At 40.2% G+C, this 72,089-nt stretch overlaps 1 pseudogene; it reads right to left on the reverse strand.

The window, feature by feature from the left end:
- Positions 1–48,948: 48,948 nt before the first annotated feature.
- On the reverse strand, positions 48,949–50,078 carry LOC144264403 (DNA (cytosine-5)-methyltransferase 3B pseudogene; annotated as a pseudogene).
- Positions 50,079–72,089: the final 22,011 nt, after the last annotated feature.

A 72,089-nucleotide genomic window follows, 5' to 3' on the forward strand; every position in this document is an offset into this window, starting at 1 on the left:
CCTCTCAAAACTCACTTTGCTGTGCTGCAGTCAGCCAACCAATGATGGTTAGGTTGCAAAACAGTCAAAGAACTGTTATTTTACTGATTTAATTTAAGAGATTTCAGGAGATTTGGAACGATCAAGTGTACAATTGTGAGAGGGTGACTAGATGTCCCAATTTTATAGGGACAGTCCCAATTTTGGGGGTCTTTTTCTTATGTAGGCTCTTATTACCTCCCCCCCCACCCCCGTCCTGATTTTTCACTCTTGCTGTCTGGTCACCCTAACTTGTGATGCTATATAACCACTTGAACTTATGTTCACAACCTTTTGTCTTCCCTTTTCCCTTCCCTCCACTTGTTTGTTTTTCAGTCATTTTCTTGCATCTTGTTTCAAATTGTGATGTAAATTCTTCACAGCAGGGACTGTTGCCTGTGTGTTCCTATGGCACAGAATGCCATAGAACTTTGATCCAAAACAGGCCCTTTTGGTGCCACCACAGTACAAAAAATGTCAATGGTTTGTATTCTGATTTCACTTTGATCAATAGTTTGATTTGGTCTGTGTATGTGTTCAAATGCATATCATTCTATGGCATTAAGAAAAGTGGCTTTCTCTCAGGGTATGTCTACACTACCCGCTGGATTGTCAGGCAGCAATTGATCCAGTGGGGATTGATTTATCGCATCTAGACTAGACATGATAAATCGACCCCCGAGTGCTCTCCCATCGATTCCTGTACTCCACCGCTGCGAGAGGCACAGGCAAAGTTGGCACGGGAGCTGCTGCAGTCAACTCACCGCAGTGAAGACACCACGGTAAGTCGATCTAAGTACATCAACTTCAGCTACGTTATTCACATAACTTAGATCAATTTCTCCTCTCCCCCCCCCCCCAGCGCAAGTGTAGACCAGGGCTCAGTAAATTAGTAATTGTTTGTTTTGATGAAGAGATTTCAAGTACATACTCTAGATAACCCCTGACTTTGTTTACCATGGCTCTTTAAGCAGCATCCTTTATTGCATCTGATGGAAAAGTTAACAGCTGTGGGGAAAATAGTGCTTATAACGTTTTATTTTCCAAGAAGATGTTTGTTTGTCTTTATCACAAGAAGGATGCAATTTGTTATGAAGAAATAGTCTGTGGGTCTGAATAAAAGACTTAATACTGCATCCAAAATTCCCTCATTATCCTTGGTAGGAAACTGGAAATATATTGTTTATAGGCAGCTGTTGTCCAATTTTATTCCAAGTTATTGCTTACGTCTCAAGTATCTGTGCTTGTACATTTTCTACAGCAGCTCCTGCTTATGCATTTGTCAAAGGTACAGTACTGTACCTAGGTTGAGTATCTTAGTCTTCAGTTGATTAAAAAGATGTCATGCCACACAAAGGGAAAAAATAAAATGGGAGATGTTTCTTTTCTTCCTGTTTTGAAAGACATTGGCACGACAACCATAGTGTTTAATAGCATAATTCTTGGAAGTATAATGATGTGTTACATTTCAGTGGTTCAGAAAATAATAGAACACTGATGTTGCTGATTAACACCATCTCATTAACAACATCTAATTAACTTTCATTTGAAGCTTTTTAGCTGGATTATATGATCTTTGCATAAATTTCAGCTCAATAAAAATGGGGCCTGCGTGTTCTTTTTTGCCCTTTAATTTCTATTAGTAGTAATAAATATGTTTGCTGGAGGGGGTGCTTATTTTGTACAATATCCTGGTGCCGTCATTTGCCTGGGGTTTTTTTTGTTTCTGTTTTTTTTTTTTCAGATGCGCTAATAGGAGGTTTGGCATAAAAGTAGCTGGCAGCTTGTATTTTCATTGGGAGGGCTTCAGCAATTTGTTAGTATAACCCAAAACAGATGTAAAGGATTTGCTTAGTATTAGAACAAGAATAAAATTTTTACCACACTCTAAATCCAAATATGCTAATGGAACACAGAGCTAAACAGCTTCATTAGAACAGTTAAACACTGAAACACACCATTTCTTTAGATTGCAGTTACACAAAGGTAGGTTCACTAACATGGCTGTTTTGAACACGTGGAAATATTTGCACTTGTAATGCATTTTCTTATTAAACATTCTTAAAGTTAATGGAATTGTGCTTTTTTAACACTTTTTTCTGTGGTTTTGGTTCTGCTCAATGCTTTATGTGTGTGGGCCTAAAGAACCAAAAGAAAATTGATTCAAGAAAAATATAGTTTGTGCATTTGGAATTTAACTTTATGAATATAGAGAACTGAGGATCTGATGATTCTGAATGTTTGTTTAATCTGGGTAAACACTCAGATTTTTATCCTCTTTTGGGGACTTTTCCTCTACATAATTATCCATGGGCTTTTACTATACTATGGGGTGCTCGTGTGTGCCAGTCTATAGCGGTACATGTGGTGTATTACAGAAAGATCACAAATATGACATACATTCTAGCTGAAATTCTGGCACTATGGAAGTCAATGGAAAAATTCTCATTGACTTCAGTAGTACCAGAATTTCACTCCAAGTTTGCAGGAAATTGCCCATAGAAGGGTTGATTGCAAATTGATAGGTAAGATGCTTGACCATCTGCATTTGAAGCAAAAATCTGTCCTCCATTATATGGTGGATCTTGACTACAATATCCTTCTCTGCTTACATGTGCAAAGCCATTAGCATCATAAATAAAAGGGAAAGCTACATATGTAGAAAGAAAGGACGCTAGAGTTGAGATCTGCCCTAGGGATCAGAGCAGAATTTTGCTTTATGCAACAATACTAATGGTTAATTTCTATTTTTCATTTCACTGGCTTAAGGGAGAGTAATAAAACTTCTGACATACCCCATTTCTTCAATCTGTAGATCACGTCCATCTACTTAAAAAAGTTAGTATGTTTCTTTAATCAAGCGTCTGAGGCCGCATATGCTAAGATCAGTGGGCTAAATGAGTTACTATGCTTAAAACTTTTCAAATACAATTTTGGGGTGTCCTTTATCACAGAGACCTGTCACACGTAGCCAGCCCATACATTAAATTGCATCTTAACACATCAGTCTCTTTAACAAATTATTATACATATTGATACACATAGACTGAGTGTTGTTGTCTTTATTTACTGACGGAGTAATCCCACTAATTTCAAGATGAGTGCTTGCCTGACAAAGCAGCTCAGGATTTGTCCCAGAATCTGTCTGATTGTAACAAATTAGGAAAAGTGGATGCTGGCAATGATATTGAGGAGAAGGTGGATAGAATATTACAGACCAAGCCTTGATATTTTTTGTTTTAAATAACCTGTATCATTACAGTCAGACTGACTATATGTCATTGGAACAGCTCTGCTGTTCTTCTGCAATAGGTGGCCCAGTGGGGGCAAGAAAACTCATTTACTAAGTATTTTAAAGAGAGAATGAAGGAAGGAAGAGAAGGATAAAATTGAGATGAAAAATGGAATACAAAGGAAAACAAGGTAGAAGGTGAAAATTCTACAGACAGAGAAGCTACAACGTGTAAGGAAACGGAATAGAAAGTTGCGGGGTGGGGGGGGAGAAAATTTAAACCATGATAAATCACTTTAACTACAAGTTCTACAAGAAAAGTGCCCATCCCAAAGATATTTTTGATAAGGATCTTTTGAGAATTACTAATTCCTCAGCAATTTCAATTCAGGTGCATTTTAGTACCATTGTCGAAATAAAATAAATGGTATTCTTAACTTTATTTTCACTCAAAATGGAAAAAAGATTACATTTGTATATTTTGTAGAAAAGATTGATGTAGCATAAAGTTCAAAATGTAAATTGTGGTTTTTACAAAATAAATTCTTTCCTTGACAGCCTACCTTTTTTTGGTGTTTTTAGAGAAAAGTATGCATTACATTAGGAAATGTTTTATAGTAGAACATATAGAAGAACATCTAGAACAGGCTATCATTGATTAATACAAAATTCCTGAACAGTAAAAAAAAATTTTTCCTTACAAAAATGATCTAATAACAGTATAAACATGTTTATGGCCTTAGAATAATAGTATTCTTCAGTAACAATGAATTGCTGAAATCGCATGAATTACTTAATCAATAAGCATTGGACTAGGAAGATGTTAAAAGTATGGAAATAGGTGTCTGTCACACCATAAAAGCAATATGCATGATACCAGAGATCCATGTTAAATATAAATTTGAGACAAATGCACAGTTGATTCAAGATACAAAGTAAGAGTCCTAGCTGATTCCACTATCTGATATGGTGGACAAATGTCACACATGTCCTGATTGGGACTATAATTCACTCAACTATTACTATCTCCATCCCCTTTAACTTCTAAGTATTGCAGTTCTCCAGGCCATGGCATGCTTAGCAAGTCCTTTCCTTGGGATAAGAATCAGGACCATCAGTGCTGAGACCCCAAACCACCTACCCTGAGCTTGCATTTAAGGACAATGAGGGGTAAGCTCTCTAACAGCTACTGTAAGGGACTCAGCCATAGAAATGTCAATAGATATTATGAATAAATTATTCCCTTTTCCCACCTGTAGAGTAACCTCAAAATCCACCTGTGCAACGTCTGCCATTATCTGCCTACAGTCCAGAGACTGTTCTCATGGTTGGTATTCTTTGATTATGAAAATAAGAGACCAACATGGCTACAACACCACTGTAAACAGATTATAACGATGACCGTTAAATATTGAGTGTTCCCACCAGAATAGCATTTCCACATTTCCTTAGGAAATTTAGTTTTACCCTTCCTTGTTCATAGGAAACTTTTTTTGGAAGTGTCACCAGTCCTTAGAATTGTTCACTTCCCTTTATGGTCAGAAGAAAATTCTCTTCTTGGACTATAGCCTTACCTCCACCTTGTCTCAAATGCAAACTGGCCATATTTTCTATTGTTCCTTCAGGTACTGACTTGCTTGACCACTATGTGGTATGATCTAATGTATGACCAATAGTTAGTTTTGCCATGATGTAAAGTCAAAACCCTGGGAAGTCCAACCTGCTTTCTCTGCCTGCCCTGTATAATCTGGGGAGGCTGCACATCTTTTTATCTTGGTTTTTTTTCTGCTACTTTTTCATACTATTTTACACCCCCAGTCATTTCCTTTTATCCTCTTTCTCCCTCCCTTCATTACTGTATTTCTGGCACATTGTAGTCTTTTCCCTTCCGGTTGCTAGAGGGCTAACAACCTTTATCAAGTGGTCTGTTATCTGTGGAAGACCTGTGGCATCAACTGCAGTTGGGGATGTAATTGAAGCTTACCAGTCTCGTCCCTCTGTGGTCCATTTTACTATTAGGCTGTAGTGATGATTTAGTAGCCATTGCAGCCCTTGTCCTGCCATTCTTTGGGCATTATTCTGCACCAAAGGAAGTTGGAAGGGTAAGTCTTTTACTACCTTCGCTAAAATAGAGTGAGCAGTCAAGGCAGCATTTTGAGTCTCTGCACAGTGTGAAAGAAAGTGTTCAATCTATTATTTAATAGCAGCTGTATCACTTTCCAGAGCTGCTTTGCTTTCTTAATTCTTATGGCAAAAATGCATGGTACCATCTACTGGAACCTCCAATATTGCATCGTAACTATTTAATACATTATCTTCATTCATTGTCAGTTATTGTATGGTAGAAATACTGATCACCATTTCCCTAGAACTCTCTACATATTTGATCTACAGTTCACTATAGTTGCCATGAACACAGTGAACCAAATGTATTACACAGTTCAACTTTGTTACAGTTAATCAATGGACACTTTGGGATCTATTTTCCACTTGGTTTGGATGGAAAATTGTCTCTTGCATGATGGTAGATAAGTGCATCATGTGAATTCAGTGCATCCTTTTAAAAAAATAAAATTGTGGGGTATTAATAGTACTTCGAAGATGGAGTGTGGGAAATGTCAGCTGCCACTTTAAATGGAGGGGCTACAGAATCTCTTTCCTATAAACAATTGTGCAGATGCTGTGTAAACTTGCCGCTTTAGTTTAACATACTATAAATGACAAAGGCAATATTTTTTACATTTCCCTGTGTGTGCTGTTAACAGTAATGGTTTCTGTGTATTTACTGCCTGGAGCCACAAGATTTATGTTTTACTGAAGAATATCCACCCCACTGAGTGAAAAGTTCTGCTTCCTAATTTAAACCTCATGCAAAGAAAATTCCTATGAGTTCAGAATGAATGTAAAGTAATCCGTTTACAGAATGATTAGGCAATAGTTTAAATCTATTTTTCCCTTCAGAAATCACTCTCAATGTAGACTTGTGTTCAGCCACAGGGAAATTAAGTTTCACTTGCTCTGCATCATTTCCGAAATGGGCCTTCACTAAAATAGATCAAAGCTGGAAGAATAGATTTACTCAGCATAGGAAATGGCCACATCTTTTGTTACTGTTTATAGTTCTATACATTTCAGCAGCTTAAGCTGCAACATTTGAATCCACATTCAAACAGTCTGTACATAGGCTGTGGGGGGGGGCGGAATCCATAAATGCTATCTTTGTTTGTTTTTTCCCTCTGCCTATGTGTTATCCCATCCCCAAATCAGGTTTATTCTTTCTGCCCCCATGTTTCTCAGAGCATCCCCAAATGGAATACAAACCCACTATTGGTGCTCAAATCAAACTTTTGACCCACAGTGTTAGCCAGTTGAAAATTAAGTGAAGTGTGTTTACCCATGTCTTGGAATTAGGTTCAGTCTTGGCCCCAAACTGCACGTTCTATTTCATTAGACAGTTAAGAATTCTACAAAAGATTTGTAATCAATACTAGAGATGAACTGATATTAAAAATCTGGAATATGAACACCCTTAACATCTTGCCAGCCTAGCTTTTGAAGCAATAGGAGTCAGGAAAAAACAGCTTTTTATAATGTTAATCACCCCCTAAACTTTAAAATATGGCAAAATTTCACTACCTCAAACTAGTTTTGTAAATCCTGATTCTTTAAAAAAGTGAGGTTCCAAAACCTTAAATTCTAGGAAGTTCGCTTATCCTGAATAAAATTGTAGAAGACCCTTTCAGTCTTCTACAACCTCTGATAAAGGAACAATTGACTTTACTGGAGCGCTATGATTCACATCAGCTGAGGGACTGGCCCATGAAAAATATTAGATATCTTTGAATCTTGGTAATGAAAGAAATTGAGGAGAAAAAGAAAAGGGAAAGCTAAAGTGTTGGTCTTTTCATCTTGTGAGGATTAAAGCAGAGAGACTGTAAAAATCTCCTTCAGACAGACACAATTTCCCTCGCGTAACTCTTAAGTATAATTTGAATAGGAATTACTAAGAAGCTGAATCTCTTTGGGCAAGGAGGCTAGATTATTGAAAGACAAGATGTGGCTACCCTAAAGTCTCAGGTGGTAGAATCAAAGACAAGATGCAGACTAGCAGAAAAGTTAAGAGACAGAAATTATGTAGAAATTTAATAGAGAAGGAAGAAATATATATTGAAGTAGTAAATACATATGTAGTCATATTTAGTACAGGGTTGTAAGCGGACTAATGAGAAAAGGTTTGATAAAGTGGCTTTTATGTTGAGAGAAAGCTGCCACAAAGAATCCAGGGATTCCCCCAGGTCCAGGGGAATCTTTGGGTGAGTAAAAAGTCTGCATAACCTATCTCTGCACCACCTGAACCTGATCACTTTTGTGAGCATGTCAGGAGCACAAATGTGCAGTGCAGAATTCAGAGCACTCTGACATATGCTTCTCCAGTGCAGGTTCTGGTGTGGTCTTAGAGCAACCCTGAACCAACCCAGGACTGAGAGAGAACAAAGTTGTCTAAGTGTTCAGCTGTGCCAAGTGTAGGAAAGACACCTAGCGCTCTGTAGAAACAATGGTATGGGGCCTGAATTAAAAAGATGATAAAATGGCACTAACATTTTATTTGAGTGGCAGTTATGAAAAGTGGGATGGAATGTCTTGTGACCACAGTAACCAGAGAAGGAGAAGTTGGTAGGATGTCCTAAAAAACTCCACTAATTTTGAAGTTGCTAGGGTCTAATATTATGCAAAGCTGACTATCGGATGGAGGTTTCATTGAGTACAGGCATAAACTCAGAATGCCACTATTTGTTGTAAAATATAGTTTCTGAAGAAACATAAGTGAGAAAGTGTTGAAACTGGTTGATTATGGTTATGGTTGGTTATGCCCAGTGGTGAGGACATAGAGAGGAGAAACAGACAAATTTAAGAATATCTGAACGCTGCGGATTCTTGACGAATGAGTGGAGTTCTATCAAGGTATTCCTATGGGAAATTTTACAGAGATAGGAGCCGGAATGGCATAAGACACATGCTGGAGTATGCTCTGATAAAGAAACAACTGTAATTTTGATTGCATATGGATGAGAAATTGTTCTTCAGAAGAATAAACAAGCAGGGCAGCATAGAGGATGACTTTGATCTTGCTGTAAGCTTGTAGCTGTGTAGCACTCCTTATCCAGAAAGAGACCCAAACACTTTACAAATGTAAATCAAAAAAAAAAATTCTATTGACTTTGGTGGGGAAAAGATTTGGCCCTTTCAGAGCAAACTATGCCCCCACTCTTCTTCCCCTCTTCAAATACTTTAAATTCTGAGGCAAACGTTTTCCAGCAAATATTCTTAAAAATACTACACACAAATACTGTTTCATTGTTTTCTTTTTTTAATTTGGCTTATTTGAAGTGCCTTCCAACAACAGAAGCAAGGAACCATTTACCACTCATTCATATGCTAATAAATTCAGGAAAATCTTCTAAATATAGTTGAAATGAAAGTGGAATAAAATGTAGTTGAAATGGGAAGAGTCCCCCCCCGACCCCCTTCAAAAGGAAATTGGTTACTATAATGTAAATCCAAACCTGGAACATTAAATGGTGCTTTGAAAAGATTCTGTGTTGCTGGTTTGTGCATAAGAGTTAAAATCCCTATTGATTTAGCCTTTTTTAAAAAAATCTGTTAAAGTGTGTGGTGCTCTACAAAATTAAACTATTTTATGTATATTTTTATTTCATTTAATTAGGCTTTTTGCCATTTTGCTTCGGGTGCAGTGAAATGTGATTTATTTTTTTTCTTTTTCTTTTACACATGGTGACGAGTGAATATTTTGGTACAAAGGATAGTAGGCAATAACATTAAATTATTGTTATTTATTTTGTTAGCACTGCTAGCAAAGCCTATAGTTAAAGTTGCCACCGGTGCCCACCAAAAATGGCAGGGCTGCTGGTAGGAAGCTGCCTTCTCCCTCCTCCCACATACCTAAGCCTACCCTGTGGATGGTTACATTTTCAAAGAGAAAAACTGAGTCTTTGGGGTGTCACAGAGAAGCATTTCGGTGGCAGATAATGGAATGGGAGGGGAAGTTTTTCAGAATAAAAACCTAATATCTGACAGAACGGGGGTGGGAGAAATCCTCTGACCCTTTCACTGTTCTTTACAAATTTCGTACTTTCATTTACCAGTTGAGTCCATTTCCCCCTCTGCACATAGTCCCATAAATCCATTCCATCCCTGTCTCCATCCCAGTTCAGAATCTTCCCAAATCCCCTCATCTCTCTCTAACTCAGTATCTATCTGCTCAATAATCCACCAACCCACACACCATGCCCCCAACATAGAGCTAAAATTCTTGAGCCCTGTATGAGGAGAGTGAATTTTGCCCTCAAAGAACAGCATCAACACAAACTTCTTAATAACATGTATTAAAATGCTGTGTGAAATCTGTGTCCAGTTAATTCTAAATATTAGCATTTTCTAAGTGTAAAGCTTCTGTTGAAGTAAGAAGCTTTTCATTACCTATAATATTTTTATGATTTGTATAAAAGTCTGAAGAACCAATTTGGAAATTTTGTTTGTTTATAAATATCAAGATGAGAGATTTATCTGAATAAACTCATAAATAGGCCATTTAAAGAGTAGAATATTCCCCACTGTATTTCAGCTTCTTTAACTTGCAGATGTCAGTGAAGTCTATTGGGGAAGCTATTCTTGTGACGTGTTTTCAAAACCAGCTTTCACAGAAACCTTTTGCATGCTATTCCTTCTGTGACTATATTTAAATTTATTACACGTAGGCTTTATTGGTTTGCCTATCTGCTGAATCCATTTTCTTGCATTCATTTGCATTTTAGGAAAAATTAAAGATTTGTTTTAAAGCCAGTTGATTTTTAAATGCATAATTAATACATCCAGAAAAGAACTATTTTGAAAAACATCCTATATTATAATAATTTTGACCATTACTTACAATTATGATGTTCTATTAGACAAATGTCCTTTACCAGTTCTATGAGCAACAGTGACAAAGCTGTTCACCACAGGAAATGTAATGCTATGATATTTTTCCAGCTAGGCTTACAACACCAATTGAAGGACAATCTTGAATTCAGATTATTTTGTGAAGGAATTGAGACAAAGTATAGAATATAACCAGCCATTCCAGCTCCAGGTGTGATTTCATCACACTGTGTTAAATTAATCAGGATTGGCCCGTGTCAACACTTGAAGGAGGAGACCTCGTGGGAAAACTCAGGTTTTACAGAGAGTGGTGCTGCTGATTCAGTAATGACACTTTTCCCTAGACCACTGGCCCAATATGGGCACTGTACTGCTGGAGATTCTGTCTTTCAGATTGTCCTGATCACTTTATTGGTACTCTGATATTTGGTCATTGTTTTCGTTTTCAGTTCCACGGTGCTTTTTGTGAAGTGTTCACATTCATGTGCTGATGTTACTTGAATAGTTACATTCTTTCCAAATTCTCCCAAATTTCAGTGGTACTCGGAAGAGTACCATACCCACTCCTAAACTTCTTTGGTACTGCATAAATGCCAGAACATACTCCTTACTATAATCTAACAGTGAAGCATACTGTAGTTCAATGGTGGTCTCCCTTTTCCCACTGGAAAAAAAATCGGAGGAACAGATTCTTGTGTAAAGGAGCCTAAAAGTGGGAGTATTACAATATGGCAGTAGTGTAAATGAGACTCTGGCTCATAGGGAGGGGTGTGTATTTGTTGTTGTATCCCACCCAGTGTAGTTGGAAATAGTTGTGGAATTGGGGTTGCAGGAAAAAAAAGTGTGAATTGGGTGGAGAATGCTGGGTCTGGGGAGTTTGTTGCTGTGGAATAGAGAAGGGGAGCTTTTGTTGGGTATTGGCAAGGAGTGCTAGGAGGTGTTTGCTGGGTTTGGTTTGGAGCGGCTGGTAGGGATGCTTGTGGCTGAGTGGGCAGCAGGCAGGGGAAAGGCAAGAGCTGTCTGCTTTCCATGCAGTGCTCAAGAGGAGGGGAAGAGTGCTGCTTCCCTTCCCCCAGAGCTGAGTGCTGTGAGGGTGGGAAGGGAGGGAGGTTGAAGAGATGCCTCCTGATTGTAATACTGTAATATCATGTGATGTAAAGAATGCAATAATGTTAAATTCAGCGCTAGTACTTACAGGGTTTTAGCCTGTAAGATGTCTGTAACTCAATATATGAGGAGCAGGGACTTTTTCTGGGATAGCCCAAGGAAGAAGCATATGAAAGGAACCTGCAAGAGCGGTTATGGCCACAAACAGGGAAAGAACCAGGAGAGGCCTTAGTAAGAAGCCTAAAATGAGCTGTGTGAAAGAAGCCTGGGAAAGGGATGGGGAGAAGGCCTAGGACGCTGTCAAGCAGAGGTATTGTATCATAGGAAATGATCCTGGGTACAGGAGAGAGAAAGTCAGGAGGAACATAAATTAAAAGATAAAAATGAGGAGACAGACCTCTATGGGTGTAAATCACAGTTAGTAGCCATAACACTTGAAAAGTAAAGCATCTTTCCAAATTTTGTTGTGCTAAGCATGAAATAGAATTTTTCATTGCTGATACTGTGTACTCATCAAATTCCACACTCCATCTGTGGTGTACTTACACTGCAAAGATCCCATTAACTGCCTGTTTGTTTACTTTTTAATCCCTATTTGGTTCTAAGTGAAAACCAAAGCTTTGACATGGTCCATATATAACACTGACTAGAAAGTCCGCAAATTCAATTCTCTTTGTAGCAGATAAAGACCCCCTAGAGAAATGCAAGGATGTTCAGGAGGTGGAGGTGAATAAAGCTGGTTATAAGCTTGTAGAAAGATTTAAGAAAAATGCATTAAAAACTGCCCCCACTCCATCCTCCAGAAAACAGGGAGGTGGTAAAAAGTAAATGAGCCAGAAACACAAATGATCTTTTGTGGACATGTCATGGGATTTATTGGCATTAGTATTAAGCAGATACTATTTCTTTTGAGAGGAAACTCCAAAACATATGTATTGATTCTGTCTTGCACAAGAGCTCTGCTCAGTGCAGGAAGTGGGGGATCTGATTATGGATCACTGAGCCAGAGATCTGGCTCCAGATGAGCAGCTCTGTTGTACCATTGATGTGGGGCCCTTAATGGGGGACTGGAGCAGAATTGGCTCTTCCAGACCCCATCCTTGCCTCTGACATTTCTTCCTCTCTCTCTTTGGTCTCTATGCTGGAGGTGAGGTCAGAGACTCGGAACTGGTTGTGGCGTAAGTAAATCTAGTGCGGAGTTCCCTAGGCATAGTGACATAATCTACTGGGAATATGCAGCCATAGCAAAAAGGATGTAGGTACGTCAGAGAATCTGGTCCATATTTATCAGGAAATATGACTGGTACAAAGCTGACCTTTGTGGGTAAATACCTTGTTTGCTAAACATTGTTGTTGCACACCTTTGGAATCCTGTAATTAGAAATATCTGGCTCTGTCCTTATCATTGTTGTGAATTTCAAAAGTGTAATCATTACTTTTTTCTTAAACTAATGCTCTGCATGAGAGATCCTGAGTTTTAGGGAAGAAGAAAGGAGAGGGGAGAATAAACCTATGGTCCCTACAGAGACAAAAACTAAACTTCTGCAGAATTCAGTGAAGCCAGTTAAGTTTCATCCATTTTCATACATGATCTCCCTTACTTTAGTGTTTTGCAGTATTTTATAATGTTCCGAAACACAGTCTGTCTTACCATAATGTTACTGCAACATTTTGAACCATGACTGTAGTGTACTGTAGTGATTCTTTATAAAGTTTGATTGGTTAACATTGTACTAGGCTTCAGTGTTGCTGACCTTTTTAAGGAGGTAAACAGAAATTTGACTTATCACCTGACTATTTTAATCCAGTAACAAGGCAGACTTTTTCCCTTGCATGCAACAATGTAAACTATAAAGGTAATTAAAAATGTAATGCCCTTTACAATAGCAACTTCATTTTGTGCTTTCTTTCCCAGTATGCTACTTCTAGTTCTCTGGTAGAAAAATAATTGCTTTTCAATATGCTATTTTAACCATATTTTACTACTGCTTTTCAGTGTTTAAAGAATCTTATTCCTGTAGTGCCAGTCAAAACGTATAAGGATATTGGTGCTCATTTTCATATTATATGATTATACATACAAAATGTGTCTGTACTTTACGCACTCTCACCAGTTCAGTTCAGTCCATGCATTTACGTGTATTTTGGCAAAGATCAAGTTATGAGTTTAATATCTAAAACGTTGTCTTTTGGAGATGGTGTCAATATTTATTTAGTCTCAAACTACTTTGAGTTTTACTTTTTCTAAAAAAAAAAAAAAAATCTGCCTCATTTAAACCTTCCTTACTAATTTCTGCTTTAAATGCTAACATCGGCGGATAAAAAGCTAATTTTCTTCATGTCACTTAGTAAAAAGATGTGGTGAAATCCTGCATAATAATCTGATAGTTAGCAAACATGGAAACCAGCTGCTTCATGCATATGATATTTGCAGCACATCTTCACCATCAGGAAAAACACTCTACTAAAGTCTCTAAGTTAACATAACATCTGATACAAAGCATATGTCAGTGACTTCTAGCTGAGAAAAAGATTAGCATATCTCCTACTGGTCTGGCCCTCAAACAATGTTTTTCTTTAGCTTACCTGGTGGAATTCCTATTGCTGCCTGTGGTTCATGATTAGGCTAACTTGTTTCTTGGCTTCATTGATATGAAAGTCACACATTTGAATTAAGCAATGGGACAGAGAACCACGCTGATTAATTATTAAGTCTTATTTGCATGTTTGACCACCAGTTGGCTAACCCAGCATGTGATGGGAACACTAGAAATGTCAGTCATGTTGGAGCATGCCCACTCAGCAGCAAATCTGCTCCTGAGAACACTGTCTGACTGAAGCATCCACAATTACTTTTTTTATTAGCAACAAGGGACTTGGTAGAAACCTTCTTGAAACTCACAATACAGTTGTCTGGCATGTATCCAGGAAAATGTGACATGTATGGTCCCTAAACATACCACTAATATGCCATTGCCAATAGTACTTCCCAGACTATCTGCTACCATTTGTGGTGCTCACAAGGTAAAGGTGACATAGCTCAATAAAATACAGGAAAAATCATGTTACAGATCAGTGGCTCTATTCTGCTTCTGTTTTGAGTTTCCTTTTGGACCTCCTTGTCAATAGTCTCACACCAGATAATCTCTGTTTCTCTACTTACCAGACCTGGAGTTTTTCACAACAAAAGATTTATGCTGTTCAGTAGAATCCCAATGGCAAAAAGATGTAGCAATTTAGTTTGAAGCCAAAATGCAGAAATTAATGAGCTTCCTACTTAAGAGTGGTTTAAGAGTAGCAGCCGTGTCCCACCATCAACCTCAGCCTAGACCAATCCACACAAGCGGTCCATTTCCTCGACACTACTGTGCTAATAAGCAATGGTCACATAACCACCACCTTATACCGGAAACCTACTGACCGCTATTCCTACCTACATGCCTCCAGCTTTCATCCAGACTACCACACGATCCATCGTCTACAGCCAAGCTCTACGATACAACCGCATTTGCTCCAACCCCTCAGACAGAGACAAACACCTACAAGATCTCTATCAAGCATTCTTACAACTACAATATCCACCTGCTGAAGTGAAGAAACAGATTGACAGAGCCAGAAGAGTACCCAGAAGTCACCTACTACAGGGCAGGCCCAACAAAGAAAATAACAGAACGCCACTAGCTATCACCTTCAGCCCCCAACTAAAACCTCTCCAGCACATCATCAAGGATCTACAACCTATCCTGAAGGACAACCCATCACTCTCTCAGATCTTGGAAGACAGACCAGCCCTCGCTTACAGACAGCCCCCCTACCTGAAGCAAATACTCTCTCCAGCAACCACACACCACACAACAAAAACACTAACACTATCGTAACAAAGCCCGATGCCAACTCTGTCCACATATTTATTCAAGTGACACCATCATAGGACCTAATCACATCAGCCATGCCATCAGGGTCTCATTCACCTGCACATCTACCAATGTGATATATGCCATCATGTGCCAGCAGTGCCCTCTGCCACGTACGTTGGCCAAACTGGACAGTTTCTACACAAAAGAATAAATGGAAACACATCTGACATCAGGAATCATAACCTTCAAAAACCGGTAGGAGAACACTTCAACCTCTCTGGCCACTCAGTAAAAGATTTAAGGGTGGCAATTTCATCACACAAAAGCTTCAAAAACGGACTCCAATGAGAAACTGCTGAGCTTGAATTAATATGCAAACTAGATACCATTAACTTGGGTTTGAATAGAGCCTGGGAGTGGCTGGGTCATTACATATATTGAATCTATTTTCCCTAAGTTAAGTATCCTCACACCTTCTTGTCAACTGTCTAAATGGGTCATCTTGATTATCACTGAAGTTTTTTTTTTTTTCTCCCACTGATAATAGCTCATCTTAGTTAATTAGCCTCTTTCAGTTTGTATGGCAACTTCCACCTTCTCTCTCTCTGTATGTATGTAAGTATTTGTGTGTGTGTGTGTGTGTGTGTGTGTGTGTGTGTGTGTGTGTGTGTGTTATTATATATATATATAATAATTTATAAAATCTTCTTACTATATGTTCCATTCTATGCACCCAATGAAGTGGGCTGTAGCCCACGAAAGCTTATGCTCTAATAAATTTGTTAGTCTCTAAGGTGCCACAGGTACTCCTTTTTACTTAAGAGTGACAGCCAGTATACAATTCTTTGACTTCAAATTATAGATCCCAGAGATGCATGATAGACAACTACTCCTTGTCTACAAGGTTCTTGCCTGTAGAGTCTCTCAGGGCTCAGTATTCTCACCTACCTTATTTAACATAGAATCATAGAAATCTAAGGCTGGACGGCACCTCAAGAGGTCATATAGTCCAGCCTCCTGTGCTGAGGCAAGAGCAAATATATCCCAGCTATCCATGTAAGAAAACTAGGGGAAATTTTAAGATGCTGCAATCTAAAATGCCACACGTATGAGAATTTCTCATTCTACATGTTTTCTCTTCCATGACACATAATATGATCATTCAGATGTCTAAATGTTTGTCAACTGAGATTATAGATGAAGGGAAGCTGGTTTAATATGTCTATGGGAAAGCTAGATAAAAAGAATAACCTATAGGAATCTTAGATATATATTTGATTTTTTTGAAATAAGTGTAATCCGATAGATCCACTTGAAAGAGCAGAGGTAATCTGAGGCCTTATGGTGAACTAGTTAGAGTACAGGACTGTGAATTAGTAGATATTAGTTCTACTGCCACTTTAATATAGTTTTTCTGTTGGTAAGTTACTTAACTGCCCACTATACTACTCCTCCCCTTATTATCACATCTATAAAATTAAATATCACTTTTTGAATTATTTAGAAGGACTTCAGTGAGATGTGCTATGTGAGTAAAAATATCATATTTATGCGCTAAAAAGAAAATCATTGAGAAATATCCAAAAATTTTAATCAAGTTTAGCTTGTCACAAAATGAAATGACTAAGTAATTTAAGTGATCAAATAACTTTGCCCACATTGAGCCTGCATGTCTAGACTTGAATATTGTATAGATTCTACTCACCTTCTACCCATGGGTATTCAAAATGACAAAGGTAAATTCTGTCAAGACAGGGCAGGTTAGGAAACCAATTAGGAATTTATAAAATGAGTCATTAATCCAGGTCTTCATGAAAACTAAGAAGCTTTGGTCACCAATTCCCCACGGAGGTAAACAATGCATGCATGAGTGGAGATGTAGATTTATTCTAGTATCCATTTCAGGCAGGTATTTAGAATCAGCTGCCTATCACTTCTGTGCTGTAGCATTTTTCTGTGTGGCTTGAGGATGCTTTTAATCATGTTGCCGTGGAATAAGGCATGCAACATAAATTCAGGTCAGCTACAATACAAACACTTGATGTGACCCAGAGCTGAAATCACACCTACAGACACCTTATCCAGAATGGACTTCAGCTAGCCCAAGTTAATCAGATCCAAATGTAAATAGGCAGATACAAGTGGAATAAATGAGTGTTCCCAGTGTCAGTGAACCAGCATGTAACTATCTTGATGGCTGATCACCCTTCCTATTTGTGTACAGTTTTGATACATATCTGTATGTACTATCCACCTATTTTACAGGTCAAGGTCCTTGGCTGTGAATCAGTATACCTAAGCAAAAAAGCTGCAGTTTTCACCACGCCTGGGTCTTGGCTGACCTTGCTTACCTTTAACCTTTGTGACAGGGTCAGGCCAGATGGCTACAGGATAGTAACAGAAGGTGGATATATTAGCCCCAGGTTAAGTAGGTCCCTTTTCCCTGGATAAGGTAACAGGGAAGGTTCCAGAACAATCGGGAACCTTCTGGAGACAATTAAGACAGGCTGATTAGAACACCTGCAGCCAATCAAGAAGCTGTTAGAATCAATTAAGGCAGGCTAATCAGGGCACCTGGGTTTAAAAAGGAGCTCATTTCAGTTTGTGGTGTGAGTGTGAGGAGCTGGGAGCAAGAGGCACTAGGAGCTGAGAGTGAGAACACGGACTGTTTAGAGGACTGAGGTGTACAAGCATTATCAGACACCAGGAGGAGGGGGCCTATGGGTAAGAATAAAGAAGGTGTTGGGATGAGGCCGTGAGGAAGTAGCCCAGGGAGTTGTAGCTGTCGCACAGCTGTTCCAGGAGGCACTCTAGACAGCTGCATTCCACAGGGCCCTGGGCTGGAACCCGGAGTAGAGGGCAGGCCCGGGTTCCTCCCAACTCCTGGTCAGACACAGGAGGACTCAACCTGGACTGTGGGTTCAGAAAAACAGCTAAGCTGAGGGCTGACATGAAGCTCCAAGGTGAGTAAATCTGCCAATAAGCGCAAGACCCACCAAGGTGGAGGAGGAACTTTGTCACACCTTCTGATGGAAAAGGCTGATTAGACTGCTCAGAGAATGCCCTGGTGCCTCCTAAAATAAGAAGAGGGAGTGTACAATTACATCATATTTATAGGACCAAAAGAAGAGCTGTTTTGATAACATAATCATCACCCGCAACAAACTGCTAGAATAATTGTAATGGACTAGCTATAGAGAACTATGTATGAGTGTAATTGAATACGTTAACGGGGGGACATAGTGTATTTATTCTGGTGAAGTATATGGGTCATTGTATGTTTGTGCCAGCTTCCTGAAAATAAACAACAAATCATTCTGTAAGGTTCACAAGGTTTATAACTTCCTGGATGCGTTGGTGAAAGAATACATTCTTCCATAAACTTGGTACACTGGATACTGGCAAACACCTTAGAAAATAAATAACTCTGACCCTCCAGCATTTATCGGCTTTTGTCTGTTTTAGTTACAGATCTGTACTCTCATCTTAGCCAAATATACACAGTCCCACCTTTTATGAGAAAAAAGACTGTTTCCTTTGTTACCCAGCAATGACTTTTTTTTCTACAGTATGGATAACTAAGTCATTCAGAGAAAAGCATATAGAGAAAACTGTACATATAACAGATATATATTTAGCAGTATGTCCTTCCCTGGAGCAGTACGTCCTTCCCTCTGTGGAAATCTCTTCTTACATATTTTACCCTTTTACTTTATTCATGCACGGCTTAATTTTATACAGTCAGCGAAGGGCCAGGTTCATAGATGGACTATCTCTGGGCCAGATCCTCAGGCAATGTACATGGGCATAGCTCCATTATCCAATTAAGCAAAGACAGATGCAACAGCTTAACTTTGTGAAAGCCTCCATGGTTTTTTTATATGCATGTAGCTGATTTTCACCAGTGGAGCATGTGGCCTGTTTCGAGATCTCAGCTATGAAAAGAGAGAATCCGGGAGACATTCTCAAAGTCAAGCTGGGCTGCACTGCGCTGCCTTTTTCTTTGTTTAATTGGTAATATGGAGCACAAATTCTTTATGGAGTTTAGCAATGCTATCCAAGGGAATTACAATACAGCACTTATCCATAATTGTGTTATAAAGCTGTCTTAATAAAATCGAGCTAAATATATGGGTAATGACCCTACTGTGATTTATACTTTAACAAATATTCATGGATATGAAGGTTAATGGCCTGCTAACACTTGAAGTGAAGCTTTTTATTCACAGACAGAAAATAAGTAAAATAAAAATTCTGAGGCCCATTGGGAAATCCTCATCCCTCAAGACATAATGTGTAAGACAAGCAACATAAAAAGAGAAAATGAATACTCTAATAAAACGAAACTTGTTATCAAATGCTTAATAGATAATACACCCATAAAAGTAAACTTACTATGCAACAGTTAATATAAAACCTGTAATTGTGGTGAAATTAGCAAAACAGATTGAAATAAGAGACTAATAACTCTATGTATGCAACAGCAAAAATATGGTGGCAAGGAATATTGGTGAATTCAGAGGCAAGGATTCTCAATGTATTCCGAAGCTTTAGATAAGAATCTAAACATTTTGATCTGATGATTAATGAGCACAATTTCTTCAGTTTAGAAGATCATTCTTTTTCAGTATGACATGTAATATTTTGTGTTAGTAAAAGGATTTAGATTGGATGGCTGGGGGGTGGGTGGTGAAATAAGGCACACCTTTGAGCTCAAGGGCATGTCATGTGACCATGGGAAAGTGTCAGTTCTTCTAACACTAAACAAAAGCTTTATTAGAATAAGGCACATAGTGTTATCCAAAAGCCTATGCTGTCTCTGCTTCAATTTTGAGCTTTCCCAGTCACATCCTGCCTCACTTCTTCTTTCCATCAATTTAATGAAACGCTATACAAATTCAGTGCAAGAAGGTGGCAACCAGAATTTACTACCTGCTGGTAGCCCTGTTTTGTGGCCTACTTGAAAGGAGCATGCAGTGGACAGATGAGTTCCACACAACAAAAAAACTAGAATTGATTGACTCTAATTAGCACATGGGATATCTTGGCTAGCGTCTGAGTTGGCAAGGAGACTCTTGTCTCACCCCTACAGGCATCCTCTCTGGCCTTAGTTACTCTAGGCTTTCCAATTAAAACGTCTCACTACTGCTACCACTGGTAGCAACATCAGGAACAGGTAAGTGCACATGATGCCAATGGCTGGTGGCATTTTTAACAATTGTCTTATCTTGATCTGCATTAGTATATTTTAATACAAATGGTCATCTGTACAATTTTTGGCCCTGAGAAACTGGTTTCAGCAGCTGTAGGATACGTTGACAGAGTGCCCAATGTGTCTTGTGTGTGAAAGATGGAGTCACACTGTATAATGAAAGAAGACACCGTTCAATAAAATAAGGATTAAAACTATTTGAAATACTTGTTCAGTTTTTTTCTGTAGTTCTTGCTTTCAAATTCATTTCATTCTCAGGCTTTATAGCTTTTATTTTCTTTGTTTCTAAGTTACGTGACTTTTTTGGCAGCAGCCAATCCAAATGAGAATTTATTGCAATAACAGTGTGAGCTCTGTAATGAAAGGTTGTGATAGATTTGTGATGGGTTGATTAGTTTGGTAGTAATCAGTTAAAATGGACATTATCTTCAGGGAATAAGGGCCAACTGCAGCTAATTAGTTCTTCTGCCTGAGCACTATATTGTATGGTACATGTTGGTTGCTGCTGTTAGGAACAGTGGAATCATTTAAAGTCCTGCTGCTAATGGAGAAAAAAAAATACACAGGTCTTATTTTATGGCTGTTAAGTGACAGCCCACATAAGGGGTGATACCAATGTGCAGCAGCAGCAATCCTGAGACCTTCTGGCTTACTATGCTAAAATGCTTCTGTGTGCTGTTTAGAGTACATGCCGGCATGAGCTCAGTCATCCTGTTGTAAGGTTCAACATGTGCTTTTTGCTGAGCTGTCTAAGGTACGCTGGCTACTACAAGGACTGTGAGCACACCCTATCAAATGACTTATAATGCTGAAGGTCCAGTTCATCACTGCCCTGTACTTTGTGTAGTCATTTACATCAATGAAAAATGAATGAAAAATGCTATTTTGCTTTGGTAGTGTTTTTTTCCCCCCACTTTGTGCTCACTTTATATTGAGGTAAATGACTGCACAAGCAGCATCATAATGATGAATTGGGCCCTAAATCCTTGTACCATGGAGAGCAAGGTTTGGATTATTGTTGCCCTCTGCAGTAGGGTGCAAGGCAGGTAGGTTCAGGAGGCTCTTTAGACTTTTTTCCTTTTTTGCATGCAGGATCAACTGCAATATACCCTCAACCTCCCACAATGTAATTTGTTAACAGTTAAAGTTCCTAAGTGGGGATCCAAAGAACATGCACCACTACACACATCACAAAAATACGACCGCCAGCATCAACTGTCTTTAATTTTATGGCATCAATTGCATAGAGAAGAAGTATTATCCTCAAAACAAACTACTTTATTTTTTAAATAATTGGCTTAACGTAAGAACATAAAATGGCCATACTGGGTCAGACCAAAGGTCCATCTAGCCCAGTATCTTGTCTTCTGACAGAGGCCAATGCTGGGTGCCTTAGAGGGAATGAACAGAACAGGTAATCTTCAAGTGATCCACTCCCTGTCGCTCATTCCCAACTTCTGGCAAACCATCCCTGCCCGTTCTGGCTAATAGCCATTGATGGACCTATCCTCCATTAATTTATCTAGTTCTTTTTTTGAACCCTGTTATAGTCTTGGCCTTCACAACATCCTCTGGCAAGGAGTTCCACAGGTTGACTGTGTGTTGTGTGAAGAACACTTGGTTCATGGAGCTGAGCAAAATGGGGGGGGGAACCCCCCCAAAAGCCCTAGTATCCTATTAACTTCTCAAGTTAAGAATAACACAATGGGAGTTCACGTGATATTTTGTGGAGCACAGGGAAAATATTCTTAAGAGGAACCGCAAGACATTAAAATGAACATCTATAGAGTTATTTAACGTAGTGTTTTAATCATTAGAAGTTTTGCCTTTTTTACAGTGCTTATGGTGTACATTGAGAAAAAACCTTCAGGTCAGTTACAGCTAATGTCGTCTGTAGTTGAAGTGAATGCATGCGTATTATTTCCATTAGTACATGGTTACACCAGTGCTCAAATGGTAAATGAGGTTTGCCAGGGGTTGCTGACCACCAATTGTTGAATAAGGCCTAATTACAAGTATAAGCAAAGCCTAATATAACTAAATCTAGTTATTCATTTAGATTTGTTGTGTTACAGGTATTCCTTACGGTACAGGAGAGTTTTGGTAATATTGCAAATACTGAGATAACCTTAACTGTTAACATGTCAAAACTGGAAAGCTTATAAAGGTGACCCCAGTATGTGCAGAGAAGAAGGAACTTACTGATGAAACCAAAAATTGTCTTCGATAAAAGGGGTGCTATAGTGAGGAGGAGTGGCCTCCCACGGACCCAGAGCAGGAGGAACCTCTCACTGAGTCCTGGTGGGCAGAGCCAGGTCATGCTCACCCCTCCTGCTGGAAGTCAGTAGATGGAACAGGAAGTATAAAAGGCGGGACTGGAAGCTTAGTTGGGCTGCAACCACCGGAGAAGCCAGATGCCTGCTGCTGGCCCCTGGGGAACTGAGGACTGGCAAGAGTCTCATGCTGACCCGACCACAGAGGATCTGCCAGGAGAGTTCGGACATTGCCCAGCGGCAGCCAACCTTAATCTGGCTGCAGCACTGCCTGAGCATAGGTCAGCATGTTGCAGTCAGGATCCCCACTAACCCAGTGGTGAATTCCGCTGCCAAGGTTAGGGCCCTGGGCCGGGGTGCAGTGGAGTGGGTGGGCCTGTGCCACCCATGCCATGCAACTCTGGGGTGGCAGTCTCCCCCTCTCAAGGCCCAGAAGCCAGCACTTGTCGGCCATCCTCTGGATTAAGGATGCCCGAACCCCTTGCTGCTTGACCCTGAATGCAGGCACAAGCCATAGACCTCTGTTGCCCTGCCCTGCCTGAGGGCCTGCCTTCTGTCAAAATCACTCTGGACAGCAAGAGAGAGATGGCTATTATTGTATCAACTGAAATGTATCGTCCTGCACTTTAAGGTTCTTAATATAAGTTGTTTTTTTGTTTGTTTTTTAATTGCTATGTTTTAAGTTGCATCTCCAGTTTTGTATTTGAGATATTCTCTTATTGCATTATTTAAACAGCAACGATATATTTCTATTGTTATCCTTTCTGTTGCAAAGGATAGTGCCTTGTTATATGTGACAAGCCACTTGTCAGATTGGCATGTGTAGTGGTTCAGCGGCGGGGTTCCTCCCACTCTGGGTCTGAGAGGCCACTCTGCCTCACTACATCTCTGGGCATCACCTGTCATGGGGAATTAGTGGCATGGCAAGAGTCTATAGCTCAGGCCAGTAGTCCAAGACTTATGGATGATGAGTCAGATGCTGATTAGCCATCGGGAATCTTAAAGTTGTATTGACTAGGTGGTGACTTTCTTGGGCTTTTTGAATACGTCTCTTTTTCCTTTTCATGTCTAGAGAAAATATTTTTCAGAGGACAGTTGCTAACTACTTGGTGAGCAATCCATGTCTTCCACAGGGTTCCTGAATATGGCAGCTAGCCGGCTTTTTGTGAGATGTTTTCATGTAATTAACATCCTCAGGCACCAACTTGTGAAAGCAAATTTCCTATCTTTGGCAAACTAGGACAAGGCCCGGGAGCAGCACAAGAAAACTAATATTAAATCATGAATGCATAATTAAAAATGTTTCAAGAGTCAGTTGTACTTTCAACCTGCCTGAATAATGATTTGTATGTGACAGATATGGCAGTAACTCAGGATTTATTAATGGTACCACTTTCTCATGCTGTTGTCTTCACATTTTTTTAAATACAGAAAACTACATTTTTGTGTGTGTGTATGTATACACTGTGACAAATTCCTGCTCTACCTTGGTGGGTCTTGCACTTATTGGCGGATTTGCTCACCTTGGAGCTTCACGGCAGCCCTCAGCTTGGCCGTTTTTCTGAATTCACAGTCCAGGTCGACGACTCCTGTGTCTGACCAGGAGTTGGGAGGTTTGGGGGGAACCCGGGCCCGCCCTCTACTCTGGGTTCCAGCCCATGGCCCTGTGGAATGCAGCTGTCTAGAGTGCCTCCTGGAACAGCTGTGCGACAGCTACAACTCCCTGGGCTACTTCCCCATGGCCTCCTCCCAACACCTTCTTTATCCTCACCATAGGACCTTCCTCCTGGTGTCTGATAATGCCTGTACACCTCAGTCCTCCAAACAGTCCGCGTTCTCACTCTCAGATCCTAGTGCATCTTGCTCCCCGTTCCTCACATGCACACCACAAACTGAAGTGAGCTCCTTTTTAAAACTCAGGTGCCCTGATTAGCCTGCCTTAATTGATTCTAGCAGCTTCTTGATTGACTGCAGGTGTTCTAATCAGCCTGTCTTAATTGTCTCCAGAAGGTTCCTGATTGTTCTGGAATCTTCCCTGTTACCTTACCCAGGGAAAAAGGACCTACTTAGCCTGGGGCTAATATAGCTGTCTTTTATTACTCTCCGGTAGCCATCTGGCCTGACTCTGTCACAACACACACAATTTTTTGTACATGTAAAACATCAATAGTATACTTACGTGGGAGCAGACATAACTTCCCAACAACTGACGAAGAATAACAAAACTACTGTGCACTTAAATCAAAACCCAAATACACCTGAAAATTATAAATTGCGGACAATGTCATCTCTTTAAACATGCAGTTCTAATTGCTAACATTTCCAAACTCTAATAGCATTTATTTAGATATTTGCATTTAAATGTCTGCAGGTCCTTCAGCGTGAACCCAGTGCCCTTCATGCACTGGAAGCAAACTAGTTCCTTGGATGAAGAGAGATGATTTGTCCCTTTTTAAGATGTCTTGTGTATCGTGGTAAAGCTGGACAAAGTTGAGGTTGTCATTCCTCTTGCCATACACTTCATGTCTTGTAGATCTAGTCTTTCCTGAAATCTCAGAGCTTAAACCATAGCTACTGGTAGCAGCTGATCAGACATTTCATTTTTTTCTAACATCCTCCTTCTACCAACTTCATTTTCTTCCTAAATTAATTGCATTAGACCCTCCAACGATTTTTGGTTTCATACCACTTCCTCAGCAATTATTTTACCTCACTTGAACTTTAAAATGGTACTCTACACTTACTATTTTCTAGCTTCTTTAAATCAAAATCGAAGATCATGAATGTTCCCTTAGTTCTCTCCTTTCAAGACCTTTCTATCAGCTATCTCCCCTTAAGGCAAATTACTACTTATATACCCTAGCGTGCTAAGATTTGGTATCTATGGTACACTAGCATGCCTGAGCTAAGTGGTTGTGTGGACTCTTGCTATCATGCATGAAAAAAATGCATTGTGCACTTTGATCTACTTCATTTCAAAGTAGAGTAGATCAAAGCGCTCTACAGAATTTTTCATGCACAGTTGCAGGGTCTGTACAGTCAGGCTAGCGCCCTGTAGATTTTTATATCCCAGCTTGCTGCATGCTAACTGTTCATATAGTTAAGCTCTCAGTCTGATTTTGATAAATGGTATTCCATGTTTTTAGATTAATTTCCAAATTCCCTTCTATTTCTTGGAGTCTTCCTTCCTTCCTTTCAGGATATTGCATTTCTGTTTTGACACTCATTGTCACACCTTTCATCTTATTTAGAAAGAACAAACCCCACCTCCACTTTCTGAAACGTACAAACTTTCATTTTGAATATTGAGCAATAGAGTGTTAATCTACTCACAGGTTGGAGATGTCTTCATTCAGGAATTATTTACATTGAAATTTATCAGCCATCAACCATATAAGGAATTAAAGGACCACAAATCTAAGGTGTGAGGGAATCCTTAAAGGTGCCAGAGTCCGGCTATTACTTTCCTTGAGGATTCCAATAGGAGTCCTGTTGAAATCAACTGGATTATTCATGAACAAGGGTATTGGTTGAGTGCTGTAAAGGAGTCAGACTTGGGCCCTACAGGGATCCATGTGGCACTAATTGTCAAATATATTGTAATACAACAGTTATCATGAACAGGACTTGAAGTCCTGTTTCATGATGGCTATGCACACTCTGGTACATTTTTCATCTCCACACACCATGCTATGTAAAGGAAAACATTCATTCTTCTTGGTTCTGTTTTACCTTCTTTCCATTCCTGGCTTCCATCCCCATTTTCTTTCATTTCCTCCTTCAGCATGGTGTTTTCAACCAGGGTTGTTTTCAGTGCCTGTTTCCTCTCTTCCTTCTTGCTCACTTTTATCCCCCCCCCCCGACAGTATGTTCTTTACTCTATATTCTCTTTTTTTATATATCCCCCCCAACTCTCTCTCACTATCTTTTGTCATGCAAATACCTTACTTCTCTCTTCTAAATTACCATATTGTTCTCTTCCCCCCACCCATCCTCATGCACACTCTATCCACTTACATGATCCATCATCAGAGTCTTAATAGTTAGAGGACTTAATTTCCAGAAAGCTAAATTAAGACAAGGGTCCTCATTGTCCAAGGCTAACATCCAGCTGAAAATCCAACCCCAACTTCTACCAAACTCAGCTGCTGGGCAGTGCGAGAGGAAGATGGTATTCTGATGAAAGTATTGTTCCTGGACCCTTCCTGAGAGTTCCAATTATTGAAGTTAAAATTTGTCTAAGTGTAAAGCTCCCCCTAGGCCAATCCATCCCCTGATAGTAGAGAGAGGAGAGCATTTGCCAATTATTACCCTTCCACACCAACTTCTTTTCTTCTCTCTCTGGAATGTCCTGACAACTAAGAAGGAGGTGGTGGTACATGATAGGTCATCCATCCTCTGTATTTTGAGTCATTATATTCTGTAAATAGCTGCAGTGCCTACATCTGGTGGTGGTGATTTTTTCTAAAGTAGACACAAGTGAAATTGACTTGATTGCTTTAGTCAATTTCAGAATCTTGCCGATAGTAGAGAATAGCAGCAATAAAAAGGCCCAAGACTTGGGATTGTCTGCCTGCACACTTTAGAAGAAAGCATTTCACTGATTTATAGTAAAATCACTTAGGTTTTTGTTGCTACTGAAGGGTCTAGAAGCTTTTTTTTAAAAAAGGTCAAAGCATAGGTTCTTCACAAGTTAACTTACCCAGGAAAGAGGCCTAGGCCATTGAGTTTAAAAAAAAAAAATCTGCACTCAGTTGGAGTGCTAACATGCCAGAAGTAATGTCTCTTCTCTACTACAGATTTGATCATTCTTAGTATTTTTTTTTTGTTCAGAAAACCATTTTCTTTTGTTTTTCCAGTATCAAAAATCTCTGTGTTTCTTAGGTGCTGTGTTAGTTTGTTTCTCTTATTATTCCTAGTTTGGAATTCTAAGGCTTTGTTCTTTATCTCAAAAGAATTCAGTGAACTTCACTAGTTTTGAAAATAAGTCTGATAGTACCAGAGGAATGATAAGTACAGGCAGATACTCAGCAGATTTCCTATCTTGAATCTCTCTCAAATCAGCATTCTTTATGCTCCCATCCTGAGAATTTCCTAGGTAGAGAATACCATATATGCCCTAGGTCTCTTGAGTTGGGAATATGATCAAGATTAGCTTGTGATCCCCACATATTTCACTTGGGACCACTCTGTATTCAGTACAGGCACCTCTGTTTTTTCCCCCTCTTCAAAAAATAAATCAACTCACTCCATATCTAGTGTTTCATTTCACAGCTACCAGACAAGATGCATTTGCAAGGATTTTCTACTAAAAAATTGTTGACATATGAAGTAGAATCTTTGCATTCAAACTCTTTTTCCATTAATTTTATTCACCCTTTATTATCTACAAGTGTCCGTTTAATGTGGACGGAGTGGATCAATAGAAGAAATTTTTAGTCACAGAGGAAACAACTAATTAAACCATGGAATAGAAACCACAAAACAAACTCAGTGCTTGCTACTGACTCTCCTGTAGCTCCTTATCTGATAACTACCATTAATGTTAACACTTCTCAGTTATGCATTTCCTGTTGCCTTTTTAAAAGCACCTGCTTTCTAAGAACCCATTATACTCTACTTTCTCTTTTCTGTAACTGTCTTAAATTGTTTCACCTCACCCAGGCTACTAAACCTCTCCTCCTCCAGGGACTTGATGATATGCTGTTATCAAGTGACATCAGATTGTTGCATGTAATTCTTTAATTCTGATTTTTTTTTAAACCTTGCATTAAATCATACATTGTTTTTTTGACATCTGACTCTCTATTTAATTCTTATCCTCTTTATACAATCATAGAATTGTCAGACTGGATATCTAGTCCAATCCCCTACAATCATGGCAGGACTATGTATTCTCTAGATCAACCCTCACAGGTGTTTGTCCAGCCTGCTCTTAAAAATCTTCAGTGATGGGGATTCCACAACAATTCCCTACCCATTTATTCCAGTACTTAACTTCCCTTGCCTGTCAGGGTGGTTAGGCTGGACATTAGGAAATACTACTGTCCAGCCTAAACTTCCCTTGCTGCAATTTAAGCCATTGCTTCTTGTCCTAGCCTCGGAGGTAGAGAACAATTTTTCTCCCTCCCCCTCATAACCACCTTTTATGTACTTGCAAACTGTTATGTCCCCTCTGTCTTCTCTTCTCCAATTTTCCCAAATAGGTCGTGTTTTCTAGACCTTTTAATCCTTTCTGTTGCTCTTCTCTGGACTTTCTCCAATTTGTCCCCATCTTTCCTGAAATGTGGCACTCAGAACTGGATACAATACTCCAGCTGTGGCCTAATCAGTGTGGAGTAGAGTGGAAGAATTACTTCTGATGTCTTGCTTACAACACTCTGCTAATACATCCCAGAATGAGGTTTGCTTTTGTGCAACCATGTTACACTGCTCACTCGTATTTAGCTTGTGATCCACTGTGACTCCCAGATCCCTTTCTTCTGTACTCTTTCCTAGGCAGTCATTTCTCATTTTGTATGTGTGCAACTGATTGTTCCTTCCTAAGTGGAGTACTTTGCTTTTAGTACTTCTGCCATTTTCATTTTTTCTGTTATTGTTTCCCCCTGTCATTGAGCCTATCCTGTCCTTGGTCTTCCTCTTGTTTCTAATGTATTTTGTAGAATGTTTTCTTGTTACCCTTTAGGTTTCTAGTTAATTTAATCTCATTTTGTGCTCTGTTTTTTCTAATTTTGTCCCTCCATACTTGTGATATTTGTTTATATTCATCCTTTGTAATTTGACCTAGTTTCCACTTTCTGTGGGACTTTTTTTTTTTAATTTTTAAATCATTAAAGATCTCCTGCTTAAACCAGGGTACTCTCTTGCCATACTTCCTAGATTTCCTACACAGTGGGATAATTTGCACTTGTACCCTTAATAATGTCTCTTTGAAAAACTGCCAACTCTCTTGAACTGCTTTCCCCTTAGACTTGCTTCTCATGGGATCTTACCTACCAATTCCCTGAGTTTGCTAAAGTCTGCCTTCTTGAAATCCATTGTATTTATTGTGTTTTTCCCTCCTAACATTTCTTATTATCATGAGTGGTACTATTTCATGATCACATTCACCTAAGCTGCCTTCCTCTTTCAAATTCTCAACCAGTTTCTCCCTATTTGTCAAAATCAAATCTAGAACAGTTTCTCCCCTATTAACATTCTCTACCTTCTGAAATAAAAAATAGGTTCCAATACATTCCAAGAATTTGTTGAATAATCTGTATCCTGCCATGTTGTTCTCCCAACAGATGTCTGGGTAGTTGAAGTCCTGTGCTTTGGATGATTTTGTTATTTTTTTACAAAGCCTCACCCACCTTTTCTTCTTGGTGAGGTAGTCTATAGTGAACCCCTTACCATGACATCACCCATGTTTTTACCCCTTTTATCCTTACCCAGAGACTTTCAACAAGTTTGTCTCCTATTCCCATCTCAACCTTGGTCCAAGTGTATATACTTTTGATATAAGGCAACACCTTGTACATTCTTTCCCTGCATGTCCTTGCTGAGCAAGCTGTACCCTTCTATACCAATATTCCAATCGTGTATTATCCACCAATCTCTAATGCCAACTATGTCATAGCTGTGCTTATTAAATAGCATTTCAAGTTCTTCCTCCTTTTTCCCCATAGTTTTCACATTACTATACAGACATCTAAGACACTGATTTGATTTCTCCCCCTGCATGTTCTATTGTCTCTCCCTTATCCCTGCTATAACAGCCCATGCTCCCCTTCCAGATTCTGACCCTTCTCCCAGGTCTCCATGTCTGACTTACCTTTGGGCTTTTGTCACCTGCCCCTATTGAACTAAGTTTAAAACTCTTCTCACTAGGTTAGCCAGTCTGTATCCAAATGTGCTGTTCCCTTCCCTTGATAGGTGAACCCCATCTCTGCTTAGCAGTTCTTCCAAGAACAGCATCCCATGGTCAAGGATACTGAAGCACTCCTGGCAACACCTTGTAGCCTGGCATTCAGCTCCAGGATGCATCTGTTTGTGCCTGTGCTCCTACCCTTGACCAGAAGGGTCGAAGAGGACACCACCTGTGCCCCCAATTCCTTCACCCTTACTCCCATAGCCCTGTAGTCACTTCTGAGCCACTCAAGTTCATAATTCACAGTATCACTTGTGTCTATGATGGATGAGTAGCGTGGGGTAGTGGTCAGAGGGCCGAATGATCCTCTACAATCCCTCTGTAATGTCTGGGATATGGGCCCCTCACAAATCGCATACCTCTTGGGGATGCCATGTCAGGCTGATAGATGGGTGCCTCCATCCCCCTCAGAAGAGAGTCACCAACTACTGCTACCCTACATTTCCTCCTGGGAGTGGTGCCTGCAATCCTCCCAGCTTTGGCAGTACATGACTTATCATGATTCCTCATCACTCATTGCCAGGGCAGGATAAATGTTCTTCATCACTATGGTGGGTGGGTTGGGAGTATGGGGGGGAGCACTGCCTGCTGCCGGAAGTAACAAGCAGCCACTGACAGAGCCTTATTCTCCTCCTCCAATTTTTCATCCCATTGACAGTGGATATAGTTCTAGACTCAGACCTTTGATTAAGTTAAAGTTTTCATTCTACTTTCAGCCTGTTCAATTTTAACTATCCCTTCCATCATGATGTGTTATGTGCAACATGTATTACCTGCCTCTGGACAGATGCAAGCAATTCCTGACTCTCAGAGACAGAGTACAGGCTCTTGGTGCCAGAGTGGCTGAATTGGAGGAGCAAAGGAAGATGACAAGTACATAGAGGAAACTTTTAAGGACATAGTAGAGCATCCCCACCTGCTGTCCAATAGCCACTGTGCTGTTCAGGAGGATGAAAGTATTGGGGCAGGACCGCATCAAACTGGAGTAGATGATGGAGAAATTGTCCCATAGTTGGGACCCACCTTCCAGATGATTGTGGTGTTGACGGGTTTTTTCCTGCTACCCAGAATGCACAGGTTCACATACTCTTCAACTGAAGAAGTATGTTTGTTTGAGGCTTCAGTGAGTGATCAATCCACTGAAACGTGGCACAGCATAGATTTAAATAGAAGCTCAAACAAATTCAGGTGCTTGCCTTAAACACATTATACAATATATAATAACTTTGTAAAAATGCTGTTCTGCCTATCACTAAGATTAATTTGCTGACTAAGTTGTTTACCTGATTGAACTGTTGACCCAGTTGTTCGCCTGATCAGGTTGCTGGCTCTGCTTTTCACCTGGCAGTTCTTTCCTTGCAGGTCAAACAGGCATCTTTTGTCATGTCCCAACATCTAAAATATACATTCTACATATCATATTCTACAGTCATGATATACTCTTGCACAGAGGATATCCCTCTGGGGGTAGGGACCCTAGTTATTAGGAAGAGTCAGGCAATAATAGTAGGAGATTTGATTATTAGAAACATAGTTAGGTTTGTGATGACTGGGAGAACCACATGGTGAATTGCCTGCTTGCCAGATGCAAAGGTAGTGGATCTCATGAGACTTCTAAATAGCCTCATAGGTAGCGCTGGGAAGGTGCCAGTGCTCATGGTACACGTGCATGCCAATGAGATAGGGAAAGGTAGGAGAGAGGGCCTGGAGGCCAAATTTTGACTGCGAAGATTAGATGTTGGGACTACTATGGTGGTAGTCTCTTAAATGCTTCCAGTTCCTCATACTGGGCCAGAAAGACCATCAGAACTGCAAAGTCTCATTGAATGGATGCGGTGATAGTATAGGGAACAGGGATTATGGTTTATTAAGAACTGCGGAAGGAGTAACCTATAAAGGAGGAATGTGATCAACCTTAACCAAAATGGAACCAGATTGCTGAATATAAAATTTAAAAGGTTGTAGAGGTAATTTTAAACTAAGGGCTGGGGGGAAGCTGGAGGAGCAGAGGATCACATGGTTCAGGCAGAGACATTCTTTAGGGAGGAATGTATTAAACAAAGAAACTATATCCTGGTATAGAGAATAGGTAAGAAGTTGATAAAGTACAGGTATGATCTAATGAGGAGCATTCAATTTAAGAGAGTCTCCTTGAAACATAATATATATCAAGGCAAGCAGTAAAATATTGACAACATGTACAAAATAATGAAATGCTTATATACAACTACTAGAGGTCTAAATATTAATGTGGGTGAACTAGAGTGCCGAGCATTAAATGAGGATATTGATACAATAGGCACTGTGGAAACTTGGCAGAATGAGGATAATTAATAGTACACAATACTACCAGGGTAAAAAATATATAGGAATGACAGTAGTGTCGTGCTGGTTGGGGAATGGCACTATATTGTGACATAAGTATATATAATGAATGGGAGAGAGAACACGAACGCACCAAATATTGTGAACATCTTAAATGAATAAAATTGTACTATAGAATCGCTATGGATAGAAATTCCCTGCTTGAATAATAAGAATATAGCAGTAAGACTATACTACCAACTAGCTGACCAGGATGGCGACAGTGACTGTGAAATGCTATGGGAGATTAAAGAGGCTACAAAAGCAAAAATGCAATAATAATAGGGGTCTTCAACTATCCTCTTCTTGACTGGGTAAATATCACCTCAGAGCATGATGCAGAGCAAATGTCTATATAAAAATGACTGCTTCTTGAAGGAAACCTACAAGGAGAGAGGCAATTCTTGATTTAGTCCTAAGTGGAGCACAGGATCTGGTCCAAGAAATAACTACAGCTGAACCACTTGGAAATAGCGACCATAATATAAATTAAAATTAGCATCCTTGAGTGGGGGAAATCTCTATATAAGTAACCCACAACAATAGCATGCAACTTAAAAGGGGGAACTACACAAGAATGAAGATTGTAATTTAATGAAAATTGAAGAGAATAGCCCCAGGCTAAAATGCCTGCAAGCAGAATGGACACTACTTAAAAACAGCATAAGAGAGACAGACTAAATGTATACCCCAAATTAAAAAAAAGATGACAGGAAGACCAAAAAATGCCACCATGGTTAAACAGCAGAGTAATGGAGGCCATTAGAGGCAAAAAGGCATTCTTTAAAATTTGGAAGTCAAACCCTAATGCAGAAAATAGGAAGGTACACAAACTCAGGCAGGTTAGGTGCAGAAGTATAAGGTGGCAGGCCGAGAGAGACTTTGAGAAGCAACTTGCTCAAGATGAAAAAACTAATAGTAAACATTTTTAAGTACATCAGAAGCAGGAAGACTGCCCAATAGGCAGTGGGTTCAATAAGTTAAAACATTTATTAAAGGACCAGTCGAGGAAGACAAGGTCATTGCAGAGAAACTAAATGCATTCTCTGCATCAGTCGTCACTGCAGAGGATGTGGGGGAGACGCCCACATCGGAGCTATTCTCTTTGGGTGACAAATCTGAAGTATTGTCCCAAACTGAAGTGTCAATAGGGGAGGATTTAGAACAAATTGGTAAACTAAACAATAATAAGTTACCAGAACCAGCTGGTATTCACCCAAGAGTTCAGAAGGAACTCAAATATGAAATTGCAGAACTACTAACTGTAGTATGTAACCTAGCACTGAAATCAGCCTCTGGACCAGATGACTGGACGGTAGGTAACATAATGCTGATTTTTAAAAAGACTCCACAGGCAATCTTGGCAATTACAGATGGGTAAGCCTATATTCAGTACCAAGCAAATTGGTTCAAACTTAGTGAAAAACACAATTATCAGACAGTTAGATGAACATGATTTGTTGGGGAAGAGTCAACATTGGTGAGGCATGATGTTCTTTAACAAAAGCAATCTACTGGAATTCTTTGAGGTAATCAACAAGTATAGGTGAAGGGTGATACAGTCCTTTTCAGAAAGCCATTGAAAGGTTGCTCACTGAAGGCTCTTAAGGAAATGAAGTAGCTATGGGATAAGAGGGAGGGTCCTCATGGAACAGTAACTGGTTGAACAATAGGAATCAATGGAGAGAGGTGAACAGTGGGGTCCCCCAAGAATCTGTACAGAAAACTGTGCTTTTCAACATATTAAAGATCTGGAAAAGGGGGTGAAAATGAAGTGACAAAGTTTGCAGACAATGCCAAATTATTGAAGATAATAGAGTCCAGTCGTGACTGGGAGGAGTTAGAGGGATCTCACAAAACTGGATGACTGGGCAACAAAACAGCAGCTGGAATTCAACACCAATAAAGAGTATAAAATAATGTAAACTGGAAAGAGTAATCCCAATTATACATACAAAATGATGGGGTCTAAATTCCCTATTACACATCCAAGAAAAAAATCTTGGGGTGACCATCGATAGTTCTCTGAAAACTTCCACTCAAGGAACAGTAGTGGTCAAAAACACTAACTATGTTAGGATCTATTAGGAAAGGGATAGAAAATAAGACAGAAAATATCTTGTCATTCTATAAATCCATGGTGCACCCACACCTTGAATACTGTGTCTAGTACTGCTCACCTCATCTTAAAGATACGGTAGAACTGGAAAAAGTTCAGACAAGGGCAACAAAGATGATCAAGCATATGGAATGGGTTTCATGGAAGGAGAGACTAAAAGAAGATTAGGGCTGTTGAACCTACCAAAAAAAGATGCCTAAGGGAGGGTATGATAGAGGTCTACAAAATCAGAAATGGAAAAAGTGAACAGAGAGGTGGTGTTTACCCTTTCACACAATACAAAAACAAAAGGTTTCCTGATGAAAATAATAGATAGCAGGTTTAATACAAACAAGCGGAAAATATTTTTCATAGAACGCACAACCAACCTATTGAATTTGTTGCCAGAGGATGCTGCGAAGGTCAAAAGTATAACTGGGTTCAACAGAGAATTGGATATGTTCATGGAGAATGTTTGTGAATGGCTATTAGCCAAGATGGTCGGGGTGAAACCTCAGTCTCGGGGAGGGTCAGCAATGAAAAATTGGAGTGGATCATACCATAATTGGCCTTCTGTATACTCCTCCTGAAACTCTGGTATGGGCCACTGTCTGAGATGGAATACTGGACAAGATGGAGCATGGTCTGACCCAGTGTGACAACTCTTCTGATTTAATAATACCAATTTTCACATTCCATTTGATTCTTTTGAAGCATTTTTCTTTTTTCTTTTTTTCTTGTTAGCCTTTGGATTTTCTGCAATTTTCCTCTATTAAATATTTGCAAATCTAAAGTTCTTTCACTAGGTAACAAATTCATTTTTGAAGACTGCTCTATTTAACTGTTTGGCTACAGATTTTTTCAGATCTTACATAATGCAGAATTTTAAGCATTTCTCACTTTGTTTGTTTTCAATTCAACTGATTACTGTTTCTGTAATTAACTGATTGGTTCATATCTTTAATCCTTCAACAGAAACTTTAAATATTCACCTATATTCCTTCACTTTTTAATTCTATTACTTTTTTTTAAAAAAAAGCCTGTTTCCCTACTTTGATTTACTAGATATATGGATAATGGATGTGACAGATAAGTACCTATTTTTAAAGCAAGTAAAAAAGTCCAGTATTTTATTACTCCTACTGTGAGAAATCCGCTTCTAAATTATTTAATCTAATACAAACTTTAACAGGCTCATATCGCCACATAATGTCTTTTGCCTTAGCCATCCATCCTTTACTTATCCTTATTGTCTTTTTACTTTACTAACTCTAGGCTCTCTTTCCTGTCACGCTCCTACTATCATGAGGATAAGAATATCAAAAGTTCATACATCTTTTTCACCTGTAACAAGTTTCAGCTTGACAGAAATGCTGGACTTCCAGTAAATCACGTAGCAATGTGTCACCCATTTTTTAAATATTATATACAGCACAAGTAGTTCTCATGTTGTACTTCATGCTGTATAATACTTTGTAGCAGAGAGATTCTACTGTGGAAAAGTCTCTAAACCCAACCTGCCAGGCATTTTTCCAGGTAGCAGCTACACGTGCTTTGGTTTTGTTCCAGTGTCAGGTTGTTCCTGTGAGCTCCCTCATGGCTTGAAGTCCTGCTCCAGGCCTCTTGTCATCAATCTTCCCTCCCTTCAGGGCTCCTCAACTAAACTCAACAGATCAATCTCACAGGCCCTTCCAGCAAGGCTTTATTTATTTTACAAAATAGCAAACCAAAAATGAGAAGTAGCATTACGTAGTTACTCTGCTGTCTCTTACCTTAGTCTCTGCCCTTAGGGATATCTCCGCTGGGATTCCCTCTGAGATCTTTTCCACTCAGTTTATCCAGAACACCTTGTCCAGTTCTGGGAGAACAATTCATCCAGTTCTCTAGGATTCTGGAAAAAAAAAAAAAGCCAACACAGTTCAGTTCCAGGTTTTGTCAGCCAGGTATCTTTATTTGGCACACAGCAAAGCTACACTGTGTTGATCAGACTCAATTGTAGGGGTGGGTATACATATATTTACACATTAAATTGCATCACATTTTTGGGGATTGGCTTGGTTACTTTGCAGGAACCAATACCTGTGCAGCATGCTCTGGCCACGTAGAACCTGATCTTTACATTCTAGGTTTATCTTGTTCGTTGTCTGTAGCACCAGGGTGTTTCTGCTTATATTAGCTCGCAGAGACATCCTGACTCCAGCATACAGCTTGTTAAGCCCCTATTTACAATTTACCCTTCCATTTGCCTTCCCAATCATGCCCAAGAATGTATTGATTTCTATATAGCAGGAATCATAAACAAAAATTAAGCTAATGATACTATTACCCCTTTTTGACCTGAGTGTCTGCTCAAAGTGCAAGGCCCTGAGGGTGTTCCAGTTGGGAGTAGAAATCGATGGTGGAGTCAGGCATTTTCTGTGATGCATCCTTATTCAGATCCAAGGAGTGTACAGAGTTTACAGGAGGAACCAAAAACAAAAAGAGAGTTTCTTTGCTTACCTGCGCAAGTGTCTTTTGTCAGTACCAGACTCAGAAGCTCCCTCTCTAACTTCTGTCAGGGTTATACACTCTGCTTCTCCAGGCTCCGTCTGTCTGTCTCAGTATATCTTGCCTCATTTTTTCTGTTCATGTGTCTCTCTGTATGCGCTCAATTTCTGTCTGCACTTCCGATTGACACACACAAGCACACCTGGTCAAGCAATAGACAGTTGAACCTTCCACATATGTTGCTAGTTATTGGGCAGACTCCACTATGCCTTGTTTTAGATGTGGCTCTTTAACTGTCTCTTACAGTTATCTTAATAGAAGGGCATGTTCACTCCCATCAGTTTCAAAGAGGTTTTAACCCAAACTGTAAAAATACAAAACCATTATTAACATTGTCTATCTGTATCTATGTATTTACAGACCCATATTGAACACATAAATAATACCAAAGACTGAGTGAATAGCAATGACCATATTTTGTGTTATACTGTATTATCAGGAATAAATTATAGTCCTTGGCAAATTGTTCTTCCATCACTACTATTCTTTTAATATCTGTTCATTTATGAAATACCGCTGCATGGCATCAGCAAGTATACAGATGTGGCAGGCAAAAAAGATTGCTGGTTATTAGAGCACATTTATGTAAATATGGAAGATGTGGTTATGTCATTTACTAAAATTCTGGCAGATTTCTCAGGGTGATGCATGTGAGGAATGAAAAGGCAGTTCTAATAACTTTTCAAATGATCACTTTCGGTACTTGCATTTCAAATAGGATGTTTTCAGGGATTTTAAAAATAAAATAGAGACTTTTTAATTTTATGAAGTTAAATGTGTCCCTACATTTAAATAGCTTCATTTCATTCAATTAAATCTAGCAGGAGGTTAGATCATAATATGGAATAATTTATTTGTTCTCAATTTAGCAAAAAAAGAAAAACAATGTTAAAATTGTAGTTATTTGAAAAATAAAACAACCCTTGTTCATCTACAATGACTACTTTTCATCACATATTTCAAGAAGCAGAAGTTGTTCATGCTGACATGTGCTGCACATTAGAGTCCTAGGCCTATGCACTGGCAAAGCCAAAAAATTGCCCTTATTCTAGAATGTTAAGCAGACTATTCAAATCTCCTTACCAAATAAATGAAGAGGCAACTCAGTCTCTTGCTTTTTTTAAAGAGTATCCCTGGGGGACTCTTTTTAAATGAAAATGAACTTCACTGAAATACTAACAACCTCCTGAGTTAGCATTCAGAATCCATAAACCCAGGTGCTTTGGGGGACCAGAATATAATGCACTCTATCACATCAAGGCTTGTCTATCACTGCATATAAACTAATTTTGTTTTTAAATTTCATTCCATTGTAATCCTTCATTAAGGGCTAGACTCTTAATTGGACTGCACACCTGCACAGGGGTGTAAAAACACCTTTACGCTGCTGTGCAGGCTACCTGGACTCTGGGTAAAGCCATGCATGCCTCCCAGCATATATGCCACCCGGTCTTAGTGTTGTTCCCAAAGTAAAAACTAGCTCTTGCTTTGTCTGTAGCATCTTCTGCATGGTTTTAATGAGGAAAAAACAAACCAAAAAACCTCACAAGGTCTTTCACATCTTAGTATATGCTTTTCTGAAGGAAATCCGAATATGCGTTTCCCTGATTTTAAAAATTCCACCACATTCTCCAAGCTGAAGGGTGCAGGAAATAGGAGGTGTTATTGAAAGATATATATTAACTGATTTTACAATACAACACACAGATTAACTGTACTTCAGTTTACAGTGTTTACCAAGATACATTGATCTTCAAGGTGTAAAAGTGAATTTAAATTTGCTTTCCATGGTAATATCTATTAATGCTAAAATGTCTTGATACTGTACTAACATCTATCATTGGTAGTCAAATCAATCACTTATTTCCTTAGAAAAGAAATGTGTAACCATTTCTTCAGTACTTTTTATTTGAGGTTATCTTTGGAAATGTTACCATAAACCGAATAGATGAATGAAAAATGTGCATTTGTTAAAAGAAATCCAGGCCTTCATAGATATAACAGTGGTCACTGTCGTGACATGCACCATCATCAAGCAGAAAAATAATCCAAAGCACATCAATGCAATGGCAAATGAGTCACCCAGACGGCAGTAATTCCAAATGCAGGGCTAAGCTTAAGGGCTAAGATTTACCTTTCTTAGGAGTGTGATAGAGAAGGCTGTGGTGAGGCAGCTTATTTCTGTATCCCAGCATGTAAAGGTTACACTAGCTTAGCTGGTTGGTGATCTTTCCCTTGCACTGTGTTGAAGTAATGTCCAAGCTGATTCTGTTGGATCTGGCAGCACTGACAAGAAGGTTTGGTTGACCTATCCACAGATCTGAGTAGGAATAGAAGGCATCACTTTTGAGTGGTTCTATTCTTTTTCTGTCTGGGAGATCTCAGCAGGTGGTTTGGGGTAATTACTCAACTAACATGAGGGATTTCTCAGCTGACTTGTTGCAAGGTTCTATTCTGTCACCCTTCAGGCTCAACAAATAAGGTCAGTGGGGGTGGGATGCTTGTGAAATGATTACTGCTGGGATGTTATGTTTGTGTCAATGACACATGTCTATAGTTACACACAAAGAAAGCTTACTTTCATTGGCACAGGAAGGTTATAAACCTCACGGTCTGTTCTCACTAAAGTCAGTGGGGGGGTGGGAGAGGATTATCCTGTGGGTGTGCAGGATCAGGCCCAGAGTTGTCTTGCTATGTAATTAAAACTGAAGGATTTTGCGTTATTTAAAAATATATATATTTGGAATTAGATATAGAAATGAAGTAATTCATAACCATAATCATAATTCATGATTGCTGAGTCTTTTTAATGTTCTTTAAGGCATCCAAATTTCATGTTTGCTGATTTAATAAGGCTGGATTTATCGTGTATATGGATCAGGGCAAATATTTAATAAATATAGGCCTAATCCCACAAACTTATTCACACAAGTATCCTCCACTTATATGAGCAGTCCCAATAGGACCACTTGCATTAATAAGGACTAGAAGCAAGAGGACGGTTTCCAGGATCATGTCCTATTTTATTTTTTGTCTCATTATATGCTTACAATAAATTCCAGTAATATACTACTGCATTATTAAGATTTCAAATTGCACATAATGCTTTGTTTTTATAGATTCAACATATAAAAATTAAAAATGTCATTAGAAAAGTCATAAAATTCATGTAATCATTATACATATAGTTCCCTCTCACAGGGAATTCCTGAGAGAGGCTGGCTGAGCAGAAAAGTCTCTCTCCCAACCCCGCACTATGGAAGCGAGACAGCTTCTCCTTGGGCACTTGAAACCATGTGGCATCCACTCTCCCCCTGCCAAGTAGACTTGGCTCTCACTGTAGTTCTTTCCCCAGGCAGAGAATGAAGCTGGCAAAGCAGCTGCAGAAACAAGTAAAGTAAGGACTAATGGACATTAATAATAATTTCTTACAGCCTTGACTGGACTTTCTCTGCTCAGTACTGAATGACTGTTTGCTCAGCCTCTTTCCAATCCTTGTCACAGTCCGTTCATCACAGTTTCATTCCACACCTGTCCCTCTCATCCTCTCCTTACTCCTTTCTGTTAGGGGGCTTATTCCTTCACCTGCTTACTTCCCTAGTCCTTCTCACATGAACAGAGAGCAACAATACCCAAAGTCCAAAAGTGCAAACAATTCAATGTTTATTGGGGTGAATTTCCAGCAAGCATGATTCCAGTTTCCTTCCTTAGTGTCCCCTTCCCAGCTCTGACACCACAGAGCCTCACCTGTGTCCCTGTTCCCAATCCCCCCCTTAGCAAAACATGATTCCAATTTTCCCACCCCCATTTCCTGTTCCCATTCCCCCCCTTTACTTCCTGATTGACTGCAGACTATATAGTAAAACTTGAGTTCTGCTTAGCTATACCTTAACTAATCATTTTCCAGAAATTTAACTAACCAGACAGAGATTATACAGAAAAACAATAGGGAAATGGGGACTACACAGAAATGAAGAGTTCACATCCCAGCTATTGATAAGTGAGTTCTTGCCAGACAGGATGCTATCAAACTAAGTTTCCTTTTACATCTTCTAGGCACTTCCCTTTCTCTGGAGGTGATAGGCATTATCAGGACAGGATTGTATTCCTAACAGCCCAATAGCACCTTACTTCAATGTGACTAGTTTGGAATGTAAGGATGTGACTGTTCGCTTCCCAGCTTATGGCTGCCTCTGCTGCTTAGCCAAAGGCCTTAGCCTAAGAACAGGGCCCCAGACTGTCACAGTAAGAGAAGGCCCTTACACCAGTAGACAGTGATTTTGATTCTTTCTTTTATACCTCTATAACTAGCTAAGTGATAAGAATACACCTAAATTCTTAGAGTACAGGCCTTTACAGAAAGGCCTGAATATCTATATCCTAACACTTTCCCTTGTCTTGATTTTCCATTTAGCAAAGGCTTTCCTAACAATACTTGCCCCTATCTCCACCCCATGTGGAACTAATATGACTGTCTGGATGGACTATAATGCACAGCAGACATTGGGCTACTAGGACGCACCATGGCAGCTCAATAAGAGGAGAAACCGCAGTGCATCATGGGAGATGTATTCCAGGCAATAGCACATCCCATAGGGTAAAATGGTTGCATGAGGCACCTGATATACCACTGGGTACCGCAGTAGCTCAGATGGACACAAATTAATGATGAGCTGACCCCAAATGTTTTGATTTGGTTCAATGTATCAAAATGTCTTTATCTGGCCTGGCCCAAACCAAAGTGACATCTTTCCATTCTATTTTACTTATAAAAATTAGACCTTTTCAGTTTTTCAGAAAACACACTTTCAGTCAAAAATATCTTTTTTATAGACCATTCCTAACCAGCTCTAGTCTAGGGGCACAGAAGGACTGTACCACTGAAAGAACTGACCAAGCCACATGTACATGCAGGAAAGGCAAGATCTATACATGACACTAAACATTTTTCTTTAAATGTTCAGAAAGCAGGATGTGACTTCCTTAATGGTGCCGAACTATGTTTGTTTTCAGCCAGCCCAAATATTCTTTTATCTTATCTAAAAACACTTAAATGGTTATCATGGATAAAATAAAAATACAGTTCAATTTTTATTTTATTGCCCCATAATATCAAAAACCACTTTTCCTTTATTTACACTTTTAATTTACTTTTAAGCATATGGACAGTAGTGTAAAATATTTATTTTCGTAGTTACATGACCCATCTCCCTTACTACGGTATCTTAGCAATTCTCGGGGACCTGTAAATAGAAGCAACTGTAACAATCACTCTGTTTCTGTCTTCCTTCCTAACCTATAGGATAAATAGTTTAGAGTATGTATATGTTTAAGATTCTTCTGGATAGAGAACCGGATCAGACATGAATTCTGCATTTCGTTTTGAAACCAGTACATTCTGCTAGTCACTCTTAACTCTTGCAGGAGTCCCATCGACTAAATCTGGTTTCTGTGAAAATTCTATATCCCACATTCATGTCCTTCCCCTTGCTGGTCAATTGATCAGTTCCATCATTCCTCTGGAATGTAGTTGTCATGGTATGTCACGACGGAGGCAGGCCAGTCCCATTGAGATCTTTGGATATTGGGAAAGTGTCCTTGAAATGGACTCTGAATTCATGGAGTGGTGTATTTGTGGTAACCTAGATAGCTAAGCAGAGGTGCTGCAGAATTTTGCAGCAGCTAGTGCATTTTCAGGGCATGTGGTTTCATTCCACATGAAAATAAATGCAGAAATGGCCATCACCTGTGTAATGTAGACAGTGTAATGTAGCAGTGTTTCACCATGACAGATAGTATAATTCCTCAGTCCATAGGCTGGGACTCTTCTCCAGCCTGGGACCACTCTTCCCAGTTCAAATCTTTGTCCTCCAGACATTTCTTAAGGTGTTGAGTTGTGGGGGCAATGAGGCCAAGTAATGATGTCACTTCCCCTCTTTTGTAGTTTCTTCCAGCTTTCTGGAAAGATCTTTTACTATAACATGGGTGAAGCAGTCTCCATTATATAGGTGCTCTGTCTGAGAAGTGTCCATTGTATACCATTCCTGAGATAGTGGATTCTTGCCTTGATGGGTGTTGATGAACACCCTCCATTGTTGTACCTAAAAGGCTGGTTGTGGAGATTCCCAACTTCACAACATATTTCAATAATACACACAGCAAAACTTCATAACTTCACATACAGTGATAGCACATACCATCCAACAGGATATTAATGTTCAACAGATCAAGACTTTTAAAATGATACTTTACAAGGCATAGTTTGTACAAAACATATCATAATTATATGACAGTGGTGAACATGGGGGTATGGGGGTGGGGTTGGTTCAGAGTTCTGCTTTGAGGTACAGAGTGCCACCACTATGTTCTTGTGACCCTCCACAAATAAGGGTTCTTAAAGTGGAAAAGCAGTTGCCCAGATGTAATGTGTAACTGTCCCCTTAAATGAAATCAGCCCCAGCTCTCCTGTTCCAGTCTAGTTGAGCCCTAATTTGGTGTAATGAAAAGGGTGGAGCTGCCCCTCAGAGTGTTGAGAGAGAGCCCAAAGGCAAAGGGAGTCAAGAATCCTGAGAGGGAGAGTTCAGAAACCAGAGTCCAGAATGAGGGAGTTTGGAAGAGCAGAGCTGGGCTAAGAGCTTCAGTGAGGGGATGCCCATGAAGGAAAGAGTGAGATGAGAATTCCCTAGTGGGGCAGTGGAATCAGGTCAGGCTGGTGAAAGCAGGAAGAAAGGTCACCAGTGCTTACTTTGTAATGAAAGAGGTGCTGGGGATCGAGCAATTTTTTACTTTCATAACTGATGCAGCAAGCCTAGAGGTGCTGGGCTCAGCCCTGGGAAAAATTAAGCACTGGGGGTAACCTACAAACTTTCCCAGGCCAGAGAGGGCTGAAGGCTGACAGCAGCATAGGAAGAGGTATCTGCTGGCTCTTTGAGCCAGAGAGCTGAAGCCAGAGGGCCAGGGAGGGCTAAAGGTTGTGGAATGATGTGAGCTGCTGATGTCTCCAGACAAGAGCTGGAACCATACCTGGGAAAGAAACAGGGTGAAAAAGCATCCCAGTGGGGCTAGGATGAAGTATGGTGAGAGATACTGGAGCTGCACTTGAGAGATGGGGCATGGTGAGAGATGCCAAAGCTTCACTTGGAGTCTGTACCATTAGGACTTGAAAGACCAAATGAACTGTTTGTACTGTTCTGTGGAATTCTGAATTATGGTTGTGGGATGTTTGTAATAAATTAAGCTAATAAGGACTATTTATATTTGACAAATTTGCATGGAATTACTGGGGACAAAAGGGGAAACTGAGGCAGACACACAAGTTGTGTTGCAGCCTGTTGCAGGAGGACACCCAGAAAGGGGCCACAATCTCACATATGGATAATGTATGCAAGCAACTGGCCCCTAAAAACAGTGGAACTGTATAGTCACGAAAGAAAGGAAATCGAGGCAGGGCGCACTTGCAAGGCCACCTGAAGGTCAAGAGGGAGCACCTGGGAGGCACCTACCTGTTGGCAACAAAACAATCTTCTAGCATCATTGTGAGAGGAAGGACCTGAGCCATTTAAGGGCATTTCCATTCACTGCTGAAGCCTCCTAGAGGAGTGCTTTTTATGAGGAGATTTTGTCTCTCCTGAAGCCTGTTGAATATAAGCAGAGTTGGCCAAATATCAGAAGGCTATTCAACAAATACTAATTTGCATTTGAAGTAGGGCTGTCAAGCGACTAAAAAATTAATCATAATTAATTGTGATTAATCACAGTTTTAATGGCACTGTTAATCAATATTAGAATACCATTTATTGAAATATTTTTGAGGTTTTGTATCATTTCAAATATAGGGTCTGGCCTTAGGGCTCTGGGATTCAGACTCACTCGGGGCTCCAGCCCTGTTCAGGACTCCAACTGCCAGGAAGCTGCAGGCTGGGGCTGCTCCAGCCTTTCTGCTGCTTCCAGAGCTGTGCACTGAGGCTTCACCCCCCTGCTGCTGATGCCTCCCACCCCACCCACAGCTATGCGATTAACATGTTAATTTTGCTTTCAGTTAATCACAGATGTTAACTACAATTAATTGACAGCCTACTTTTAAGTATTTACACACCTTACAGATTTACTTTCCATGAGTGTTTGAGCAATTGAACTTCATTGGCATGAATGTTTGGTAAGGGTGTCCCTTGTCCTAGCCCTGTGATGACCCTCTACATAGGGGTGAAGTCACCCAGGAAGTATATTTCAAAATTACTGGCACAAGTAGTCACAAAAGTTGATTTTTTTTTAAAAAAAATCTGTAGACATGAATATTCATGTTGTAAGTGCTTGCACATCCATCCAATCAGGAAGCAGAAATAAAACTAGGTGAAATTTCGTCTCCACTAATCATAGAATTGTAGGGTAAAAGGCACTGCAAGGGTCAGCTAGTCTAACCCACTGCCAAGATGCAGGATTTGTTGTGTCTAAACCATCCAAGACAGATGGCTATCCAGCCACCTTTTGAAAGCCTCCAGTGAAGGATCTTCCACAACCTCCCTAGGCAATCTGTTCCATTCTCCTACTGTTCTTACCATTAGGAGGTTTTTCCTGAGATTTAATCTAAATCTGCTATGCTGTAGTTTGAACACATTGCCTCTTGTCTTGCCCTCTGTGACAAGAGAGAACCGGTTTTTCTCCATATTTTTATGGCAGCCTTTCAAGTATTTGAAGACCGCTATCATGTTCCCGCTTAAACCCCTCTTTTCCAAACTACACATACCCAGTTCCTTCAGCCTTTGCTTGTATGGCTTGCATTCCATCTCTTTGATCATCTTTGTTGCTCACCTCTGCATCCTTTCTATACAGTGGTGACCACAACTGGACACAGTACTCCAGCTGAGGCCTAACCCTAACCCTCTACTCGTGAGTAGAACAGTACAATCACCTACTGTGCCTTGCATGCTATGCCTCTATTAATGCAACATAAAATTGCATTTGCTTTTTTTGCAACAGCATCACACTGTTGACCCACCACAACTCTCAAAACCTTCTTAACAGTGCTGCTGCCAAGCCAGTTATCCCCCATTCTGTATTTGTGCATTTGATTTTTACTCTCTAAATGTAGCACGTTACACTTGTGTTTTTTGAATTTCATTTTGTTGTCTACAGCCCAGTTCTCCAGTTTCTAATACACAAATCTCAAGCAGCAAATAGTGAATAATCAGCACCTGCCAAAAATGTTTGCAATCAAACAATATAGTTAAAATGAATTGAAGATTTTCACATAATTATAAAAAATCACCCTGCTTTTTGATTTTCCATAAGCAAAGATGCTAAGTTTGCTAAACAAATTGTTCATCATTATTTAATATTTATTTTATTTATATATTGTTCTTATTTGTTCATGGCATTACAGTAGTGTCCACAAGCCTATTCAGGTATTAGAGTCTCTTTGTATACCTCCCAGCATATAGTTAAATATAGCTCCTGTCCAGAAATATATATATATATATATATATATATATATATATATATAATATACTGTTATGAAGAGGAAGATGAAACAAATAAATATGGGAGGATAATAGAAATAGAACAGTTACATGAGGATTTATTCAGCTCTAGTTTTCAGGATCTTTGCCTTTTATTAAATGTCATAAATCTGCTAAGTGACCTTTATTAAGAAGTGATATGTTAGCTCCATTATGTTCTGAAGGGAGTCCATATTAATGAGAGAGAAGAATTATTAAACTTAGGATAATAGACCAGAATTAATTTGAAGAATTGTTCATGTTTTTATTAGTTACTAATACAGAAAAATCAGTATGTTAAATGTTTAAAGTAACAGACAGACATAGGTGAACCTCTGATTTTTTTTCCTAATTAAAAAAAAATCACACATTGTTTTGGGTTCACCCAAAACAACAATTTGTTTTTTTCTCATTGATCAAAAAAAAAAAAAGAGAAAATATTTTTACCCTTTTTGTGGGTTTTTTTGGTTAAACATAGCAAGATTTTTAAATGAAACGTATTGAAATAAAAAGTCAAAACATTTCAAATTGAAAATGTTGAAACAAAATGTTTCCAGTTTCTTGGGATTTGTTTTTTCACTTTTATTTGGTTGAAACTATTGGCTGAAATCTATCTGAATCTGTGAACCTTTTTTTTTTAGCTAAATAAACTATTTCTCCCCCTACACCCCCCACAAAAAAGAAAAATTGACCAGCTCTACTAATGGAATATCATGGACTCGACTGAAGCATCTTGTGAAGTGAGCTGGCTTAGTCATTTAGCTCAGGATGGCCCACCTGGGCCTCACAGTGTACAAAGTAAACAAAAGGATCTTTCATTGATTCAAACTAAAAGGCACAGTCAGTGGGACATGCTTCCTCCCCTCCCCATAATTATTTCCTATTCAAAGTGGAAGCATAAATACATCCACTCCAGGGTTTCAAACTCTATTGCAACTTGTTGGAGAAAATGCAAGAATTTTTTTTATTCCTTCAGCCTGAATGTATAAATTCTTGAGTTAATCCATGGTCTTAGGTCTTATTTATTATTCCTTCCATGTATTCTATAACAACCCTTTCTTTGATTTTACTCTTTGTAGCCATCATGCTGATTGAACACCAGTTTTGTTTTCTTGGAAATAAATGTGTTCTGCTGAAAAGGGCTCTAGTTGTTAAAGTGCAAGAATTACAACAAGGCAGTTGTTCAATTAAAAAAGTCCTCATTAAATGATTTTAAAAAAATCTAGTACATGCTGGAAAGAAATTTACGACCAAGGATTCCAGAATGGAATATTTAAATAGTTTTGTATACTTTCATGAATTTTAATTGTCACTTGCTTTCTCTGTCAGCTGGAGCAGAAATTATCCACCTGATATAATTTAAACATCCATGTGATTTTTAGTGTTAGACTTAAGGGTATGTCTACACTATGAAATTAGGTTGATTTTATAGAAGTAGATTTTTAGAAATCAATTTTATACAGTCGATTGCGTATGTCCCCACTAAGTGCATTAAGATGGTGGAGTGCGTCCTCACTACTGTGGCTAGCATCAACTTACAGAGTGGTACACTGTGGGTAGCTATCCCACTGTTCCCGTAGTCTCCACTTCCCACTGGAATTCTGGGTTAAGCTCCCAGTGCCTGATGGGGCAAAAACATTGTCATGGGTGGTTTTGGGTACATGTTGTCAATCGCCTCTCCCTCTGTGAAAACAATGGCAGACAATTGTTTCGCACCTTTTTTTCTGGATTACCCATGCAGACGCCATACCACAGCAAGCATGGAGCCCGCTCAGCTCACCGTCACTGCTGCTGTTGTGGGCAAGTCTACTATGGGGGCTGCTCTGATCCAAGTAGCCAATGAAATCATTGATGTTCTGTTATCAAGGGTAGTGACTCTGGGAAATGTGCGGGCCTTTTTAGATTTTAGGTGCATCATATTCCTGTCCTATGTCGCTAGTGAAGAAGTCTTGCATCCGTACATTTTAATCCGATCAGTGCTGTAACACACTATAGACTTCTGAGGTTGACGCATATAACCGCTCCAGGGCTCTTGCTCTTTTGCCTTGGACGAGGTACCTTGCCCTACCAGGACCCCCAAGCATTCAACACAGAAGTACCTTCAGCAGCTGGCATTGCTACCCAGCAGCAGCTCCTTGCCTTCGCAGCAGACGGTGCGGTAGGACTAGTACCTGTCCTTGTCGCACATGTAGAAGAGCTCGAGGAATCGATCCCTGAATGTCTTGCAAAGGCCCCCCTCAAACAGCAGGTGGAATGTGGCTGGTTTTTTTCTCCCGCACGATAAACAACTGTCTTCTAGGCTCCTGTTGTTGTGTGTGACTTTGGAAACCATTTGCTCTCTTCTCTGGTCCTTCTCCACCTGTTCCTTGCTATTGTTGCAGAAGTTAGTCTTTAGCCACTTGGCCAGGGGTTCTGGGAACATCTTCCCTGCCTGGCTCCTAGCAACCTCCAGAGCATAGTATATGGCTCGTTGATAGGAGACCAGCTTATTAAACGTGGAGTGGTTAAAATGCTGCCTAAAAGCCATCAGACCCACCAGCTTGTCTGCTGAAACCTCGGAGAACTTCCTGTCCCCAAACCATTGTACCCAGCACATTCTGGAGATTGTCTGACATTTGGATGTGACTCTGTAGGAGGAGACGATTGCAGGCAACCAGGGAAAGCCCTTGATTTTCCCCCACATGAGCTCCCCAATTCCAAAATCTTTCCCATCCTGGTATTCCACCACTTCCACTGCAACTCTGTTCCCCAGCGACGAGCTCAGGAGATCCGTTCTAGTCCTCTGGGTGCTGCTGGCAGATGTGATACTGCTGCTCTGGGAGGACTCCTTGGAATCCTCCTCAGTGAGGTTGATCAGGGGTGCCTGGACAGACATGGCCATCCTCCTCATAGAGCACTGAATAGGAGCCAGAGACTCCAGGTCATTCTCTTCTTTAAGATTCGTCTCATGGAGATTCAGTCCTGCCTGGAATATCATGCGAGCTGGAGGCTTCTTCCTGAGGCTGCTCTCCCAGCCGGCAGCACCGCACGGTCACACCTACCCCAGCCTACCCCTTGCTCCCATGGCTCATGAAGCCTGAACAGTAGTAAGGAGCAGTTCAACTGTATGCTGAGCAACTGCAGAATGGTGGTAGAATGTGCCTTTGGACGTTTAAAAGCTCACTGACGCTGTTGGTCGGACCTCAGCCCAACCAACATTCCCATTGTTATTGCTGCTTGCTGTGTGCTCCATAATATCTGTGAGAGTAAGGGGGAGATGTTTATGGCAGGGTGGGAGGTTGAGGCAAATTGCCTGGCATCCGATTTTGAACAGCCAGACACCATGGCAATTAGAAGAGCACAGCAAGGCGTGTTGCGCATCAGAGAGGCTTTGAAAACCAGTTTCATGACTAGCCAGGCTTCAGTGTGACAGCTGTGTGTGTCTCCTTGATGCAAACCTCCCCCTTTGTTGATTTGAATTCCCTATAACCCAACCACCCTCCCCCTTCGAAATAAAGTAACTATTGTTTTTAAATTATGCGTTCTTTCTTTATTAATTAAAAAAAATGAGATAATGGACAAGGTAGCTCAGGTGGGGTGGGGAAGGAGGGAAGGAAAAGGCCACATTACTTATTTTAGCCACACTAAACATCAAACTGTTTGAATGACAGCCTTCTGTTGCTTGAGCCATCCTCTGGAGTGGCTGAGTGCTTGGAGCCTTTGCCCCGCCCCCCCACGTTCTTGGGCATCTCGGTGAGGAGGCTATGGAACATGGGGAGGAGGGTAGGCGGTAAAACAGTGGATGCAGTGGGGGTCTGTGCTCTTGTTGGCTTTCCTGCAGCTCCAACAGACGCTTCATCATGTCCGTTTGCTCCCCCATTAGCCTCAGCATCATGTCCTGCCTCCTCTCTTCGTGCTTACTTAATTCTTTCCTGGACTCTGCCACTGAATGCCTCCATGCATGAAGCTGTGCCTTATCAGTGCGGGAGGACTGGATGAGCTCAGAAAACATGTCTTGTGAGTGCGTTTTTTTTTTCGCCTTCTAATCTGTGATAGCCTCAGGGACGGAGATGATGGGGGAGCGTTTATGCTCTACGATTCTGGGGGGACTGCATGGTCACCTGGGCTGCTAAGTGCTGCTGAGTTCGCTGACCAAACAGGAAATGGAATTCAAAAGTTCCCAGGGCTTTTCCTGTGTATCTGGCTAGTGCATCGGAGTTCAAAGTGCTGTCCAGGGTGGTCACAATGGAGCACTCTGGGTTAGCTCCCGGAGTCCAATACCGTCGATTTGAGTCTGCACTATCCCAAAGTTGACCCAGCAAGGTCGATTTTAGCACTACTCCCCTCGTCGGGGAGGAGTACAGAAGTCGATTTTAAGAGCCGTTTAGGTCGACGGAACGGGGTTGGTTGTGTGGATGCAGTCATTTGTAAATCGAACTAATGTGACTAAATTTGACCTAACCCCGTAGTGTAGACCAGGGCTTACTATGAACATTAGCAAAAAGAAAAGGAGTCCTTGTGGCACCTTAGAGACTAACCAATTTATTTGAACATTTATATGAACATTAGCACTCTGCTAAACACTCTGACATGGAAAAGTGCAGGGTTGATCTTGTCTTAAGCCACTGGAGAACTGTGGCACATTGATTTTTAATACATATTTTTAACAATGAAACACTTAAATATTGGGGAAATGCCTGACAGTTTCATGCTATAGAAATTCCTTTGATTATATTTTATTTTTAGCTCCATGCACAATTTGTTAGTTGGTCCTCACTTGTGAGCTCATCTAATGTGCATTGGCACTTGCAGCTGTGGTAAATTCATACACAAATCTGGGTACATGATTGCACACACATTATTGCAATTTAAAAATCTGGTCCTTCGCTATCAGTTATCACTTTCAGTTGTGCGTTCAGATATTCACCAGTCTACTGTATTAGTGGAAATTGCTCGAGGGCCTTTTACAAAGTGAGAACTGCACAGCAGTGCTGAATAGGAAATACAGAATTAAGAATCTCTCAAGGCCTAAGGACTTTGTCCTCAGCAGTAGCTTAAATTGTATAATGGAGCGGGAGGATTTATCTGTGTAATAAAAATGAAACCAGTGTTTATTTTTCTTGTTAATATTTATTGCAGTGTTGGTATTGTTTTGGTATTACATATTCATTTAAATATTAATGTAAGCATCTGCTCAGCTCCATGTTAGAAATGTTATGTGAGGCAACAAGGAGATGAGGTACTTTCCTTCTGTTGTTGCAGTGTCCCCACGTTCCCTCAGGGAGATGGGGGAAACAAAGGAACGGACCTTTAAGAAAGTAGAGAGTGACAGGAATTTGTCAAAATGGTATGAATGGCATAAAGTAACTTTGATGTTAAAACAAAAATGCAAACTCAGAATTAATAAAGATGAGAATTTTATTAAGGAGGAAAATACAAAATCTTCTGTCCCAAAAAACTGTTGGGGTGGAAGTGCAGCATTCAGGAGCTTGTCTTTCTAAAATAGCTAAAGTTCTAAAGTTTTATTTCATGTCAGGCCACCTCTGCTTCTGGCTCCTGATTGGGAGCAAGACAAAGAACATGCTGTACGAAGGCTGTCCATGCATACTGAAGTTTCAGATCTGAACTAGGAGTCATGTGAGCCTGTTAAATAATGGATTCAGTAGCTAAGGATTTTGAAAAGGAGAAAAAAAAACATTTTTCTAAGGAGTCAGAGAAAATTCAGGGAGGGAATTTAAAACTGTCAAAAAATGAAAACAACTTGGAGAAGTTAATACATTTGCTACTTCTCATGGGCTATTCTTTTTTTTTTTTTATTCCCTTCCCCAAGAGGATGCAGGAAAGGTGGGTTTGATGGCTGTTAGGTAGCTAATGTAAGAAGCAGACAAGACTTAATGCAGTTAAGTACGGTTGGCTCTACCAAAGGGGATATACATGAAAAATAAAGAGTTAGCTCCCCAAATCAAAATAGCTACTACTGCTGATATGACAGTAGTTCACGTTGATAACCTAACCAAGTAATGATAAGACACTAATTGTATTCTATACCCATAAATTAAAAAAGCTTTGTTTCTCTTTGCAATTATATTTCACAGAGATGACACCGGTGACATGCCTTTTTTTAATGTCAGTAACATGAAAAGGGGTAAAATAAACCCATTCAGATTTTCATCCAAATGACATTCAGAGGCCCCAAACTTTACTCAGAGAGGAATTAAATATTCCTTCCTTGCACCACAAAATCTTCAATTTACTATTTCAAATAGATTTGAAAGCATAGAAGAATGAGGATTATGAGGTGAAAGAAGGAAAGGAGTACAGTATAATGAAGATGTATTTTCCAGCTTCACGTTACCCTGGTCTGTTTGGTTCCCACTGAAATCTGTAACAAACTCTGACTGACTTCAGTAACAGATCTGAGGAATAAGGGCTCTAACTATTATATTATCAAAGAGATATAGTGAACAAGATTACATAAATACTCTACATGTACAATTTAAGACTATATAAATCTTAAATCTGAAGGCACAATAGATCTGTTCATATTAATATACAACAAGATCATAGAATCATAGTAAGGGAAGGGAACTCAAGAGGTTATCTAGTCCAGTCCCCTGCACTCATGGCAGGACTACATTATCTAGAATATCCCTGACAGGTGTTTGTATAACCTGCTCTTAAAAATCTCCAGTGATGGAGATTCCACAACTTCCCTAGGCAATTTATTCCAGTGCTTACGTACCCTGACAGTTAGGAAGCTTTTCCTCATGTCCATCCTAAACCTCCCTTGCTGCAATTTAACCCCATTGCTTCTTGCCCTATCCTCAGAGGTTAAGAAGAACAATTTTTCTCCCTCCTCCTTGTAACAACCTTTTATGTACTTGAAAATGGTTATCACATCCCCACTCTCTTCTCTTTTCCAGACTAAACAAACCCAATTTTTTCAATCTTCACTCACAGGTCATGTTTTCTAAATCTTTAATAGTTTTTGTTGCTCTTCTTTTTTCTGTTGCAGTTTTTTCCAATTTGTCCATATCTTTCCTGAAATGTGGTGCCCAGAACTGGACACAATACTCCAGCTGAGGCCTAATCAACGCAGAGTAGAGAGGAAGAATTACTTCTCGTGTCTTACTTACAACACTCCTGCTAATACATCCCAGAATGATGTTTGCTTTTTTTGCAACAGTGTCACACCGTTGACGCATATTTAGCTTATGGTCCACTGTGACCCCCCAGATCCCTTTCTGCAGTACTCCTTCCTAGACAGTCATTTCCATTTTGTATGTGTGCAACTGATTGTTCCTTTCTAAATGGAGAACTTTGCATTTGTCCTTATTGCATTTCATCCTATTTACTTCATACCATTTCTCCAGTTTGCTCAGTTCATTTTGAATTTTAATCCTATCCTTCAAAGCACTTGAAACCCCTCCCAGCTTGGTATCGTCCACAAACTGCTCAGCCAAGGCTGCCCCCACAGCAGAGCTTGGGCTGAAGGCAGAGCTAGGGAGAGAACTGGGATGGGGGAGGAGCTGGGGCTAGAGGCGGAGCTGGGGGTGGAGGAGGGGTCTGAGTGAAGCTACGGCTGGGGTCAGAGCAGAGATGGGAGTGGAGCAGGGGCGTGATGGAATTGCGGCTGGGATGGAGCTTGCCTGGGGGCAGAGAGAGGCTGGGCGGCACTGCCTCGCCAACCCACTGGGGACATGTCTGGGTCCTGCAATGCACCCCCCTAAATGTTCCTCAGGGGGCTTACCCTACAGTTTAGAGACCACTGACCTATGCTGATGGGAGAGTCCCTCCTGTCAGCATAGTTAGTGTCTACACTGAAGTGCTACAGTGGCACAGCTATGCCACTTCAGAATTTTAATTGTAGACCATTCCTTATGTTGTATGCTCTTCTTGGCATGTCTCACTGGAAAGACAGTAATGTCAACAGCATAATGTCTTTGAACATAATGCAGAGTTATTGATTTAGTATCACTTCAGAGGGAAATTTGCTGCCCACCAAATTACCAACACTATGGTCCTGCATCTCTATGGAATTTTCCTTGGCAAGTTTCCAGTCGTGCTTTATCTTATGACCTTCTATGCCTTTGTGTCATGTTGGTACTGGTACAAAATAACATATCACAATATATTTTGAAATCATTATTTAATGTAGATCCTTTTAACCTATATCAACATATAAGTTCCAGTTTCCAATTATATAACATGAAGAAAAGTAAAATGATCATAGTAAAGATAAAATGAGTTTCAAGTAAGATCAAGTCTTTGCCATCTTATTTCTTATTGTAAGGATATTTTTTTGCTGTTGCATTTGAAAAGTTCAAATAAGCTTGGAATATTCAGAATGCCGGAGAGTTTTATCCCAGCATTGTATTCAGAAGGATCAGTTTGACTACCTGGTTCTAAATGTATGGATCAGGTCTGAACCTCCTTGTGTAAAAGTTGCTGAGAAATTGCAAATCTATTGTTTATATTGTTAGCTCACACTTTCAATGTAGAGGGTCAGTTATAAAACTCAGTGTTCATTTTCATGTTTTAAAAGTTAAAAATTCCTGTTTGTGGTATTAACGAGTGGAGTTAATGGATGTCCTATGAACTGCCTGGGCAAACTGAACAATCGTAATTTTTCACTAAAAGTAAGCATGCCTGAATGAGTAGCAGCGTTTTAATTCCTGTGGTGTTCCCTAGTAGGATCTGCTTATCTATAATTCAGCCAGACCCCAGACTGAAGCTGACTAAAGTTCTATTTGGATTAAAGCTGTAAAAACGGAGATTAAGAGGATTGAAACACTTTTTTAGCTTGGTTCCATGTTCATTTGACAACTTGGCTGGTAAAGAGAGTCAGAGGATACAAGTCTACAGAGGAATTAAAAAAAAAGTTGAGTAAATCTTAAAGTAAACAATCAGAAGCTTACTATGACTTTGCAACATCAAATAGAATATGATCACTCTGGTTGTGTAGTTTGCATCATACACTAGACTGTGCACATCTATAGGGCTAATTCTATATCTGTTAAAAAGCCCTGGGAGCTGCAGAGGGATGGAGAATGATCTATTGGACTGCGTATGGAACTGGGAGTTGAGTTGTGAAATGGTCAATACACCATCATACCTGGAGAACAGGGAGCAAACCCTTCAGTAGCACACAGTGTAAGACTTAAGTGACCAGCAAGGAGAGTACATGTTCTTTGGAGATTCTGTTTGAAACAGTGACATGGGACTCTGCCGCCTTTTTCTCTGATTCATCTTTGACAGATACTGCAATGACATGCAATATCTGTGGGAACCATATTGTAGTAAGTTTTATGTATCACTGTGGGCCAGGGTTTGTATGTAATACCAGCAGGAAGGGTTATCATGGCTCATCCAGGACCCACAAACTGTGCCCGTGGGGATCTTTGGGGGTGAATCACTCTATCTAGGTACCAGAGAGGTACAAACAACTGGGGAGGCTTGCATATACTGGTTCAAACTGAGTTTTCCAGTGACCAATAGCCAAAGAAAGGGCTTTTCATATCAAAAGGGCTGTGTTTAATCTTACTAAGGGTCTTTCTTCTTATCCAGCAAATGGACAGGATTTTTTGTCCAAGAAGGGCCCCAACCCTGGCAGAAGGGTTGGAAAGACTTTGCCCTATTAGGGCCCCTTAGTACTGATGGGTGACCTCTGGTAAGCTTCCTCATTGTGCATTGGGGAAGCTGTACCAAGGAAAGTTCCTGGCCCATTGGTCAGTTCCTGTGCTGAAGCCAGGCTTCTAAGGATTGGTGAGGGTAGGGGCTTCTGGGAAACATACAATGTCCATTCATAGAATCATAGAATATCAGGGTTGGAAGGGACCTCTCTTTTTGGGAGAGTGAGCTGGTATGACGGATTTTGGATCACAAACTTGGGTTTGTGGGACCCCAGATAGTCCTCAGACTGCAGCCACCACCAGGCAACTTGCCGATACCAGCAGGAAGTGTGGGCTGATATCACCTAGCTCACCAGAGATGCTGCTCACAAAGCTCCTGATTGGAGGAGATGTCTGGCCTCACTGATGGCATATGACTTGCTATTTAAGCAAGGGGGAGGCACAGAAAGTTGTCTGAGCAACTAGGTGAATCCCTGGCAGGATGCCTGCTACATTGGACCCTACCTTCTCACCTGACACCTGAGCCATTTGCTGCCCTGCTTTGTTCCAGATGGCTTAGAAATAAAAATAGCAATATTTACTGCAGATATATTTTTTAGAACACCTGATTCTCCAGGGAAGCCCCAAAACAGTAAGTTTTGAAGCTTTCAAGGAATAGTTCACAATCAGTTTAGGCTTAAAATTTTCCTTCAGAGTCTAATTTTTAAATTTATCATTGCTGTCAGATTAAATATAAAATAATTGTTTGTGTGACTCGACAATATTTTACACTGTTGCAGAGCCAATCAATCAACATAGTAAGCAGACATTGTGTGTTTTAGAGATGTGCTGCCATCATTTTATGGTACTGATGACTGCACAGAAGAGATCAAGTCATGTTGACTTCTCACTTTCAAAAACTAATTAAAAGGAATCATTGTCTGCCAAGACAACAGTGGTATGAGGGTGGAAGTTATTCTTAAATATTCTAAGAGGATGTTTAAAAGAATGTTGAATGGAAAATAAAGAAACTAAAAACAGTGAATGAAAATTGTTTTGGAAAGAACTTCATACTGTGTCTCTTAGGAAATCATTCCTTTAAATATACTATTCTCAGACTTTTCATCTTTCCATGGTGTACCATATCCAGTTACAATTAATCACACTGGCACAATTACAGTCAAATCTATGACATGTACTGTTATGCCAGTGACACAGACTGTCACCGTTTATCCTAAATAAATCAATCAGCTACTAAGTGTAAAGTAAGTGTTCCAAGGTTGTTGTTTTTAACAGTAGAAAAGGGAAGAGGGCTTCAGAGATAAAAGTATTTTAAGTTTCTCTTTGTATTCATAGGAAACTCAAATACTCACATTTCCCCCCTGAGAAGTAGGATATTCATTAACCTTTATGAGTAGCACATCATTCCCAAAGATACTTTTTGTCCTGTGTTGATGCCTGAATTTGGCATTTCACGATGTGACTATTCACCATGAAATGTCATGCTTATTAGTACAGGTACAGCCCAGAGACAGAGTTCATAAATGCAGGTAGAGAAACTGTAAATTTGGATTAAATGTCCATGACCAAATGTCACTGATGAAAGAAAGCTTCAATACAATTGTATAACAAATCTGTCATGACCAAAGCCCTAGCCAGATGTCGGACAAAATGTCTGCAACAAAAGATCTTTGGCAAGATCACATGGATCCACTGTTATAAATGCAAGTCTAAACATACAGTGGTGTTCAGAGATGGCTAATTTTAGTGTAGGGATTTCTAAACCACTTGTACTTAATGACACAGGAGCAAATTTAAGGATAAGGGCCCAGGGAGCAAATTTACCTGGCCTTCCTAGTAGTAGGGCCCACAGTGAGTTTTCACTGAGACATTTGCAAGGAAAATAATATGGTCTTTTCACTGGCTGCCATCTCATTTTCTCCATTTTTATCCCCCAAAATTCATTCAGTAAGCTGTAGCCAAAGTTATCTTCCTTGGCCACTATTCTGGTCATTTCAATTCACCTATTTAAGTCCTTCTGCCCCACTGGATTGCTGTCAAACTCTGACCTTTGTGTAAGGGGGGGGGAATAGTCCCGCTCTTGTGGGGAACTTCCCTGGCTTCTGCACTACCCCGGTGAAGTGGGCTAGCGAAAAGTTCCGAGTCCTTCCTCCCACTTCCTTTACCCAGTGGCCTCCCTGCCCTTGAGGACTCCCCTTCCACACTCCTCTCTGGCAGAGTCCTCATAACCCCAAAAAGGATTCCTGGGGGGCTCGACCCCAACCCTGCTGTGGTCACCTAGGACAGGGGCTAGGGTGTCCCCACTCCGGGGTACTCTCTCTGCACTGGGCACTTCTCTGACCCACTGACCATTACATACAAGTTAAAGCAAATGCCAGTTATTTAATCAACAATTAATTTTAAAAAGAATATGGAAAAATGGGAAAGGTTAAACGAAACACATCCACACGCTCTGTGGCAGGGAACATCACAAACGGTCTCTGGAATGTCAGGGCAGTTCACAGTCTGTTCCTTGTAAGTCCCAAGCTGCCTTCTCAGGCCCTGGCTGTGCTGTAGGGATGCTGCGGGTTGGACACTTGCTCTGGTGCTGGCCACACGCTCTCAGGCTCTAAGTGGTAGGACCCTTCTTCCCAGTGTCGCCCCCGCCCTGTCGGGGTTATGATCTGAGCCTGGCCTGCAGAGCCCCTTGGCTGAGGCATCTCCCTGTGCTGGGCCCGCTGCCCAGGGTCCCCCTCGCTCTCCCCAGCTGCTCACCGCACCCAGCTCCGGACTGCTCCAGCCTCAGCTCCACCACTCTGTCTCAGCACGGCTGCTGCTGCTCTGCCTCCAGCTCCCTGGGCTGCTTCTTTGGCCCCTCTGCCTCTGGTTGCTACAGCTCTGCTCCCAGGACAGGTCTGCTCTGCAGCCTGCTTCTGTGACTCTGCTCCCAGCACTGACCTGCTTCCTGGGCTGCTTTTCTGGCCCCTCTGGATCTGGCACAGCTCTGCTCCCCAGGTCAGCTTGGGCCCCTGCTTTCTCCTTAGCTTGGCCCCACTCTGTCTGACCCCAGCAGATCCAGCTCACACAGAGGACGGGACCTCCCTGGCCTCCTGACTCCCTGATTAGCCTGCTTGCCCTGTCATTCAGGCTGACCTGGAGCCTTGGCCTCTCCCCATTGTTCCTGGGGACTGTCAGTCTCAGGGTCTTGATTTCCCATAGATCCTTCCCCTTTTAGTACTGAGAGCTAGCCAACCAAAACACCCCCACTGACTGTTAGTAAGGAGGCAACAGTCCCCTTACATTTTCTTCAAGGCTCTGTGTAGTGTCACAATTCCCCATATTTCATATGTTGGCCCATACTTTACTCCCTAGGAAGTATTTGCTTATTTTTTATTTCGGTAAATGTGTCCATTTAGGTAAATGTACCAATCTTCCTCCATTATACTCTCACATCATCCTTTCTTCATCACACCTAACACCCTCTCTCTGCTCCTTCCTAAAATTCACTTTTTTCAAGTTGCAGATTGGGAAGGGAGCGTAGCAAGACTAAAGAGAGGCAGCTTTCCCTACAAGGAACACTCTACTAATTTTTCTTGGCTTCCTGCAGTGCCAGGATACCTAGAAGCAGTGAAGGACTATAGGAACTCTTGGATGTGAGGCTTTGAGTATGAGAGATAAAGTGAATAAAATGAGCTGGAGCTGCGGGTTGGCTGGGAAGAAGCCCAAGCAGTAATGTAAAAGATCTAATTGTTACAGAATTTAGAGCAGCCGTGAACTCATGTAAATTAATTATATTTCCATTACCAAGGGGAAACATAATATACCATTCTTAACAAATTTTGTTCTTTCCAGTTTGTTTATGTGAACTTCCACTCCCCATAAAGTTGATAAATGATGATCTGGGAACATAAGAGATTTGCTCGGTAGCACTTCTTGGGCGAATTTTCCTGCTGTGTCTTTGGAGCACACTACCATACATCTTAACTAATGAATGTGATAGAAATTCTGACAGTCCAATCAAGAAAGTGCTCCTGATTAGAAAGAATCGGAAATTTAATTGTATAAATATTAATACAAATATGAAGCTCAACATATAAAGATTTTGTCTTTGAAAGAAAATAAGACAAGTTAAACATCTTTCACTTATTTAAGAAATGATATGATATATTATCACATATTATCATCCAATAATCCACACAAATTCTGGGGATATGGAAATTTGATTCTTTTCCATTACTATGGCTCACTTGAGTGCAGCCTTTCAAACGCCAGCTAGCCATTTCTATCTGTGGATGCCCTCTCCTCAGTTTAAACATGGGTATGCCATCACGTTTCATTGAAAGGTAAATGACAGAAATAATTGCCTCTCCAGAGCATATGCCAATCAGCATTTCCAGCTCGGTGTCGTCTATCCCAGAAGGGAACTTTTAGAGAGTTTGTGGGTATAACACATTCATGCTGTGGCTAATCTAGCTGGCCTAGTTTTTGGATTTTATTTCTAATCTGTTATCTTTTTGTATTTCACTTTAAATGATTAAAGGCATCTGACTGTAACTTCTTTCATTCACACCTTGGTGCATTTTCTCATGCCTCCCTCTACTCTGCAGCAATATTCCTCTTCCTGCGTGCTAAGCAATCTCACACTCCTCTTTCAAATCTCTCCACAAGGCTCACTTTCTCTGGCTAGCTTTTCACTGTTAATCTTCACTCCTGATGTGTTCTTCTCAAGCTCTCAGGACTGGCTTTACTATGCTGGAGCTGGCTGCACCAGCAAAGTCAGGGTTGAAAACAAAATGGAACTAACAAGGTTTAATAACTATAAATAAACACAGAAATATATCACATTTTAATTGTTTTAAAACCATCTTCTTCTTTATGCCCAACCCCTCAATACATATGCATCATTCTCCGTTTCTTGCTGCTGCACAACTGTAATACAGAGCTCAGGAACTGTTCTTTTTCTGCATCCCCTATGGTGCAGGACACCCAAAAGGAATAGGTAGGAACTGAGCTCCTAACCAGTGGCCAGTAGAGATGTGCGAGCATGTAGAGGGATGCTACGTCTGCTGCAGGACTGTGGCAGTAGACATGCGCAGAAGTGGGAGAAGCAAATGGAATTTTGGGAAACAGAATTGTATCCCAAACTCACAGTGGAGTGGGTGGATTCACACAACTCTCAATGCAGGGTGGTCCCTAAGTGGCACCTTTGTGGCCAGAATAAAGTGGGTAAGTACTGATACAAGGAGGCTTGAGGCCTGACACTGGTATCCACACCATTCTATCCTTTTTTTTCTCCATACAATTTCCATTCCATACCTCTTTGTTGTTTAGAAAGTGTTTTGTTTCAGTGACTCTGCTTTTAAGCACTTAATTCACAGAGTAATCTTCGTAATTATCCTCCTCCACCATTCTAGAGACGGTGTATGCCACGAAAGCTTATGCTCAAATAAATTTGTTAGTCTCTAAGGTTCCACAAGTCTTCCTTTTATTTTTGCAGTTCAGTAGCACCATGCCTATTCATTAGCTGCTCAGGATGGGAATGTATGAGCAGAGTGCTTTGCTGTGCTCTACCACCATTCCACCAGGCTATCCCAAGGATTTCAGATATTGCATTTGGACAGGTAGGTGCAGTGGTCTGCTCTCAAGTTTCTTTGAGAGAGATTTTACAAATGTGGGCTATCTTTTTTTAGTTGTAGTGAATGGAAAAAAAGGTAATTTCCATGGCAACCTCATTTACAGCATGGTAAATAGGCAGTAGTACATTGGAAATCTAGAATACAACGTGCTGGTTAAAATGGACAGAAGGTTCACAGGTAGACAGTTTTTCACCAGAATTAGTTTTAGTGGTTTTGCTTAATATTTGACAGTTGTACAAGAAAATCGCCTTCCAGTCTTTTCAAAATTCAGTGCAACTTTTTGGACAGAAGTATATGTAAGAGGCAAGTGGAATGACTGGAATTCCTTAAGGGCTGGCTATTCTCCTTAATGGGAGTGTTATACCACACTTCAGTATATATTTTTTGCATAGAGTACTTTGTGTGCACTAGTTGTATGCTCTCTCAATATATACTACTTGGGACCTGTACCTGATCTGTACATAGACAAACAAGCATGCTGTTTTTTTCTCCCATATTCCAATTCTCCATCATATATGCATTGAACATTATTCTGATGTGGGTTACATATGTGCAAACTTGTTGCGGCAAATTTAGCTCTTAAACTAGTGTACACAGTGGAATAACTCCAGATTTTGAGTGTAACTGACAGCAAAAAATAGCCCATTGTCTTCAGTGGGATTTGCATCAGATAATTAACAGCACAACTATGGCATGCTGAGAATTGGCTGCATGGAACTGAAGGATGAATTTGGTTCAGTTCTGAAAATACTGAAGGTACTATGGGGGAGCTGAAAAATCACATTGAGATACAAATAGACTTTGTTTCCATTTAAAATTTTTGCTTTTTCGGTGTGCAAACACTTCTTTCTGTACCTTGCTCAAACTTTTTCCTTACACATTATAATGGCAGGATTCAGAGTGTCTGAGTATAGCCTTGTAAAGACTTGAAGATATATTAACACACATACCTTTTTAGATATATATATCTTCCGTTACAAGGGCTCTTTAGATAGTATTTCTAATCTGTTGCTTATCCTTTTGTTTTTTTCTTTAAAACCCTACCTTTGTTGTTGTTTTGTGGTTTGTTGTGTTTCTGTTAAGGCACAAGCCTGTGAACTGAGAATATCCTACCCTTGGTGGAAAATAACCAGCTTTAGCTTGTAGTAAGCTTTAACAAAATACTGATTTCTTTCTCAGGATATTATCCTTTTTTTGTATGAATGGTGCACCTTTAAAGATATATAAACAGCCAAGGAAATGGGGAGTCATGAATTTTTCCCACACTACTAAAGATAAGATCTATAATTTGTTAGAGAAGGAGCTAGATGTTAACTGTAAAGGGATTATGTTCTTGTCTGGTACAGTAAATGTATTCTTTTCCTTCTCTTATCTTCACTTCTCTTGAACGTTTTATTTATTTCAGCTTTAGATATTAAAAATGCTACCTTTTTGTGTCAAGGTTAATGACATAAGTAGTTCAGTCTCATGACAGTTGACCTCCCTTTTTGTGTGGGCACTTTGGATTTCCCAGTGTAATATTTTAATTGAAATGACATTGGTGGTTGAGCTCTGGGCTCAATCTATTTAGGTTAACAAAGAGATGGTTAAGAGGTGACTCGATTACAGTCTACAAATACCTACATTGGGAACAAATATTTAATGACAACTTTTAAATCAAGATAGGCTATTTTTCTGAAAGATCTTCGCTAGGAATTATTTTGGGGGAAGGTCTATGGGGTAGTGCTATACAGGAGGTCAGGCTAGATCAGGGGTGAGCAAACTTTTTGGCCCAAGGGCCACATCAGGGAATAGAAATTGTATGGCGGGCCATGAATGCTCACAAAATTGGGGTTGGGTGTGGGCTCTGGGGTGGGGCTGGGGATGAGGAGTTTGGGGTGTAGGAGAGTGCTCTGGGCTGGGACTGAGGGATTTGGAGGTGGGGATGTGGATCAGGGCTGGGGTAGGGGTGTGGGAAGGGGTGCAGATTCTGGCGGGGGGTGCGGCTCGGGGCTGGGGATGAGAGCTTTGGGATGCAGTAGGGTGCTCTGGGCTGGGACCAAGGGGGTTGGAGAGCAGGAGGGGGATCAGGGCTGGGGCATGGGCATGGGGCAAGGCTCAGGGGGTGCAGGCTCCAAGCAGCACCTACCTCAAGCAGCTCCCGGAAGCAGCGGCATGTCCCTTCTCCAGCTCCTATGAGGAGGAGCGGCCAGGAGGCTCTGCACACTGCCCCATCTGCAGGCACCGCCCCTGTAGCTCCAATTGGAGTGCAGGAGGGGACCATTGGAGTGTGTAGGAGCCAGTGGGGCCATGCCACAGCTTCCATGTGGTGCGGCCCCCGACCCAGCGCCCCAGCCAGAGTGGGGCCAAGCCACGTGGTGTGGCTCACGGGCCCACCCCTGAGCTAGATGATCACAATGGTCCTTTTGGCCTTAGAATTTATGAACTAAGTCAGCACCAATGAGCTTATAAATTCTTTTACTTTTGTAAATGTTTGTAGGACATGCTCATTCTTTGCCTCCTGCTGTATGTAACTTTTTTGATAATCAATTACCAGAAATATTCAACCCAAAGCCTTATAATTTTAAACAGCAGGTTCCAGCTGATACCATGTAAAAAAAGAGCATGTGTATAATTCATATCAAAGGCCCTTTCCATCTTTTCTTACTATTGGCATTACTCCCAGTTTTAAGATTTTGCTCACTGGGTAGACTTTGGCTGATTGAAAGATATGCTCTACTGGAGATGTGACACACAAGCTCAGGATGACCAGAGATGACATGCTGTAACTTGTGAATCCTGAGATCTCTTTGCTGAATCAGTACATTGTATTTTGGTTTTCTTAAATTTTTGATGCCTGAAGATACCTTAGCTCCTCTTCTGACGATGCATGCAAATCATTACATCTTTCTGACCCGTGATGTGTTGTAGGTGTACTGTGCTGCTGAAGTTTGATTTCTCCATATGTTTTCTACTTAAATTGAACCCAAACCCTTTGTATTTGAACTAAGTTTATGCGCACAGCTCAGGTTTTCTGCTAGTCCCTACCTCAGTAATGGGCCATGTTTCATTTTGTATTTTCATTATAATATCTATTAAACCAAGAGCTTTACAAATAGAAAAGGAATTGATGAAAACCTGTAAACAAAATTGAAATTATTCTGGCATGAAATCCAAACAGAAAGCAATCATAATAATAGTAACAATAAACATCTCCAACCATCCTAAACCTACTAAATGTGTGTGTTGAGGAGCATTATTCCTGTACTGATACTGTTTAAAATTTGCTAATTTTAATTTTGTAGTGATGCTGTTTTAAATTACAGTTACATTTTTTTCTAGTATCCTAGCCCCCAAAATTCTCACAGACTATTGATAAGAGGAGAAGACTGGTGGATGAATCAGGAAAAATATGTGTATGTAGCTGATGAAAAATTGTATCTATGCAAAGAACTATCACTGTGCTTGAGTATATTTATATTTTATGAACACTTGGCTTTTCTTCATCTGTGATTTTTATATAAAATTGCTCATCTGTTAACATATCTGATATTGCAGCAGTTACTTAAGAATTGCTTTATTAGCAGGTTTTGGAGTCAAATTTTAAAAAGGCTAGATTTCATTTGTCTAAATGAAATTGGGTTGGACGTCTCCTGATAAACTCAGGGGGCTTCCATTATTCCCAGATTCTAGTAAACCTGGAAGAAAATGTGAAATAACTTCTCTCAAGGTTTTGCTGTACTTCCAGTTCCAGTTGATCTCTGGAAGTGCAGTTATCTGACAATAAAAATCAAAGGGAAAACGTTAACCTGATTTTTCAAATGTCAAAATGTGTTTACCTTTGTTTTAAGTTTTGCAGAGACATCTGAGTGGAGTTTTGATTTTCTCTGAACCATTTCACCCTGCTGTAGTTTTCAAATTATTTTGCCTCCTTTAAAAATATATTTTAAGTGCACATGAAGACATCAAGCTGAATAAGAGGAGCATGAATTAAATTCTTGTACAGATACATTTTTTCCAGTTGTTGAAAATGTTCATAAGACTTGTTCAGTTCTTCCACTTGGTAGTTCCTGATATCTAAAGGTTTCTCCTTTATTGTTATATTGATGCTTGGTTGAATTTTACATCTTTTTGATGATGTATTGAATTTGAAACGAACCTCCATACAGCACTGAAGCATAAGCCTTGACCATTTCAACTGCAGACTTGTTAGCGTAAATAATTTTTTGAAAGTTTATCTATTCCATATGAGTTCACTGTACAAGTGTATATAATACCAATAGGAATCGTTTTATACATGTAAAGCTGTGTGGGATTAAATCAATCCATCATGTAGTACAGCATGCTAACTGTGTTTTATAGCATTTGGATTGTAATAAGGCGCATGTTACTCTTGCCTCTTTATTCCTCCATTGGTGTTTTTCTTTTTAATGCTCTACTTAGTGTTGGCTTCTGTCTGGGAGGTTGGAGTCAGAAGTTCTGCAGAATATTTAACTGTGGAAAACTTAACTGTGTCTGTCTTTGACCTGTTTTACCCAGGAAAAGGTGTTCAAAAAGCAAAGTCTCCCTGCACTGCAAGGTTTGAAGGGCATTATTAAATAAGCAATTATCCTTGAGGATCCTCCTAGGGCATTTGGCTTCAGTTCTTCAAAAGCTTTGATAAACTAGAAGTAAAAACACTCCTTACTCATTTTTATCAGGTTTCAGAGTAACAGACGTGTTAGTCTGTATTTGCAAAAAGAAAAGGAGTACTTGTGGCACCTTAGAGACTAACCAATTTGTTTGAGCATAAGCTTTCATGAGCTACAGCTCACTTCATCGGATGCATACTGTGGAAAAAGAAAAGGAGTACTTGTGGCACCTTAGAGACTAACCAATTTATTTGAGCATGAGCTTTCGTGAGCTACAGCTCACTTCATCAGATACTGTGGAAAGTACAGAAGATGTTTTTATACACACAAACCATGAAAAAATGGGTGATTATCACTACAAAAGGTTTTCTCTCCCCCCACCCCACTCTCCTGCTGGTAATAGCTTATGTAGAGTGATCACTCTCCTTACAATGTGTATGATAATCAAGGTGGGCCATTTCCAGCACAAATCCAGGGTTTAACAAGAATGTCTGAGGGGGGCGGGGTAGGAAAAAACAAGGGGAAATAAGTTACATTGCATGACATCTTCATCATCTGGACCCATGGAAAAGAAGCCCTTGAGGAATTCCACCATGATTTAAACAATTTCCATCCCACCATCAACCTCAGCCTGGTCCAGTCCACACAAGAGATCCACTTCCTGGACACTACAGCGCTAATAAACAATGGTCACATAAACACCACCCTATACTGGAAACGTACTGACCGCTATTCCTACCTACATGCCTCCAGCTTTCACCCTGACCACACCACACGATCCATCGTCTACAGACAAGCTCTGCAATACAACCGCATTTGCTCCAACCCCTCAGACAGAGACAAACACCTACAAGATCTCTATCAAGCATTCTTACAACTACAATACCCACCTGCGGAAGTGAAGAAACAGATTGATAGAGCCAGAAGAGTTCCCAGAAGTCACCTACTACAGGACAGGCCTAACAAAGAAAATAACAGAACTCCACTAGCCGTCACCTTCAGCCCCCAACTAAAACCTCTCTAACGCATTATCAAGGATCTACAACCTATCCTGAAGGATGACCCAACACTCTCACAAATCTTGGGAGGCAGGCCAGTCCTTGCCTACAGACAGCCCCCCAACCTGAAGCGAATACTCACCAGCAACCACATACCACACAACAGAACCACTAACCCAGGAACCTATCCTTGCAACAAAGCCCGTTGCCAACTGTGCCCACATATCTATTCAGGGGACACCATCACAGGGGCTAATAACTTCAGCCACACTATCAGAGGCTCATTTACCTGCACATCCACCAATGTGATATATGCCATCATGTGCCAGCAATGCCCCTCTGCCATGTACATTGGTCAAACTGGACAGTCTCTACGTAAAAGAATAAATGGATGCAAATCAGATGTCAAGAATTATAACATTCATAAACCAGTCGGAGAACACTTCAATCTCTCTGGTCACGCGATTACAGACATGAAATTTGCGATATTATAACAGAAAAACTTCCAATCCAGACTCCAGTGAGAGACTGCTGAATTGGAATTCATTTGCAAATTGGATACAATTAACTTAGGCTTGAATACAGACTGGGAGTGGCTAAGTCATTATGCAAGGTAACCTATTTCCTCTTGTTTTTTCCTACCCCGCCCCCCTCCCAGACGTTCTTGTTAAACCCTAGATTTGTGCTGGAAATGGCCCACCTGGATTATCATACACATTGTAAGGAGAGTGATCACTTTACATAAGCTATTACCAGCAGGAGAGTGGGGTGGGGGGAGAGAAAACCTTTTGTAGTGATAATCACCCATTTTTTCATGGTTTGTGTGTATAAAAACGTCTTCTGTACTTTCCACAGTATGCATCTGATGAAGTGAGCTGTAGCTCACGAAAGCTTATGCTCAAATAAATTGGTTAGTCTCTAAGGTGCCACAAGTACTCTTTTTCTTCATTGATATCAGACTCTTTGATTACACCCCATAGTTTTAGTATAAAAAAAGCGTTTAATGATTTTTACAAAGAGATATTAGGGTGTTTTTATTTTAGAGTCAGAGCTTGACTGTTAGAAGCACTGGGCATCTACAACTCCTAATGAAGTCAACAGGAACTGTGAGGATTTTGTAGCTCTGGAAATCAGGCTCTAATCCTTTAGTGAAAATATTTTACATAGCAAACATATTTAAAACCGATTCATGCAACTGTATAATTTGTCAGATTCTGATAAAGAGGAAGTTACCCAAAAGTCTGCACACAGCAGATGGAGTAAAGCGGTGAAATAATGGGCCAAATTCATCCCTCATAAAAGTTCACTGACTTCAGAGACACTACCACAGGGATGAATCTGGCCCAATATGTTTTGTGAAACATATACAAATACAGAGAGCAGCAGAAAACGTATTCTCTGCATGAGAAGTTTCGATATATTTAGAAATAGAAAAAGATAGCTTCAGAGGAATTTTCTCTTGGCTTCTTCCATTCAAAGAAATCACTGCGAAGTACTTGCATTTCTGCACCTGTGTTTAGCAGATTCTGTACAATTCTTCTTCTTTCTTCTTTTTTTAAAGTCTGCACGTTCACTCTGAAAAGTGGCTGTGTAAAAAGGCACTTTTTTAATCAACAGTCCTGCCCTCTTTGTGTGTTCAGAGTCGTAACTGCTGACTCTCAGGACAAAAATGAGCTTTTACTGTTTTTCATTCCTATTAGCCCTGTAGAGGCAATGCAGCTAGAGAGAGTAAGTTCCTTCCTGTGAACTAATAGTACCATTTACTAAGTTCCTCTAGGCAAACACACTGAAGGCAGTGCACTGTTGTCTCTGAGGGCAAAATTTGAAGACACTAGGATTTCACAGCTGTAACTGTGGACCCAGTTTGGCCTATAAAGCTCTAATTACTGGTTGTGATGTACTTTACTTTCAGATCTCAGGGTGAGCATGCAGGCAATTACTTCTCTGTTGAGCACGTTTGGGAAAGAATTCAGTTACAGGAAATAAGCATGGAACCCATGAATCACTTTAGATTTTTTTTTACTGAATAGAACCACACCTGAAGCACTGACAGTTTGCTTAGCACTGTACAAATATTAATACAGAATATATATATATATATATATATGCTTTTTTACATATATATCTATATATAGATATATATCTATTGTGACAAAGTTCCTCCTCCTGCCTTGGTGGGTCCTGTGCTTATTGGAAGATTTTCTCGCCTCAGAGGTTCACGGCAGCCCTCAGTTTGGCCACTTTCATGGCTCAAATCTGCCATTCACTCAGTTAGCCTCATCACTGGCCAGGATGGGGAAAGGAAGAAGAACAATCCCTGCAGACTCTGCTGATCCACCTAGTGGATCGGGGAACAGGCCAGAGACCTTCCCCTCTGGTGGAACCCACAGTCCAGTTCAACTCCTCCCATATCAAGTAGGGAGTTGGAGGGATGGGGGGAACCCGGGCCAGTCCTCTACTCTGGGTCACAGCCCAGGGCCCTCTGGATTGCAGCTTTCTACACTGGCTCCTGTAACAGCTGCATGACAGCTACACCTCCCTGGGCTACTTCCCCATGGCCTCCTCCCAATACCTTCTTTATTCTCACCGCAGGACCTCCTTCCTGGTGTCTGATAATGCCTGTACTTCTCAGTCTTCCAGTAGTATGCCTTCTCACTCTCAGCTTCTTGCACTTCTTGTTCCCAGCTCCTCGCATGCACCACAAACTGAAATGTACTCCTTTTTAAACCCAGGTGCCCTGATTAGCCTGCCTTAATTGATTCTAGCAGCTTCTTGATTGGCTGCAGGTGTTCTAATCAGCCTATCTGCCTTAATTGTTTCCAGAAAGTTCCTGATTGTTCTGGAAACTTCCCTGTTGCCTTACCCAGGGAAAAGGGACCTACTTAACCTGGGGCTAATATATCTGCCTTCTATCACTCTCCTGTAGCCATCTGGCCCAACCCTGTCATATATATATATATATATATATATATAAAATAAAAAAATAGTGTGTGTGTGTGTGTGTTTGTATATATATTAAACAAACATCTTGTAATTTGAAAGACGTATATAGGAGACAGTAAATCCTTAGAACCATATATTTTTAATTGTTATGAAATCATGGTTTGATCGCATCACAGAAAAAGGGAGTAAAGGAGAGAGGATGCTGGCTTGGAAAACTGGAATTGGCCATTTATTCCATACATAGAAGGCAGCACGTGAAGAGGTACAGAGATCAGGGGGAGAAAGAAATACTAGCCCAGCGTAGTAAAAAATGAAAGCATAGTATTTAAAAATCTATTTAAATCAGATTTGCGCAGAACAGGTTCAGAAAAAGAACAGTAAAAGGTTCACTTTACCATCTTTAAAATCCTTCCTTAAAACCTCCCTTTTGGGTGATGTCTGCCAATCCTTTGTGTTTGTTATTGGTTAGGAAGGTAGTGAGCCGAGACCTCTGCCTTTCTGCCAAACTATTTTTTATTAGATTTTGTCTGAATTGTCCTAACCCATTCCAGTTTGTTTTATCAACCTGTTGTTTCCTGTCTGATATGTGAACTCTCTGGAGTAGGGACTGATTGTCTATGCTACTTGTCTGCACAATGCCTACAACAATGGAGCCCTGAATTTTAATTAGGATACTTTAGGAGCTACTGTAAAACAAATAATAAGTATCAATAGACTGTATGCCTTATTATTGCTTGAAGTATTTCTATAGTCCCTGTCTTCACAGCAGTTAAGAAGTTAAAATCGCTACTTTACTCCTGCTGTGAGTTTAAAAAGTAATGGCGCAAAAATGTAGATAAGGCTTTTGCTTCCTGTCCTAAATGTCAGCTTTTTATTTTATTCTGTATATTTATGGAACGAAAAAGTTGGCACATAAGTTTTGAGTTAGTTAGAACTTGGTGGAAAGATGCTATGGTCAATGTCTTACATGGCTCAATTCTGAGACTGTTACTTAGAGACACATTTCAGAAATCATCCTCAGTCTTGTTTTAGGACCATGCAAAAAACTCCAAGTTCCTGGCATAAATCAATCTGATAGGAATGTTATAAAAAAAAAAACACATCATAAGGGAGCACGTGTTGATGTTCCTGCAAGCATTAAAGCCTTCCCACCAAGCACAAACCCCTTAGTCTTGGTTGCAAGATAAAAAATTATATTAATACTTTATGTAGACTGGTCTGAGTTTTTTGCAATATTGATATATGTGAATTTGCTCCAGGTG

The sequence above is a fragment of the Eretmochelys imbricata genome, chromosome 4 (genome assembly GCF_965152235.1).
Source record: "Eretmochelys imbricata isolate rEreImb1 chromosome 4, rEreImb1.hap1, whole genome shotgun sequence".
Classification (NCBI taxonomy): Eukaryota; Metazoa; Chordata; order Testudines; family Cheloniidae; genus Eretmochelys; species Eretmochelys imbricata.